Source organism: Vombatus ursinus, unplaced genomic scaffold (assembly GCF_900497805.2).
Source record: "Vombatus ursinus unplaced genomic scaffold, bare-nosed wombat genome assembly UNPS02000577.1, whole genome shotgun sequence".
NCBI classification, from domain to species: domain Eukaryota; kingdom Metazoa; phylum Chordata; class Mammalia; order Diprotodontia; family Vombatidae; genus Vombatus; species Vombatus ursinus.
The window spans coordinates 2,256,076-2,328,164 of record NW_020940355.1 but is presented as its reverse complement, the minus strand read 5'-3'; positions in this window follow the sequence as shown (position 1 = coordinate 2,328,164).

The following is a 72,089-nucleotide window of genomic DNA, read 5'->3' as shown; positions in this document are numbered from 1 at the left end:
CAAAACAACTCAGATATTTTGCCCAAAGGCAAGCCCCCTCAGACCCTCACTAGAGTTAGGGAAATTTATGTGTTCTTACAAGCTTGATTATGTATTTTTTCATCTCATAGCAGATTACAAAGTGCAAATTAGAATGGGGGGGTTCAGAAGATGGAGGAGAGAGATGCCTTCAGATGTAGGTATATTGACAGCTTATAGCTGTCACAGCAAGGGCACAGACAGAACAAAATCTACCAAAAACAGATCCAAAGGCAAAAATTCAAAAGGATATTTTTTTTTGGTGGGGGTGGATGGGGAGTGCAGTTGATATTTCAGCAAAGAGCTCTATACACCATTACATCTATCAGGGAACATCACTCTATTCCATTCATGAGGACTGGATCATTACTGATCCAGTGATCTTATTAATCATCATGAGTCAACCAATTAATCAAGCAATAAACATTTATTAAGTACCGAATATGTGCCAGGTACTGTGCTAAGTCATAAAGAAATGTTTAACTTATATATTCAGCATACTCTTTCCCAGAAAGTAGAGAATGATACATTTCAGAAAGATTTCCAGGTAAAATGCTTAGAATTAAAAAAAAAAATGTGTCAAGACAACTACACCAATTATTAAGAAAATTGACTCATGAAGACTTCATTTCTTAATAATCTAGATAAAGTGTATATGCATATACATGTACTTGTACATATATACACACACACTTAAGACTATTGTTGGGCAAGTGTTTGAGATCTCTATTTTATATCTAGATATAGAGATAGAAGATGATATAGAGAATGATATAGATATAGATTTAGAAATAGGCATAGCTATAGAAGATGATATAAAGCTATTGAAATAGATCTAGATAGATATAGGACTAGGCCTATGATTTCACATTTCATTGGTAGAGGGAAATGATAGTAAAGGGATTTTCCATACTCATGCAGATCAGCACTTGCTCAGCAATATAGCAGTCTTATAAAGTTTCCTAAAGGATTGAGATGTTGACTTTTCAGGGTCACAAGTCAGTAGCAGTATGTGTCAGAGGAGGAACTTCCCTGGACCTAGGTCTTCCTGATTTTAAAGTTGCTTCTTCATGCACCATGTTGCCTCTCAAGATAGGTATAGCTGTGCAAAATAAATCTTCATCTTCTAGGTGTGGGATGCTCATGAATCCATCTGGAAAATGACCTTCAGATTGAATGTACTAACTGTTCCTGACAGCTAGATACCTACTATTATTGGAGACAAATTGCTCCAAATTAGGCCTTCCAAATTAATGGCAATAGTCAGTATTTTTCTCTTATTGGCTCCTATTACATGTTTACCTGCTTGGACTGAAGGGTGAGGATTGATTAGTTGAACTCAAACCATATTCCACTGACTTGGCCCACCTCCATCTACACCTCTATACTCACAGCAGTTGGACTGAGGTGTTTTGGAGATAGGTTAAGAGAATTGAAACCAATTTGTAATGTACTTGCTGCTATCTTGGGGTAGTACCCTAGAAGAGAGATCCAGTTCTGGTGACTGAGCAAGAGAGAAAGAAGTAGGTTTAAAAAGAGAAAAAATGACTAACACTAGTACACAAAGTAACTGGTTTTCATTGTCAGTGTTATTTTTGTACCATATGGCACTTCATGATTTATTACTTATTTACAATCTGTGGTTTTATAGTGGGTATAAGGAAAACAAAAATTGTTGAATACTGTGGCAAAGATAACAGATGGGAAGGCTTAGTAGGAAACTGGGCTGCCCATGAGTCTGGGACAGCATGATTGAAACTCAGCTACAAATGATGGCATAGAACAGGTGCAATCTGGAAACCAGAGGCTAGCCCTCCATGTGCCAGCAGGGGAGGCATTGCCAATGGTATTCATTAGGCTCCTTAGTCTCATTCAAATTCACGGCTAAGAGATAGCTGATGGAGATCTGATAAATGACTGGTATTTTTGAATCTGAGTAAGAACATTCTACCATGCTATGGTGGCATTAACCTTTTCCCACCCTTTTGCTTTTAACCCCAATAGTCTTGTCCAACTTTGTCTCTTACTTTCTAGCCCCAAATTTTAAAATGTAAGGTCAGACCCTGGCGCAATTGTTCTATTAACATTTTGCATTCTCTTTAAGTTTTCCACATCTCTACCTTTCCTTCAGAAGCCCAAAGATCTTCTCCAATTCATTTATTCATTCATTCATTCAAAATAATTTCTTCTGGTTTCAACTGCAGTAACTTCCTAGTCTCATCTCATGCTACTTAACTTTTTGTGCTGTACAGAGTTATCTGAAAACTGTATACCAATTATGTCTTCTATTTCTTCACCTCTGTGCATTTACTCATATCTTTCCCATACTCAATGTCCTTCTACTTCATACAATCAACAAACCTTTATTAATCTATCTTACTATGTGCCCAATTACATGATACTCTATTAAGTGCTGAGACACAAAGACAAAATTGAGACAGTCTTTGCCCTCAAGTAATTTTAGTAGTTAGATAGATAGATGTTAGATAAATAAATGCCATATATAGATGTATATTGTGTGTGTGTGTGTGTGTGTGTGTGTGTGTGTGTGTGTGTGTGTGAGAGAGAGAGAGTAAGAATCATTTGAGAGGGGAGAGGGCACTACCAGCTGTGGGAATCAGGAAAGGCCCTTTAAAGGAGGAGGCACTTGAACTAAACTTTGAAGAGAGGTAGGCTTCCAAGGGGATTTCAGGCATCGGGGAATACCTGTGCCATGTAATGTATCTGGAACAGCTAATAGGCCAGTTTGGCTAAAATGTAGAGTACATGAATGGGGGCAATGTGTTATCAGCCTGGAAAAATAGGCTATATCCAGATTGTGGAAAGTTTTAAATGCCAAACAGACATGTTGACATTTTATCCTAAAGACAATGGGGAGTCATTGGACCTTTAGTCAGTCAGTCAGTTAACAAGCATTTATTAAATGATTATTGAGTACTTCACCTTATAGTAATTGTTGTGGATACAAAGAAAGGCAAGAGAGGAATAACATCTTGATCAATTCAAATCCTAGGTATCAATTGCCATCTTCTCCACATAAACTTCATTGAAGTTCTTAATTAGGAGTGTTTTCCTTCCTTGAACCCTCCTAGCACTTTGTTTATGCCTTTCTTATGCATCTTCACATTTGACTTTGCTTTATATTTATTAATATATTTGTCAAAACCTTCTTTCTAAATTATAGTTTCCTAAAGGACAAAAATTATGTCTAATCTATCTTCATATTGCTCTTTGTGCTAAATGTAGTGTCTTCTACTCAATGAAAGCTTAATAAATGTGTACTACATTGAGTGAACCTGCATCAAAATTGCCTTTCAGTGAAAAAAAAGAATTTATATTAGTCACTTGCTATTTAATGTGAATTTAAGCAGAAAGAATTTTAGATCTTGAACAATCCTTAGAGATCAGTTTTATCAATTTCCTTTGTTTTTCAAATGGGCAAATCCAATCACAGAAACTGGTTATTTGCTCAACCAAGATCTTGGCTACCTTGTAGCAGAGACTTAACTAGAATTCAGATCCCTCGGGCCAAATCAAGTGCTCTTTCTATGACACCACAGGGTTAATCTATCATCTACTTGATTGGCATTTGCAAAGTATGCCTTACCAATGAGGAAAGAAAAGTGGCATTTTTTTAGTTTCATTGTTTTTCACCCTCCCCCCACTCTATGTGAAAGAAATTCTATACAAAAATGAACAGATGCAGAAGGTATTCTAGGGGGAAGATGAACCTTCCCATGCCCTTGAAATCATATCAGCAAGTGGCTGTCAAGTCCTCCTACAGAGAAGGGTGGCTCTGGTTAAACTCACTTATAGCTACATCTCAACTATGGTTAACACATTCATTTGTACCTTGTCAGAACATTATTTCTATAAACTACTCAATTCTTAGGGAAATTAAGATTTCAAACCAGTGTCCTGTTTATTAAAAAAAAACTACATAGCAACAAATAACCTGCTATAATATCCTAAAATTAAAACATACTACTAAATGAACAGAAACGAATGACTAAGGGTAAAATGCCAACTGGGAATTGCTTTGTTTGAATTTGAATATGAGTCTCCAAGTTCATGATGAGTTCAAACTTGTCTATCTGAATGACTAAAAGTCTTCAGTTCCTAGTTTAGAATTTTAAAATATATATTTCAACAAAAGCATCTGAAGCTTCCTACATTGACACATTTCATTCTATAACATTTCTTATCAGCAACATATTGATGGCAAAAGATTGTTTTCTATGATTTTAAATATTAAACATGAGTATGAAATATATTCCCTGCAATTAGTAGCATGAAAAAGATATATTATTATCTTGATTTTAGTATCAGTTGATCAACAAGGGTTTATTAAGTGCCTACTATATGCCAGGCGTGTTGGGTACCAGGATAGAAAGGCAAAAATGAAACAATCCATGGGCAGCTAAGTGGCGCAGTGGTTAGAGCACTAGCCCTGGATTCAGGAGGACCTGAGTTCAACTCTGGCCTCAGACACATAACACTTACTAGCTGTGTGACCCTGGGCAAGTCACTTAACCCCAATTGCCTAAAAAAAAAAATGAAACAATCCCTTAGGGAGCTTACATTCTATCAGGTAAGTCATGACAGTACATAAGTATGTTTAAGATTAATACCATATAAATGCAAATGTAAAGGTCAGTGACCCAAGAGGCAGATGTGTCTATCTAGCCATCATGAAGGGAAAGTCATGTGAATGGGGATTCAGATCAAAGGGGAAGCCTGACCCCTAAAGAAAGGGGATAGGGTTTTTCTTTTTTTTTAATGGTAATTTTTATTTATTTTTTTTGTTTTCAACATTTATTTCCACAAGATTTTGAGTTCCAAATTTTCACCCTATCTCACCCCTCCCCCCACCCCAAGATGGCATGCATTCTAAATACCCCTTCCCCTAGTCTGCCTTCCCTTCTATCTCTCCCCCCCTTCTCTTATCCCCTTCCTCTTCAATTTTCCTGAAGGGAAGGACAGATTTCTGTACCCCATTTCCTATATGTCTTATTTCCCAGTTGCATGTGAAAACATTTTTTTTAAACATGTGTTTTTAAAACTTTGGGTTCCAAATTTTCTTCCTTCCTACCTCCCCACCCACCCTCATTGATAAGGCAAGCAACTAAATATAGGTTATATATGTGCAGTTATGCAAAACACTTCCATAGTAGACATGCTGCCAAAAAATTCTTTCTTTTGACCCTATCTCTCCTCAGAAGTATTTGCTTCTGATTACCCCATTTCCCAATCTGCCCTCCTCTCTATCGTCCCCCTACTCTCTTGTCCATTCCCCCCCCCCATTTTTCTGTAGGGTAAGACAGATTTCCATACCCAATTGAGTGTGTATGTTATTCCCTCCTTAAGTCAAATCCTATGAGAATAAGATTCACTCATTCCCTCTCACCTTCCCCCATATCCCCTCCACTGTAAGAGCCTTTTCTTTTTTCTTTTTTTTTTTGGTGGGATAATTTACCCCATTCTAATTCTCCCTTTCTCCTTCTCCTAGTATATTCCTCTGTCACCCCTTAATTTTATTCTCCAGTTATGAGCCCTTCATTTTCAACTCACCCTGTGCCCTCTATCTATCTATCTATCTATATCTATATATATGTACATATACTTTTTCACCTCCAACTACCCTAATACTGACAAAGGTCTCATGAGTTACAAATATCATCCTTCCATGCAGGAATGTAAACAGTTCAACCTTAATAAGTCTCTTATGATTTTCCCTCTCCTGTTTACCTCTTCATGTTCACTTGAGTCTTGTATTTGAAAATCAAGTTTTCTATTCAACTCAATTCATCAAGAATGCTTGAAAGTCCTCTATTTCACTGAATGACCATTTTTTACCCTGAAGGATTATACTCAGTTTTGCTGGGTAGGTGACTCTTGGCTGTAATCCTATCTCCTTTGCCCTCCGGAATATTATATTCCCATGCCCTGTGGTCCCTTAATGTAGAAGCTGCTAAATCTTGTGTTATCCTGATTATGTTTCCACAATACTTGAATTGTTTCTTTCTGGCTGCTTGTAATATTTTCTCCTTGAACTGGGAACTCTGGAATTTGGCTACAATATTCCTAGGAGTTTTCCTTTGGGGATTTCTTTCAGGAGGAGATTGGTGGATTCTTTCAATTTCTATTTTGCCCTCTGGTTCTAAAATATCAGGGCAGTTTTCCTGGATAATTTCTTGAAAGATGATGTCTAGGCTCTTTTTTTTATCATGGCTTTCAGATAGGCCAATAATTTTTAAATTCTCTCTCCTGGAATTATTTTCCAGGTCAGTTGTTTTTCCAATGAGATATTTCACATTGTTTTCTAATTTTTCATTTTTTTGAATTTGTTTTACAGTGTCTTGATTTCTCATAAAGTCACTAGCTTCCAATTGCTCTATTCTAATTTTTAGGAAGTATTTTCCTCAGTAAACTTTTGGACTTGCTTTTCCATTTGGCCAATTTTGCTTTTTAGGGCATTCTTTTCCTCATTGGCTTTTTGGACCTCTTTTGCCATTTGGGTTAGGCTATTTTTTAAGGTGTAATTTTCTTCAGTATTTTTTGGGTCTCCTTTAGCAAGCTGTTGACTTGTTTTTCATGATTTTCTTGCATCACTCTCAGTTTTTCCTCTACTTCTCTTACTTGCTTCTCAAAATCCCTTTTGAGCTTTTCCATGGCCTGGGACTGATTCATATTCTTCTTGGAGGCTTTGGATGTAGGAGCTTAGGCTTTGTTGTCTTCTTCTGGTTGTATGTTTTGATCTTCTTTGTCACCAAAGTAAGATAATATAGTCTGACTCTTTTTATGCTGCTTACTCATGATCCCAGCCAATTACTTAAGTTTTAAGCTCTTTGTTAAGGTAAAAGTCTGCTTCCAATGTGAAGAGTGTACTGTCCCAAACTTCAGAGGTTTGTACAGCTGTTTTCAGAGGTACTTCTAGGGACCTGTAAACTTTCAGTTCTTTCAAGGTGGTATGATAAGGTAAGGGGCGAGGTGTTTTCTCTCCACCACCACAACAAGCTCCACCGCATCAGCATTCCTCCTTGCCCCAGGACCGCCCCTCAGAACTGTGACCCAGATCCAAGCATTGATAAAGCAAGAAATTCCTGCCTCAGCCCTGGCAAAGAGATCCGTGCAATCCCCCTCTGATTAGTCACTCAATTCCCCCTCAGTCTGTGGGCCGGAAGTGACCCCGGGCCGCTCTCAAGACTCGTGGCTGAGCTCTCTCACCTCAGTCACAGACTTTTCCCACTGACCTTCTAAGTTGTCTTTGGCATTCAGGGGTTGAGAAGTCTGAAAACTGCCACAGCTGCCCGAGATTCAGTCCTCTGAGGTGTGCTCCAGGGTCGCTGTGGCCTGGGCGCCCACACCGAACTGCACTCCTCTCCCCACCTGGCGTGATATACCTTCCCGATCAACCATCCAGGCTATCTTTGGCTGTAAATTTGTTTCACTCTGTCTTTTTGTGGGTTCTGCTGCTTTAGAATTTGTTTAGAGCCATTTTTGTAGGTATTTGGAGGGCTTTGGGAGAGAGCTCAAGACAGTCACGGCTATCCCTCCTCCATCTTGGCTCCACCCTAGGGTTTTTCTTTAACGCTCTAGCTAATTAATTCCTCATCTAAAAAGGGGACACTAGGCAAAGGTTCTTATACAAAGGTTAGGCATGACTCATGTCTAGTCAAAAAGGATTAACAAGGTCCCTGCTAGAAGAGTGCTTGATCTACCTAGAAGATCAGATATCAGATATAGGTCAGATATTTATTTCCTGCCTCACAAGATAAATACTCAACTGACTCATAAACACATTTATAAATACTGAAAATGTAGAATAGCAGTCTGTCACTCATTATACTATCTCAGGGGATTGACATAAAACATTAAAACATGAAAAAAAATTGTAGGACAACTGAATGGGCATTTCATTTTCATCTGAGATATGCATTAAATGTGCAGCTAAGTGGCACAGTGGATGGAGTTCTAGGCCCTATGTCAGAAGTTTTATATTCTTAATTCAAATCTAGATTTACTAGCTGTGTAAGGCACCCTGAGCAAGGCACTTAACTCTGTTTGCTTTAGTTTCTTCATCTATAAAATGAATTGGAGAGAGAATGGCAAACCATTCCAGTATCTGCCATGAAAACCCCAACTAGGGTTACAAAGAGTCAGATGTGACTGAAAAAGGACTGAACTCAATTCACTGTTTGAGCAACTCACTAAAGGTCCCTATCTTCTGGCCTAGGCTGGGCGTTCTTAGTCCTTTCACTTTTAGTATCCTATATCCCCAGCACTAAATACAGTGTCTAGCACATAATAGGTATTTAATAAATGCTTATTGACTTGACTTAATGACTCAGTCATCTTCCTTGAGCAGTTATTTCTCTTGCTGGACAACTAGCACTCAGACACAACACCTTCCAATGTCTAAATTTTTTTCATACCATCCAGCACTCAGTACAGTGCCCGCCACAAGTAAGAACTTAATAAACACTGGTTAACTGGTAGGTGACTGACTCTAAAATTCACTTCTGGTGACTTTATAGTTATAAATTTTGTATCCATGTAATTTCCCTTTTTTAATCTATTTTTCATTGCCACATCCAAACATTTAAACAGAGAATGAGTGACCACCTACCTGTCAGAGATGTCTTGGAAGGAATTCATGCATTTAGGTAGGGTATTGGATTTTAAAACCTCTAAAGTCACCTCCAACTTTGGAGTCTTTGATTCAAGTTTAGGTGGAAATAATGATCAATAGAATGCTTTCCTCTGATGATCTTACTTCAGATACAACCTCCCAGGCAGAATATTTCCATAGACGATGAGCAGAGGTGTAGTCTAATCAAACAAGAAGTTAAAATTTCTATTAGCAACATTCCTCTTGTTTTCTGGTCTATCGAACTATACTTCCTAGTTTCCTTTGCTGGATCTCATGTAGGTCAAACCCAGTAAAACTGAGTATCACATAGGGCTCTGTCCTGAGGCCTCTTCTCTTCATTCTCTATACTATTTCATTTGGTGATCTCATCAGCTCTCCGTGTTTTTAATTAACAACTCTACGCTGATGATTCTTAAATCTATTTATATAGCTCTAACCTCTCTACAGCCTCCAGTCTTACATTTTCAACTCCTTTTGTATATCTTCAATCAGATGTCTTGTATACATCTTAAACTCAACATGTCTAAAATTGAATTCATTATCTTTCCCCCCAGACCCTTCTGTCTTCCCAACCTCTCTATTACTGTTGATGCAACCAGCCTTCTCCTACTTATCCAGTATTGCAACCTAAGTGTCATCCTTAACTCCTCACCATCTCTTATCCTCTCCACCCATCCCCCGCCATATTCAATCTGTTACCAAGGCTTGTCAATTTTAATTCTTTAACATCTCTCCTATGTACCTTTTCTCTATTCTCACACTGCCAACAACTTGGTGCAAGCTCTCATCACCTCATGCCCGGTCTGTTGAAATAGCCTATGGGTTGGTATGCTGGCCTCAAGTCTCTCCACTTCACTCCATTCTCCACTCAGCTGTCAAATTGATTTTCCTTAAGTACAGTCTGACTATGTTACTCCCCTATTCAGTCAACTTTAGTTGCTCCATATTATCTCCATATTATCAAAAATAAAATCTTCTGTTTGGTGTTCAAAGCCCTTTATACACTGCCTCTCTCTACATCTTTCCCTTCTTCTACCTTACATACTTCCATGTACTCTTTGATCTAGTAACACTGTCCACCTTGCTTTCCTTTGAACAAGAGACTTATCTCCCAACTCCAACTAAATTTGTTTGCTGTTTCCCATTCCTTGAATGCTCTCCCTCTCATCTCTGCCTTCTAGTTTTCCTGACTTTGTTCAAACCACAGATAATATTCTACCTTCTACAGGAAGCTGTCTTGCCCGCCCCCCTTAATTCTACTGTTTCTTTTGTGGTAGTAAATAATTGGATATTGAAGGGATGCCCATCAGTCAGGGAATGGCTGAATAAGTTATGGTATATGATTGTGATGGAATACTATTGTGCTATGAGACATGATGAGCAAGATGGCTAACCTGGGAAGACTTATATGAATTTGAGCAAATTGAAATGAACAGAACCAGGAGAACATTGTACATAGTAACAGCAATATTGTAAGGATAACCAACTTTGAAAGACTTAGTGGCTAGTCTGGTCAAGACAATGATCCATAAGTTCCCAAAGTGGGAGAAAGCACCCCTTGGGGGGTGCTGGAATGGTCCAAATGGGTCAGTAGTTGTTTGTAATGATGCAAATTTTTTAAAAAAAGACATTAAAGGGTTAAAGAAAACAGATTTTCAGGAGGGCACTGAGTAACATTTTCAAAGGGGGCAGAAGGCCAAATAAGTTGGGGAACCTCTGAATTCTAAGACAAGGGAAAAATGCTATCCACCTTCAGAAAACCAATGAACTCTGAATGCAGATTGAAGCACCTTTCTTCTTACAATTAGGTCCTTTCCCCCCAGTTTCCTGTTTTCCTTCTAATTTTAGTTGCATCAGTTGTGTTTGTGCAAAACTTTTTTTTTTAATTTCATGTAACCAAAAGCAACTTTTTACTTCCCACAATCCTTTTTATCTCTTGTTTGATCATAAATTCTTTCCTTATCCATAGATCTGACAGGTACATTTTTGCATACTCCCTGAATTTACCTATGATATCACCCTTTATAGCTAAATTATTTATCCATTTTTGACCTAATCTTGGCATATAGTGCTAGATGTTGGTCTATGCCTAGTTTCTGCCAAATTGCTTTCCAATTTTCCCAGCAATTTTTGTCAAATGTTAAATTTTGCTCCAAAACTTAGATCTTTGGGTTTATCAAATACTAGATTACTATGGTCATTTATTACTATTCATTGTGTACTTAATATATTCTACTGATCCACCACTCTATTTCTTGGTCAGTACCAGATTGTTCTGATGATTACTGTCTTGTAAAATTGTTGGAATTCTGGAATGGCTAGACTGCCTTTCTTAACATTTTTGCCTTGAAGGATTATAATCAGTTTTGTTAGGTAGCTTATTCTTGGTTGTAATCTCAGTTCTTTTGCCATCTGGAATATCATATTCAAAGCCCTCTACTCCTCTAATGTGGTAGCTGCTAATTCTTGTGTGATCCTAATTGTGGAATGGTTTCTTTCTTGTAGCTTGAAGTACTTTCCATTTGACCTGGGAACTCTGGAATTTGTCTAGAAACATTCTGGGACTTTTCATTTTGTGATCTTTCAGGTAGTGATCAGTGAATTTTTTCAATTTCTATTTTACTCTGTGATTTTAGGATATTGGTTAGTTTTCCTTCATAATTTCCTGAAATATAACATCTAGGCCTTTTTTTTTTTTTGATCATGGCTTTCAGGTAATCCAGTGATTCCTAAACTACCTCTCCATGATCTATTTTCCAAATCAGTTGTTTTTCTAATGAGATATTTCATGTTTTCTTCTATTTTTTCATTCCGACTTTTTTTATTGTTTCTTGACGTCTTATGGAGTTATTAGCTTTCACTTGCTCAATTCTAATTTTTAAGAAATTATTTTCTTCAGTGAATTTCTGTACCTCTTTTTTTCTATTTGGCCAGTTCTGTTTTTAAGGTGTTATTCTCCCCTCCCCACCAGTATTTTGGTGCCTTTTTCTTTTCACCAAGCTATTGATTGTCTTTTCATAGTTTTCTTCTTTTGCTTTCATTTTTTTGCTTAATTTTTCTTCTACCACTCTTATTTGATTTTGAAACTCATTTTTTTAAGTGTTCAAGGAATTCTTGCTGGTCTTGTATCCAGTTCACATTTTTTTCCCCTTTGAGGCTTTGCTTGTGGCTGTTTTGACTTTCTTTGTCTTCTTCTGAGTTTGTATCTTGATCTTTCCTACCTCCATAGTAGCTTTCTATGGTCAGATTCTTTTTTTGTTGTTTGCTCATTTTCCCACCTTATTTCTTGACTTGGAACTTTATGTTAATCTTGGGCTGTGTTCCTGGCATAGCAGAGGGAAGTGCTCTGTCTTAAGTTTCAGGATTTTTCACATTGCTGTTTTCAGAGTTAGTTCTCAGGGTTTGGAAAGTTTCAGTGCTTCCAAGGAGATGTAATCTGTGGTCACTGCTTTCTTGGTCTGTACTCTAGTCCTTAGCCTCTAAGAGCTCCTAATCCCTTGCGACCAGCAACAATATTGCTTCTCAGTATCCCCAATCCTTTGGGGCCAGAAGTGATATTGTCATTCAGGGCTTCTGTTCCCTTTTTACCAAAAGTGCTCCTCTCTGCCCTTGAACTATGGCCCAGAAGTGGCTATAGGAAGTGAAGGTGCCAAACAGTGTCTGCATCTCTCACTTCCAAAACTCTTCATATTCTCTCCTCAGAGGTTTTTTGGCTCTCAACATCTGGGTCTTCTCATGAATGTGTTCTCCATCATAGTTGCATTCATTCTTAGTCCTGACATTCAAGACTTCTTCAAAGGACACTCACTAATACAGATGATATGAAGATCTTTCGACTTCATGTAGAAAGGTCCACCATACCCACGTTTGGGCGTACCACACAAGAAGGGAAAATGGCATCCCTCACTCAAATGACCTTACCACAGGGCCTATTCAATATGCTCCTGATGCTTTTACTACTTGCCTCATGACAGACCTATCATTGATAAATTCTCCAACTTTAACTTGTATTTTTGATAAGCCTCCTAGTGCATCAGGCATCCCTCTTCAGTTACAAAAAAGGAAATAGAAGGAAGTAGGCTAAAAGTCAGGACTGTGTTAGCTTGTATTTTAAAAACACAAATGATGATGAATTCAGTTGCTGGGAGGGACTATTGGGGGAAGAATCCACAGTACACAAACTTTATTTTTTCCAAGTTGGAAAACATTTTTGTCTCAGTACAACTTAGCAGAAGAAGTCAGGAGTTGATATAAGAGGAAAAATGGACAGTAAGACATAGTGATTCTAATTAAAATTTCTTTTGATCAACAAATATGAAAATCATTCTTATGACAACATCTCAATGAAATAAGGTGCTCATATGAAAAGAAAGTAAAATTTTCTCTTTTAGTTCCTTATTGGCCACAACATTTCCATAAAATGGGGAGCAAATCCTCTTCAGAATATACTCACTGGCTAGTCATGGAATGTATTATGTATGTTTGACTATATATACCTATATTTAAAGAAGTTCATTAGAGTTGAAGTAGTAAATGACTGGTATGTATTTAAGATAGTGTAAAATAATAATAATTGCCAGCATTTATAAAGTACCTACTATGTGTCAAGCACTATGGTAAGCACTTTACAGTTATTATCTCATTTGATCCTTACCACAAACCTGTGAGGTAGGTGCTATTATTATCCTCATTTTACAGTTGGGAAAATTTAGATAGATAGAGGTTAAGTGACTTGCCCAAGATCATACAGGTGGTATGTCTGAGGTTGGATTTGCACTCAGGTCTTCCTGACTCCAGGCCCAATGATCTACCCACTGTACCACCTCAATGTTTAATAATAATGGAAAAAGCCCTGAACTTGTACATGAGTCCCAGCTCTGTCACTAGTTGTGTGACTTCAGGCAAGTCACGTAACCTCTCAGGGCTTCAGCTCCCTCATTTCCAAAATGAAAGCATTATGATAATATATGATCTTATAGAATCCTTCCAGCTCTAGCAGCCTGTGATTAGATGAATTCATCAGTAGCCCTGATAAACTTAAATCTTAATCATGTCCTTAAATTATGTTTCTGCTAGCGAAGCCAGCATGCCAGAGAAGAGAGGATTGAAGATTGACCTTGGAGTGAGGAAGATCTGGTACAATTTCAGTCTCTTAAGAATACCGGCCATGGGGCAGCTAGGTGGCACAGTGCATAGAGCTCTAGCCTTGGAGTCAGGAGGACCTGAGTTCAAATCTGGCCTCAGACACTTGACACTTAACTAGCTGGGCAAGTTGCTTAACCCCGATTGCCTCACCAAAAAGCAAAAAAAAAAAAAAAAAAAAGAATATTGGCTGAGTGAACTTGGAAAAGTCACTTAACTATTTAATGCTCTGGCAATTCTTTAAGGCTCTAAGTTACAGAGGATTTCATAATCTGCACTAGTAGAAAGGGACTTGCCAATACCAATGAGATCACAGAGCTAAAATAAAATAATGATTGCAGAAAGAATTTTTAAAAACTGAGCAGTGTACTTTCTGCTAAGATCTGTATAGATTTTATGCTTATTGATCTTACCAGAAAGTGCTTTGAAAGGGATTTTTGGAATTAAAAAGGAATAGATTTTAAAGTTTGAAGTTTATCATAACTGTCATTATTACTCACTTTTATAGAATAAATTTTATTATGCTTTATGAACAAAGACCCTCCATATTCTACAGGACTGGGATATGGCAGAACCACAGGACAGAAGGTTTACGTAAGACTAGCGTCTGCACTATGCATGACAGAGCTATATAGATAAGGGAAATGTGATCACCCAAACAGGCTTTACAGGGATATTGACATAATCATCTCTTTTCTGGGCAAAATGTTCAGCGAGTATTATACTGACCAACAACGAGTGGCAAAGGCTGTGGTGTGACATTCCACCCACAAGGCAGCCATTGTCACATTCCAGTGTTTCTATAATCAAGCAAGATTGATTACAGAACACCCCAGTGTTCCATGTTCACTGTCAGTGCTGATTAACCACTCCAAATACTTGGTTTCTAGGGTGAGAGAGTGGCACTTTTGTTGTTGTTGTTATTGTTATGAATCCATGCAGCACTTTTATTGCAACTTGCTTTATAATAATTTTAATTGGATTTTTTTATGATCTTTTGCACTTGCTAGTTGCAAGACACAGAATTTCACATTCTCTCTGAGCCTGAAGCAATTCTTTAGGACTAATCAAATAAATTACAAAGGGATTACAATCTTTATTGGCAGAGAGAGTTCTCATGTTGAAGGAATCATAGATTTTTAATGTGTTGACTTATATTTTACAATATAGTGCCAAATACAGAGAAGGGAAACCTAAAATCCAGAAATGGGGTGACTTTTGTAGGTATATACCCCAGACAGGGATGAGATTGAAACTTTTTGTTGTTCAGTCATGTCTGACTCTTCATGACTCCATTTGGGGTTTTCTTGGCAAAGATACTGAACTAGTTTGCATTTCCTCCTCCAGCTCATTTTACAGAAGAGAAAACTGAGGCAAACAGGGTTAAGTGACTTGCCCAGGGGAACATAGCTAGTATGTGTCTGAGGACATATTCGAACTCAGGGAGATGAAACTTCCTGATTCCAGGCCTAGCACTCAATCCACTGTATCACCCAGCTTCCTCAGGGATTAAAAACAGAATGAATTATTGAGAGGCATTCTGGTGTATTGGCAAGAGAAATGGATTTAGTTTTAGAAGATGGGAAGGAGTTCAAATCCCAGTAGTATTTAACACTACTCAGGTAACACTTAACCTTTCTGGACCTCAGCTTCCTCATCTGTAAAGTTATGAGGCTGGACTGACTCAATGACCTAAATAGTCTTTTCCAGCTCTAAATACATGATCCTATGAACCTCCACTGTAGGTACGGCTCATTGAGCTAAGGTCCATCATATGCCCAAGACAGGAAAATATTCCTTGGGTTCTAGTTGTGGGCTTTGAAAACACCATTCCCAAGCTCTTTGAGGGTAAGCTTATATTATAGAAAGCTGAGCCTACAGGGTAAGAAATCATACAGGAGACCCCCCCCCCCCAGACTGTGGTGCTCTCAGGAATGCCTGGGTACATTAAAGATGCATGAACCTTTAAAGAAAACCTACAGCAGTAAGCACATTATAGGCTCAAGCCACAACACGGAAAACCCACAGGTTAGCACTTGGGATTATTTATTTTGTCTGCTGTAAAATGTTTGGTCTGGAACATTTTCAGAATTCTTTTCTGCTGCATATACTTGCCCAAAGTTATAGCAGCTGACTTTACATGGTACTTTGGGGAGCCAAGCCATTGATAAGCTTATTGTTTAGAAAGAAAGCCCTAATGTAAAAAGCCAAATCTTCTTGAGACCATAGATTAAAAAAAGAAGTGGGTCAAGCCAAGACTATGGAAAATGGGATAATGGGCGACTCAGGAAATGGTTCCACAGAGGCATGCTTCTCTGATGTCCAAATGAACTACATATTAATGAAGGATGAAAACCTTTTGCAACTGATAAGCAGCCTGTCTCCTGGTAATTATTGTAGTGCCTGCTGCAAAGTAGGTGCCTTATTTGGACTTTAGCTATCCCATGCCTTGCTCTCTGCTGCTAGAAGCCACAGCCTCAAATAATTGCAGGTCTATTAGCACATCAATTACCTAAAGACCTTGATTTTAGCAAGGAGTGGATTTTAATCAATCGCTGCAAATGTTATCAGGAGATTAGTTGTCCCAGAGAATAAAATTAACTACAATTAGACTGTAATAACTGAGTAATATGCTGCTAGTGCATTTGGCAGATCCTGGAGAATTAATGTGCTTGGCTGTTACTTTGCACAAAAACAAAATGCATCCAATCCTTCACAGAACAACAGCAGTGATAATACACAAACTCTTGCTTCTTTTTTCTTGTAAAGAACTCAAAACACAAAGATAAGACATTAATAGTGATGATAATTAATTTTTTTTAATTTTGGCAACATAAGTATTCGTGGTATTTCTGAATCTTCCCCAAAATACAGTTAAGCTTAAGGTAACTGAACCTATTCAGATTATGTTAGAAAAATATCTCTTATCAGTACTTCAGTATTCCACAGCTTTTCTTATTTACTTAGTTTATGATCTAACAAAATTTGTGCCTCTGTTACATAAAGGCTGTGTTACCCTAGGCAAAGTGCTTACCCTTCAGTACCTCAAGTTTTAGAGCAAGTGCTGACTGGTCTTAATAAAAAGAGTACTTGGTGAGGGAGTTTTTTTTTTTCATCAGTAGTTCCTTACATCAATGAAAACACAGGTCTAAAAGAATGTTAAGTGATGCCTATGGTCCTGCTACATGAGGTTGATGACCTAATTCTTTTAGCACAAACAGGTTTGCCCAGATTGAGTCGTAACATCATAGGTTTAGAGCTGGTAGGAACCTTAGAGACTTTCTTGTCAAAACCCTTTATTTTTGCAGGTGAGGTAACTGAGGCCCAGAAAGGTTAAATGATTTGCCTAGGGTTACACATTTAGTAAGTGAGATTTGACATCTGCTACATATGCATCTACATCTTCTGACTGGAAAGTCAATACTTTTTCCACTTTCCCAAGTAGAGTGAGAAGCATATTCAGAGCAGCCAATGGGGAGGCTCTGGGAAGTAGGGGAAAACAAAGAGATGGGAGAGAGATGAAGCAGTGGTGCTTTCTATAGACTTACCTGAGGGAGGGGAATGGGTAGAATAAGATTCTGTGACTCTTATCCATTCCTCATCTCCATGTAACTCCCTCTTTTTGAAATAGCTTATAATCTTTGTTAGTATAACACGTACTCTGCTTTGGATCAGGTCTGTCTCTTCCTACCCCTACTCCAAAGATCTTTAGCTAAGCTCTAGGGCAGGGGTGGGGAACCTGTGGTCTGGAGGCTACTCCAGGTCCTGAAGTGCAGCCTTTTATTGAGGGGATTTGTTCTATAAAACTTGGACTCGATCAAAAGGCCACACACAAGGACATAAAAAGCCACATGTGGCCTCCAGGGTACAGGTCCCCCACCCCTGCTTGAAGGGATTTCCAGTTTTTTCTATATTTCCTAGCTGAGACTATGAGATTATGGAGGCTTCAACCATTCCAGCAAGATGTTTGAGACTGATGAAGAAGTTGGAAAGGAGGAGAAGGAGCTGGAGATGAGATGATGCCAAAGAGCTGGGGGGACAGTGATGTTTGGCCCTGTGAACTGAGGATAAAGGTTGCCACACGGGCCTCACGTTCTCTCTGCATGCAAAGTAATATTGACTGTGTTTCCTGGCACCCTGGACAATCCCAGGAATTTTTTTCAACTCTCCTCACTTTCCCCTCTCCCCTTTACCTCCCTATTTTCTATGTCACAAAAGCCTTCAAGATCTGTTTTCTGGTTACATTTTATCTGTCTTTTAAAAAATACTGATTGCCTTTTCACATAAACATATGCGGTTTATATCAGACAAGTTCAATTCATTGTGTGTAACTTCAAACATATACAGTATACATTAGTACACATTTGGGGAGGGGGATGTAACTTCCCAGGGCACAAATGCTGTAAAGCTCCTCATTCTGACATTGGTAATACATAAAAATCACTTGGGAATAATATTGAGTCAGTCTTAACTTTATTTTAGTTTTACTAAACAATCTAGTAGATCTTATTTCAAGAAGCAGAGACTCTTAAAATGAAACCCAGGACCTTCTTTTCTTCTCGGATGGATCCTATACTGTAATCTGCAAAATGGTAGATAATGGTAGGAGATAATGGTAGGGGGTAATTTTCCCCTTTCCTCCCTTATTGGGAAGGAGAGAGAGAGAGAGAGAGAGAGAGAGAGAGAGAGATATGAAGGGAAGGGAAGAAAGAGAAGGGGACTAGAGAATTAGAAGAGAAAGTCCCAATGAAGACAAAAATGACGATGAAGATGATGATGACAATGAAGAAGAAGAAGAAGAGAAGAAGGAGGAGAAGAAGAGAAGAAGAAGAAGAAGAGGAAGAAGAAGAAGAAGAGGAAGAAGAAGGAGAAGAAGAAGAGGAGGAAGAAGAAGAGGAGGAAGAAGAAGAAGAAGAAGAGGAGGAAGAAGAAGAAGAAGAAGAGGAGGAGGAAGAAGAAGAAGAAGAAGAAGAAGAAGAAGAAAGCATATAAAGTGAAAATGAAGTGGCCATGTCTCCTCTCAGATAAATCCCACTTGAACTTGAACTATAGCCAGGGCCCAATTAATGCAACTAATGATTGTTTGAAGTATTCACATTACTCAAATTTGTACTGCCCATATAGATTGGGCTAGAATCAATTGCCATACTTTGCATATATTAGAACTTCAAACAGTGCAAATGGAACTACTTCATGGGATTAATTATTCTCACTAATAGAGCTCTAGTTGTACCCAAGATTTCCTAAAAGAGCAAGCAAAAGTTAATGTTCATTCATACAGTTACTATCCTGTCCTGCATGGAAGACAATATATGGTTTAGCTTGTCTAAAGTTGGGGATGTGTACAAGAAAGGGAGACTGGAGATGTGGGGAAGAGTTGATAAGTATCTCCAGGGAGTTTGGATAGTAACTGGACCTTGGTTTTTACTATTGTTATTGGTCCATCTTGGTTCTTAATTGAGAGTCATGATCACCAAGTACAACACTAGTTTAGAATATTAATTGATTTGAAAAGTGCCGCAGAGGAGAGTGATGAAAGATTATAAGCAGTGTCACTTAGTGTCACTTAGCAAAAAGCAAAGCGTAATGAAGGGGAAAATGAATCTGCAGAAAGGCAGGTCTCTAACCAAGCTAAGCCAAACAATCCCCAAATCATCAACAGATAAAACTGGAAGAAAAACAACAGACATATGGAAGTGAAAACTTCTATCAACAAGTCTATTTAAAAAAATTGTCATCATCACTGTTAAGTGGAACCACTACTTTTGCACTCTAAGCTTTAGTGCTCAGTGTTCTAGATGAGGAAGTAGAAATGGCACTACAGAAGATAAAGATAGTAAGAACAGGTGGACCAGGCCAAATATACAGAAATCATCTGTTCAGGAGACAGCTCAGTTTTGAAGCAATGAAGAATAATTTTTAAAATATATGAAAGGGAGTCAATAGCAAACAAGTAGAAACATGAGAAGTATTTTACTATCAAAAAGATTAGTATCAGGAAGATACCAATCACTAATATTTCTTATGCCCACTGTTCCATCTCTTTAAAACCTTTATGGAGAACAATTTATACATACATATAAATTAGTATATGCTTCATCAACATATGAAAAGGGAATTAATCTGCTTTCCTGAATTATTTTCTGTAGGGGACCATATTGTTATAGCTATACAACTGAGGAAAAGGTGTGAAGAGTAAAGAGTCATATTGTGTTTATTTTTTGTTGATTTAAAAAAAAATGACTAGATAGGATAAAATGCCTCCTTAAAACCCTTTCCTCCAGCAAGTTGTTGACCATTTACATCTTAAAATCCTGCAAGATTTATCAAAGCAATGTCAGTGGTAACTTCACTTTTTTGATATTCTGATCATCAATATCGAGGTTTAAAAAGTAATCCTTTTTGTTAAAGGAATTTGCTTTTGTCACAAAAAGGCATCCTGGCCAAAGTCTAAATTGGACAAAGCTTTCCTGAAAAATATTGAGCTCCTTAGATTGCCCCTGTTTGCTGATGATATTATGCTGATTCTATAAAGCTCCAGAACATTATAGGACCTCCCCAGTGAGATACATGCCGTTCAAAAGAGATGGGCTAGTAATCCATGTAAGAAAAGCCAGATAGATGAGGAATGTCTACTGTTTACACAATAGATTGGTGGTCCATTGATTTGTTAGATCACTGCAGGTATCATGGAAAGACAATGCTGAAGGATAAGTAGGGCCCAAATTCGAAGAGAAGGAAGACAATTGGTTTGATTGTATTCGAGAAATTGAATAATGCCTTCAATGATTACACGCTGTTGTCCTTTCTGTTTCTCTCTTCCTCTCTCACATACACACATACACAGACACACAGACACACACACACTGATTTTGCATCAGCTTTCTTCTGGTAATAGTTAATATATGGCTAGGGATCATGGAGCATTGCTACCTGTAAAATCAGAATTGTAAGTACTGCAGCTAAGGATAAAGAAGAGATGTATGGTGACTTTAAATAAGTTGAAACATATCACCAATAATGTCATCTGTATTAGAAGTGGTTTAAAATATGCTATCTGGGAAATCCATAGTTTAAAAGGAGGTAGGCTTTCACAGAGCGATAGCAGTGGATGGTGGTCCCAATTGGAAGGAATGATTCAAGAGTACAGAAGGAACAGAGATTGGGGCTGGTTGACTGATAATATAAAGCAGTCAGGAAGGAATGTCCAAATGAAAGCGCTATTGTATTTCAACAGGGTCATAGAGCAGACCTCTACATACAGGCTACTTGTACACATCCTGTGGTAGAGCCTTCCAAGCTCATATTGGGCTGATTAGCCACAGGCAGACACACTGTACTTTGACCCTGATATAGTGATATCATTTTGATCCTCTTTGAAAACAAAGGACAGTTGATAACCACAACCAGTGCAGAGGTGTTGAATGGGTGACACACAGCCCACAACACTCCCAATTATAGCCTGCATCAGATTAAAATGTAACTGGTAAATATTTAATAAAATAAGTTAAAATAACAAAAAAATATGATATTACATTTTAAAATTAAGTCAATATGTGGCCCGCAGGGATCCTTATGTATGGACAACCGCTTGTTTTCCATTGGAGTTTGACTACACTGTCATAGAGGATGAGCTGAGCATTAGGTTCCTCCTTTTCCACCAAGGCATTTTTCCTTCACCCTTACCCCTCCCCCCAACCACAAGAGGAAGACTAACTAGTCCCTTCCAGATACAAAGAACAGGTTTACTTTCATCTGACATCCTCATTTAGCTTTAGACCCATAAAGTCCAAATCTGATCTGAAAAATGTTCATGCCCCTTACTAGAATCAATTGGAAATGTAGGTTTGGTATCTGTATATATATCATAATAAAAATATGAAATTAATTGTTAGAACTGTGGGAAAGGATTTAAATTTCAGGTAACTAAAATCTTGATTTTTATTGGTTAGTCTTCTTATCTAAAATGGATTATATGTGCAATATGAGTCAGCAGTGTGATGTTGCAGCCAGAAATGCCTAGACAACACTCACTAATAAAAGTATAATTTCAAAAACAATGGAAGTATTGGTTATTCTGTCATTTGTCTTATTCTGGCCACATCTTATAAAGGGTGTCCTGATGTTGACCTTCCATTTTAGGAAAGACACTGACAACCTGGACCATGTCCAGCAATGGGTAACCAGAATGATCAATGATCCATTGAAGGTATGGTGAGGAGGAAAGAACACTGAATTTGGAGAAATCAGATGGGCTTAAATTCTGGCTCTTCCACTAACCACTTTTATGACCTTGGATGAGTGATTCTACCCTTCTGGGCATCAATTTCTTCTTCTATAAAATGACAGCATTGGGCCCCATGACATCTAATGTCTGTTTCAACTCCAAATCTCTAGTCCCATGGACTATATATGTTTGGAGAAGAAGACTAGATGGCAAAAAGGAAGAGAATCAAATGTCTTCAAATATTTTATGCCTGTCTTGTACAAGTGAGATTAGTTAAATTCTGTGTATCTCCAAAGAGTGGAACAAGAATCAATGACCAATGTTCCAGGAGAGAAATTTTGATTTAAAAAAAAAATACTAGCAATTAAAATCCAGCTAAATGACCACTTGTCACTGGTGTTTTTGGAAGGAATTACTTCTTTGGTTAAGAAATAGTTTAAATGATGTAATTGAAGGTCCTTTCCAACTCTGAGACTCAGTGAGAAGAGGCTATTTTAATTTGAAGTAGCATCTTTTCCCGCATGATCACTAAAAGTCACTTCAAGGTTTAGCAGTTTACAAAACAAGGAGAGATTTTTCTCTCTGAGGACAATCCTTTTCAGTCTGGCCACCTGTGCTCCCCTGGGTGGTTTTAGCTAATCATTGTGTTGCAGCCTGTTTTTTTTTTTCTTTCTTCTATCCTCCCCATCCAATCCCCTCCACCTTGCAAAGAATAAAGAGGCTTTCTTAAGCAATAATGCTTGAAAGTCAATGTTGGCCTTTGTGTTTGATAAATAACAAAATTAATGTAATTACCATGAGATGTTAATACGACTTAGGGAAGAGAGTAAGACAAAACAGTTTGGGTTTCTTTCTACCTGTGTATTAGTGGAATAAAAACCATACATTGGCAGTTCTGTCTTCTATATACTTAGAATAGTATTATTTTATTTTACAATGAAGTAACAGGGAGAAAACATTTGAAATAATTGAATCTGGTGGTCCTACTGATCAATTTTCACTCACTTTGTTTCAACTAAACTACCTTTTAGTCCAATGCACAAGACAACCTTTATTGTATGCTGTCTTTAGCGTATGGAAATGGTACTATTATTTCACTATCATGAGAATATTGGCTTTGAGTAATTTTTCCAGGTGTGGTATTATTTGTCTACCAGGCTGTACCACTCTGGACTTCTCCAGCATGCCCAAGATCTTTCTTCATCCTGAAAGATTACTTCAAGTCTGGATCTTAGAAACTCACACCTCAAAATACTCTTTGACCCTAGGGGTCCTTCCTCTGATTGGAGGGAGGGGGCATGCTTTCCCCAGAACCTGCAATCCCAAGCGGTTAAAGGAAGATTTTTGCTTGATAAAGAAGGAAAATAAAACTTCCTCATAACTAGAACTATTCAAAAGTGCAATGAAAAAAAGTGGGTTTTTCATCACTAGAGTTCTTCAGAGACTGACACTGACTGCTTGTTGGAGACTATGTAAAGGTAATTCCTGTTCTGCTACAGATGGGACAAAATGTTCTCTGAATACCCTTCTATATCTGTTTCTTCATTTTTTTCCCCAAGGGAATGAGTATAGATATTAAATAATTTATTTATTTATCAATTCAATAAGACTTTATTAAATACCTGCTATGGGCTAGATGCTAGGATAGAAAGACCAAAATGTAACAGTTCCTCACCTCAAGGAACTCATATTCTATTAGGGGTAAATATATATATATATATATATGTGTGTGTGTGTATATGTATGTATATGTATATGTATGTATATGTATGTACATATGTAAATATATGTATATATGTAGGCACATGTATATACGTATGCATATGTATATATGTTTATATGTGTGTATATGCACATATGTATATACACATGTATATATACATACACATATATACATTTATACATGTATGTGTACTATATATATATGTATGTAACTAAGTCAATCCAAATATGAACAAATAAACACAAAATAATCTTGTCAGGCAAAGGGTACTAAGAAACTGGGAGATAAGGATAATGCTCATGTAGGAGTTGTAATTTCAAATGAGCCTTAAAGCAAGCTAAGGGCTGAACCTAAAAGAAAGAGGTAAGGAAAAGATGTTTTCCAGGCATGAGAGACAGCTTGTGTAAAAACACAATGGGAGAGGGGATCATGAGTTTAAAGAAAAGTAAACAGGCTAATTCGGTGAGGTCATAGGAGAACCGTAAGCCTGGGGAAAGGGAAGCAAAGGGAACAAATATTTATTGAATGCCTACTATGTGCCAGTCACCATGCTAAGCCTTTTACAAATATTATTTTATTTAATTCTCACAGTAACTCTAGGAGGTAGGTACTATTATTATTCCTATTTTACAGTTGAGGAAACTGAGCTAGACAAAAATTAAATGACTTGCCCATGGTCACACAGTTAATACATGTCTGAGGCTGGATTTGAACTCAGATCATCACTATTGCATCCCTGGCTGCTGGAAAGGTATTCTGCGGGCAGATTTTGAAGGAATTTAAATATCAAATGGAGCAGTTCATAATTTATCCTAGAAGCAATGTAATGCCACTGAGACTTCTTGAGCAGGGAAATGATAAACTCAGCCCTGTACTTTAGTAATATCAATTTGGCATCTTTGTGGGGCATGAATTATGTGTATGTGTGTTTGTCTGTGTGAGAGAAACTGGAGATGGAGACCAATCAATCAATATACAAACATTCATTAAGCACCTTCTATATGTTAAGCACCTTGCTAGGTGTTGGGAATATAAATAAAAAAGTGAGACAGTTCCTGCCCTCACAGAATATACATAATACTATAGGGATAAAACATGTAATCTGATATGTAAATAGCAATTAGGAAGCTATTAGAAAAATTCAGTTGAGAGGAGATGAAATATTGAACCAAGGTGAAGGCTGGCTAAGTATAGAGAGGGGGGTGGAGGCCAGCATTGCTATGGAGATAGAATTGGCAAAACTTGGCAATCAATGGATATGCAAGGTAGGGAGGAATGAAGAGTTGAGGATGACTGGAAGGATGGGGGTACCCTTGACAAAAACAGGAAAGTTAGAGGTCAAAAAGAGTTTATTTTGGGGGGAGGGGTATTATGAATTCTGCTTTGGCCATGTTGAGTTTGAAATATCTACAAGTCATGGAGGTGGAAATGTTCAGTAGGCATCTGGTGATATAGGACTAGCAGTCAGAAGGGAGCTGAATATATAGATGATTGAGCCATCTGCATGGAGATAATAATTTAATCCAAGGAATCAATGAAATCAATAAGACAGCGTAAAGAAAAGGAAACAAAGAGGGCCCGGTACAGAGACTTGAGGGGTACCTATAGTTATGTGGTGGGATATGGATGATGATCCAGCAAAGGATATTAAGTCAAAATGGCCAGATTAAACCAAGAAAGGTACCTTCTATTCCTTCAGTCCTCTCTTCCTCTGATTGGCTTATTCCTCTCAGAACCTCCATTTGCAGGAAGTTGCCCAGGCCATCCATGTCTTCATTCCTATTCACTTGTACTTTTGGCTCTCTACCTTGTCCCTTGTGAGGGCATACTTTCATAGTTCCCAATTTTCAGCTTTCTATTATGTGTTATCTTCTGCCATAAGAATGTAAACTCCTTAAAATTATTTCTATTTCAGCACTTAATCATGTTTAGCATGTTGTGAGTTCTTAGTAAATGCTTATTGACTTGACTTCCTTCCTGAATTATCAATCATCAAGCATTAATTAAGTGCCTACTGTGTGACACATAACACATACTGCACTTTCCTTCCTCCTTATGGATTTTATTATGTCTGGGATATCTTCTCTTTACTCTTTACCTGTTAATATCCTTCAAAGCTCCTTTCAAATGTCACCTCCTTCCAGGAAGGGAAAGGGAAGGGAACAAGCATTTATTTATTTTTTGGGGTTTTTTTTTTTTGGTAAGACAATTGGGGTTAAATGACTTGCCCAAGGTCACACAGCTAGTACATGTCAAGTGTTTGATCTGAGTCTAGATTTGAACTCAGGTCCTCCTGACTTCAGGGCCAGTGCTCTATCCACTTCACCACCTAGCTGCCTCTAGGAACAAGCATTTATTAAGCACATACTGTGGGCCAGGCACGGTGACAGGTGCTTCACAAATATCTCATTTGATCCTCATAACAACCCTGGGAGAAAGGTGCAATTATCACTCCCATTTTACAGTTGAGGAAACCGAAGCATGCAGAAATTTGTCTTGCCCTGGATCACAAAGGTATTAAGTGTCTTAGAACTCAGGTCTTTCTGACTCTAGACCAGTGCTCTATGTACTGCATCACCCTAGCTGACTAGTTTGGCCTTGATTCCTATAGTCATTAAGCACCTCTCTAAACCCTTACGTGGCCTATCGATTAACTTGTCTCTGGTGTGTTTGTTCTTTATTACTTTGTTTTACAGTCTCCAGTACTGATTTCCTCACCTCCTACTATGTGCCAAATTTTGAGGGCAGCATTATGTATAACCTTTTCATGTTCCTGAACATTTAGCACAGTGCACTGCATACAGTAGTAGCTCAATGCATGTCTGTTGCTATAAATTAGGTGGCTTTATGGCACATATAAAAATATACTTCTTCATTACCTCCAGGATCAAATGTAAAATCCTCTGTTTGTCATTCAAAGTCATTTTCAACGTGGCCTTTTCCTACCTTTCCAACCTTCTAAAATTTGTCTCATCCATGAACTTCACAATCTAATCACCCTGGCCTGCTTTGGTCACTCCATTTTCCTCTCTCTAGTGCTTTGTTCTGGCTGTCCTCCACACCTGGAATGCTCTGTCACATCATCTCTACCTCTTAGCTCTCCTCTATCCCCTTAAGACTCAGCTCAAATCCCATCTTTGCAGGAAGTTTTTCCTAATCCTGCCCAATACTAGTGCTTTGCCCTTTAACACACCTTCCATCAATACTATTGTGCTATAAGAAATGATGAATAGGATGCTCTCAGAAAAACCTGGAAAGATTGACATGAACTGATGCAAAGTGAAATGAGTAGAACCATGAGAACATTGTACACAGTAACAGCAATATTGTAAGGTGATCAATTATAAATGACTTAGCTATTCTCAGCAATACAATGATCCAAGACAACTCTGAAGGACTTATGATGAAAAATGCTATGCATCCCCAGAGAAAGAACGGATAGACCATGAATGCAGATCAAAACATACTTTCTTTATTTTTCTTGGGTTTTTATTTTGGTCTATGTTTTCTTTTACAACATGACTAATATGCAAATATGTTTTACCCATGACTATACATGTACAACCTAAATCAAATTGCTTGCCTTCTCAATGGGGAACTGGTGGAGAGGGAGGGAGCAAATTGGAAGTCAGTTTTAAAAATGAATGTTGAAAATTGTTTTTACATGTACTTGGAAAAAAATAAAATGCTAAAAAAAGAGAAAACCTTTCATCTACTCTGAAGTAGCCATCTCCAGTTGTCCTGAACTATATGGCTCAGGAGGAGAAAGTGAGGCTGGTGACTTTGCACAGCCCTCCCTCACTTAAATCCAATTCACTTGCAAGTCATGGCATCACCTACTTAATGTCATGGTTCTCTTGGAGAATGAAGGACAACCAGCAACAACGTCATAACATCTCCTTCTTGATATCATGGTCTTCTTTGAGAACAAAGACAAACAACAGCATGGTATTAATACAGTTATTTGGTATATTGCTTAAATATATATTCTATATGTGTGTGTGTATATATATATATATATATATATATATATCAGCATAGATATTTAGTATAATTACCCCATTAGAATATGAGCTCACTGAGGGCAGAGAAAGTGTTTTTGTCTTTCTTTGTATCCTCGGGGTATAACACAGTGTCTGGTTTATGGTAAGCAATGAACAAAGGCTCATTAACTGACTGACATTTATTAACTATTCTACCTTTTCTCTGTCTTTAAGTAATTTTAAAGGGATATTATTTATGTATTTATTTTGTATATTATGTAATATGTATTATATATAATATATAGAAAACATATTTTATATATTATATATTATTTAATATTTATATCCTCCACAGTATCCAGCAAAGAATCTTATACATGATAGTGACTCTATTATTTGTTAACTTGTAATGAATTTTCCCTTTAAAATTCTATTTTCAGAATTATTTTCTTCCCCCATCCCAGAAGGAACACAGTGACTGCCCCCTTCATCTTTCCATTACCTTGTTTGTTTCCCCATCCTCTCTCACTTCCCCCAAACCAAAAACAACTAAGGCCCATAAGGGAACAGAAGAGGATGGGGCATGAATCCAGAGAGTTCAACTGAAGCACCAATTCCCAAGAGAAAGGGGATACAGGAGTCCTTAGAACTTAGTTCTTAACCTGGGGACCACTAGCTTGTTTTTAATATTTTGATAACAGTATTTCAATATAATTGGTTTCCATCATAACACTGTTTATTTTACTTAATGCATTTTAAAGCATTATTTTGAGAATGGGTTCATAGGCTTCCCAAACCACCAAAGGGGCACAAAAAAGTTAAGCCTTCCCCTAGAAGGAAAGAAAAAAAAAAGCAAGGTTAAAGACACCAGTCCTGTTGCCTCTTCCATTTCACCGAACTGTCTACTCCTCTAAGCGATTCAGTCCTGTGCAATTAAGGAAAGGGGGAGGCTGCAGGAAGGACTCCAGAGCTACCACCCACTCTCATCCCTACCTCCATCTCTGTAATTTGAGCTTAGAAAAGGTTGGGGAGCAGATGACCTGAATAGAGTCATGGTAGCTGAGTTTGGGAGAAGAGGGGAGAAGAGGCAGTGAGGGAATAGGAAGGCAAGAGAGGGCCTTAGGTATGGGGGCCAGTTAAGCTGAGTTTAAAATAATGGAGCTGGGAGGATGGGGGGGGTAAGGAAGACACAGCGGGGGTAGGGGGGCAAGTGGCAGGAAGAGGAGAACTGTGGGAACCTGCGCTGCAGGAGATTCTCTTTTTCACACAATCACTGCCCGTGATTCTATGCCCTGATATATGAGGGAGGAAGCCACTCAACCACAACTCACCTTCCCTCGCCTTCCTGGCTAATATATCAGGGGATGTCATCACCAGGTGATCTGGAGCTCCTCAAAGGGAACTACATGATAATAAAAGTAGGAAAGACAGGGCCGGAGGTTGTGATGCTGGACTCCAGCATTTTCTCTAATAGGCTGAAAGAGGAATTTCTATCAAACCCAAAGCTTTAATCAACATCACATTAAAGTCTGTAGACTGCATCTATTAGAAGTAACAGTTAATAATAATAATAATAATAATAATAATAATAATAATAATAATTGCCTCTACAACCCCAGATAAGTCATTTTAATCTCTCTGTGCCTCAGTTTCCTCATTTGCAAAAATAAAGGGTTTAATTTGTTGGTCCATCTGGCTTGATATTTGTAATTCCAAGATTTCATATTTAGTCAGCACTTCTAGGTTCGCAAGAAATTTCCTCTTAACTCTCCTATGAAGTAGATAACACTGCTATAAGGAAAAAAAAGTTTCTCTTCCCCACCTCCAGATATGGAACAGAAAAGCAACTTACAGACTGAGCTGAGATCAGTAGTTAGTATATAAAGGCAGCCGTAGTCTCATGACAAGAGTGCAGAAGTTGGCCAGGTCAGAGAATCTGAGTTAACTATCAGCTCTGCTTTGAGAAAATCACTCAACCTTTCTGGGACTGTGAGGAGGCTGGGTTTAATCTTGGGTTCTCAACTTTTTTTAGGTGTCTCAGACCTATGGACCCTTTCTCAGAATAGGGTTTTTAAATGCCGGAAATAAAATAGTGTTACAAAGGAAATCAATTCTATTGAAATGATGATGTATATTTTTCTTATCTAAATTTATAAACCTCTTGGGGGTTTATGGACCCCAGATTTAAGAATTCCTGGTGATTTCTAAGGTTCTTTTGACTTTTAATCCTATTTTTCTATATTCAGTCAGAAAACATACCTATATGATAGAAGCCCACTGGAGTACACAGTAACAAAGCAAGACTTGTCAATGGTAAACCTAAGATGAGGAAAGTATCTGATCTTGATGGGAGGCTGGGCAGCATGATGGTTTTTAATTTGTACACAGATCATAAAATCATAGATTTAGGGTTAGCATGGACCTTGGAAGTCATCTAGTCCAATATGATCATTTTACAGATTAGGGAACTGAGGCTTAGTGAAATTAAGCGAGTCATTCAGCTAGTTAGGTGTCAGATGCATTGGACTGACTGAGAGGGAACTGAATGCAGGTAGAGCAAATAAATGGGTGATGAGGGTATGCATACTGTTTTCGTGATTTTAACAAACTCCTCTTTCATCATAAACTGCTAACTTGACTCTTACCTCTGTGGAACACACACACACACACACTCACACACTCACACACTCACACACACACTCACATACACACACACACACACACACACACACACACACACTTACTGGGAATTCTGGACAGCATTCTTTTATGGTACTCTGGATTTCTGGGCTAAACCCCCAGCCCCGCTTCTATTTGCTAAAGTAAAGAAGAAAAATGAAGGCCATTTGATTATTCTTTAGTTCTGTATGTATGATCTTTGGGAGTTCAAGGTCAGAAGGAAGTTTTGTCTTCTGAATGATGTCAAAGGGATACAGGTTCCCCTGGATTACAATGTAAACAATAAAACTATAACAACAACAACTTGCTGTAGGAAAGTAACACAAATGGGAGGTAGTATCTGAAGCCAAAGGCCTCAAAGCTAAGGCCCAGTTGTGTCCAGATCAGTGTATGGGTCAAGAACAAGTTCTCATTGAGTACCACAAATCCTTATTCAAGTGGTCTCTGTGTGCTCATCAGTCTGGCTTAAGGATGGATGTCGAATCAGATGACTTGAAGGCAGAAGTGGGAGTCCTAAAGGGAAAAGACATGGGATTGATCCCATAGCTTAATATCACAAAATCATAGAATCTAGTTTATGACCCTTATTTTATAGATGAGGAAACTAAGGTTGAGGAAGGGTCACTAATTTTTTTTTTCAGTCTTATACAGGTAATAAGTGGCAAAAGGCAAACCCAGGTGTTCTAGCTCTAAATCCAGTACTTTTTCAACTATATCTTGAAACTTCTCAGGGGCGGGAGGTGGGAGTAGGGAATTGCTGTAATTAGAGGACAGCTGTGAATAGGTTAAATTTTCAGCCTACTACTTGAGGAAGGCTGGAGTTAATTCCTCCCTGATTTGGCAATATATTATTTGCCTCACACAATCTGCTTAATTCTTGGCTCAGGATTCTCAGAGTCTCACCAGGGGAATTCTAGTTCTACCTTTTGACTATTGACATTATGGGAAAGGCCCCATTTGGAGTGAAAAGAGAAGGTTGAAATAATAATTTGTAGCTCTACTGGATGAATGTATTCTACTGTTAATGACTCACCCTGGGCTGACCTCCCAAGACAGTTAGGTAGGAGACAGCCCTCACTAGACTCCCCTAACATTTTCTTCCTCCTGAACTTTCAGCAGACGTTGACTTCACACATAGATGTGTAGTTGATGCTCATATTTTTAAATACTCTCTAAGGAGGAGTTAAGGAAAAACAAATTTAAGAAAATTATATATCTTTGAGGGGAAAAATAGAATACAAACATTTAAAAAATGATGTTGTAGAAAAACACTAGATTTGGGATAAGAAGACCTGGTTGCAAATTGTGGCTTACTTACTTACCATCCACGTTACTTGAGTCAAAATTGAATTTACCTTTTCAGGCCCTAGTTTCTCTACCTACAAAATAGGGGTTGGATGGTCTAGATGACCTCTGGGACCTATTCCAATTCTAAACCTCAGGACCAATATCTATATGTAACAAAGTTATCAGGCTAGCAGCATGACATTAAAGTGTACATGGTATGTTGGATCATTGTGTGAAAGCAAGGATGTACAGGTCCTCTCTCAGTCATATCTACTAACACATAATGTGACTGGAATTAAGCTTTAAACTTATTTTATTATTTAGTGTTATATAAGTCTTGTTTTACTATTTACAGAGTGGGCTCATGAAATCATGGTCGGAGCCATCAAGCAGGGAATCAAAGGACCTCTGTCCCAGAGTACTGACTGGGGTTGGAGGTTCAGGGTTTGAATATGGGGGATGGAAGGAAAGGAAGGGAATAAGATTTATCAAGTGCCTACTATGTGCTAAGCACTTTATAAATATCTTATTTGATCCTCATAATAATCCTTGGACTTTAATGTTATGCTGCTAGCAGAAAAATATATCTAACAATATGAGACAATATATGATATATTCCAAATGAATGCTACAGACAATCAATGCTATGGGAGTTCAGAGGAGGAAAATAACTTTGTTGTCTGGAGTGACTAGAAAAGACTATGTTAAGGGATTGAGAGTTTAAGAGAGCATTGAAGAGAGAGTAGGATTCAGATGATTGGGGAACATAGGGTGATGATACAATGTGTTGGCAGAATTCCGTGAGCTCAAGAGAAATGTTTGAAAGCACTGAGTAAATCAGTCTGGTGAAGGCAGTATTGCCAATTATGATATATTTTTAAGAAGGTGGAAGGAAGTCATGATAAATAAAAATCTGATTCTTGGCCATTTATTATTGAACATCTTAAGTCAAAGGATAGAACTATTTTTTGCTCCAGTCAATTTCAAAACAAGTTTGACTTTTCTGATAGATTTTGCAGTGTTTTTCTTTTTTCAATCTAAATACTTTTAAAACAGTTTAGGCTGAAAATGATCTCTTATTTCTCCAGCATCTTTAAAGTATTTTGAATCTCTCTTCGGCCGTTATCACACTGTAGGGCAGGTAGTGTATCCTGTCTTTGTCTTTGTGATCTTACAATCTATAACAATATTTTGCTTATAATAGTCACTTAGTATAGTTTTGAAATAAATTGAATTGAATTTGGGAATCCATACTTTGGGATAAATACCACAAGACAGTTGTATATATATTTTGAGGGAAGGGCAAAGGCCTGTCTATCATATTTAGGCATTTCGTCCTAATAGAGCCCCAGAAATAATTTGAGATCTCACTTCTTTTTCATCTTTCCACCAATATCACTGACGGATTGAGTTATTAAACAGCATTTGGTTAAGCATTGATGGTTTTAACTGGTTCTTGTACCCTCACTAGAGGGCATGAGACTAAGCGACAACTTGGTCAACCAATGACAGGTATGAAGGAATTCTCAAGCAAATAGAAATAGGCATAAGATGTAGTTACTGTATTGGATCTTAGAGATCATCTTGCCTAATCCCCTCATTTTATAGATGGAGAAACTGAAGACCAGAGGCTTAGTCATGTCCATTTTCACTCAATTAAGCTAACATTTTCCACCCCCACCACTTTCTTCTTTTTCAGGATAGGGAACAGGTTTAAGATACAATGCTAATTGTTATTTAGGAAATGGCTAGAGCAATAGCAGACTGTATTGAATTCTTAGGAGACTGCTTAGTATCACCTTCTTTCTTCATGAGGAATGACAGTAGGTGGCAAGTGGGGAAGGAGGGTTGAAAGGGGTTCGGGTGCCCCCAAATGGCACAGTGACCTCAGGTATTCCAGTTCAGTTATGGGCCTAATAACATAGTTTTAGGAGGACTAGCACTCTGATGTGAAGGTTTACCAAGCTCTTTTCAGGGCTGCTCATTCATCTCTGGTGTCCACCTGTCACCCATCTTTCACCTATGGCTCCCAGAAACTGTAGTATGAGCAGCTGTCACACCCTGGTAAAACCCTGTGGGCAGATAGGCTAAACCAGGTTGAGAGTAACAGACAGGCTACAGTAAGTTAGGGCAGTGTCTACCCCAAGCATATGAAGATTTCCCCTGCTGGAAGGGGTGGACAATTTATTCCAATGGCCATGAAGGTGGCTGAAACAGACACTATGGAGTGCTCAGTGCTTGGTCAGACATTGAAGACACCAATCCCGGGTCATCACTAGTCATTGCTGCTGGACTGTGATGATGACTTTGTGCAACTCTGTCTAACTTAAATCCAATTCATGTGCAAATCAAGTAGTTAACTACCTTATACTCCTGAGTGTAAAATGCCCACAGATACAATGGTGGCTTTGAATCTATTAAAGGCAAATGTTACAGATGGTAAAAGTGAATGCATTAATACACGTCCATATCTTAGTGCAAATTGCTCTAATGACAAAATAAGCCCAAGAGTCCTGGGAATACCAGAACCCACAGACCACTGGCCCTACTTCTAGTACAGCTTTTGAAATCATCATCGTGGAGATTGTAGCTATTGCCCCTGCCATCACCACCTCTGACCAACTGCCACTGATGGGCAAATAAAGCTAAGGGTCCCAGGAAGATCATTGTCTCTCCACATTTCCAGCCTACTTTTTGCTTGGTCCCAACAGTCATTACTGAGGGGCACAACCTTATATAGATGCATCTTGGTAACTTCCTTTACTGTCTGCTTTTTCTTATTTACATTTTAAGGCCAATTTGACTTGCAGCTGAAACCTTATATATGTGTTATCTACCTTTACAAGAATATGAGTTCTTTAAGATTAAGGACTGTTTTAATTTTATATTTATACTCTTATTGCTTAGCACAGTACTTTGTACATAGGAAGGACTTATCAATTGCTTTTCATTTGTTCATTTATTCATTGTTTTAGAAGAATTAGGGCTATAAGGAAATGAATCATATGGCACAAATTTTGATGGGAATAATAGGGCACTTCCTGGCAGGGACAGTCCACATGATGATATTAGCCACTGATTCATATACACACATGCATACACACATACATAGATAATATACATATATGTGTATATATTCACACATACATACCCATATACACACATATGTATGAGAGAGAGAGAAGGCGAAGAAGAGAAAGAGAAAAAGAGGGAGGAGGGAGGGAGACAGAGGCAGAGAGACAGAGAACAGAAATGCTTACGATAAATTGCATGCTTCAGAATTAGGGACTGAAAGCCATAGTCCAGCAGAAAAAGACAATGAGTTGGGAGTCATAAGCAACCTGGATTCTAGTATCTGCTCTTATGTAAACTTTCTGTGTGACCATGAACAAGTTATTTTTCCTTCCTTCCTCCCTCCCTCCCTCCCTCCTTCCTTCCTTCCTTGCTTCCTTCCTTCCTTCCTACCTTCATTCCTTCTTCCCTCCCTCCTTCCTTTCCTCCTTTCTATGCTTCTATGTTTCTTTATCTGTAAAATAAAGATGCCTGCTCTACCTCTCAGAGTTGTTTGGAGAATATAATGAAATAATTCACGTGAAAGCTCTTTGAAAATCTATAAAGCACTCCACAAATGGAAGGTAAGTATTACTATTATACAATTACATTAAATGTTCATTAAATGTTTTAGATCATTACAGGATTAAATGAGATAATGGAAGTAAAAGCGCTTTGAAAATTGTGAAGCATTATGCAACCATAAGGGATTATTATTAGCTGCACAATTTCATATGTAAAACACTGTTAAGATAGATGACAGTATATTCAGAGCATAATCTGTGGGCCATCTCACTAAAATCTTCCAAAATATACAATCTGTGCATAGCTTGTTCCTATGGATCTTGGCTCAGTTACAGATCACCTTCTCTACTAGAATATTGTCCGAATCCTCCTGTTCCTATTCCTGATTATGGAAGGTTTGTGCTGAGTACCTGAAAAAGGTGGGAGGGTGTATGAAGTGTTAGCCCTCTGCACTATAGCCCAGTACCTAAGTCTTTCTGAAGACAGAGAACATTCAATGATAATTTTTTTACATCAGGAAAAATTAGATTCGTAATGTTAATAATTATGTTAACTGATTCTAAAGGGGTGTACAACTTTTGTGTGGAGGAAATGAAACAAGCCTTTGCTAAACTATGTACAAACAACTATCAATATTTATAATAGCTTTTGCTACTATAGCAACATAGAGCAATACAAGAACGTTCTTAATTATAATTATATAAGACAGTCTCTCCTGTAGTTTCAATTTGGGCCCTTTTCTCTCCCTCTTCTTGACCTTTTCTGAAGAAGATGCCCTTAGAATTTTGATATAATATAGCATTTAAAACATCTCTAGTAGTTGGGTGACCCACCTGTGTGGGTTTAATGCTGTCTTTGAGGAATCCAAGTGAATCTTTGGAGCAATGTGCCTTTCCAACATCACTGGGAAATCCAAAGATAGCACATAAACAAGTGTATTTGAAAACTCATAACAGAGTGGTGTATAATGCTTAGGTAATGACTGAAGCACAGTGAAGTAAGACAAATGCAGAGTTATCAAATTCAAAATTCAAGCAAGCTAACAAACTACAAAATGAACATAGCTTCTTTAATGAGATTTTAGGGAGGGGGAATCTGAGTACTGCCATCCACTTCTCTTCTTAAAATGAATTGTGCATGTTATTGTATTATTACTGTCATTACCCTGGATTAATTGAACAATCACAGACTTGCTAGAGACTACACAAAATATAAGCAGCTGCATAGGGCATGATCAGAAGACTGACAATTCCCTTAAAAAGACATAAAAATAAGCAAGGGCCCAAGTGGACCTAATGGGAATCTGGCAATTGGCTTCACAAGATAAAATGAGAATATGAGAAATTCTGTCTGGAGGATGGCAGGAAACTGAATATTGGTTTCCTTTTCTACTCTGTTGTCCTCATGTCCACATCTCTTATAATTTCAAATAGTCTTTCATGAGTTTTTTTTTATTTTCTATTTGCCTATAGTAGTGTTTTTATTATTCATTATAAAGTAATGCTTCTGAGAGCAGGAAGTTTATTGTATATGATTTATGGGGGAAGAAATGCAACTTTGAGTGATCACCTCATTATTAATACTGCCTATCTAAGGCACTGGTTAAAAGGCTGTGATAATAATGCAATGGCATCTTAGTCTACCCACTTGGGAATTTGCTGTTGTTCATGTTAAAGGTTTTATTCAAATAACTCACATAGATCTTAGTTAATCCCATATCTTTGAGAGCCAAACACTTTTCCTTAGCACTGAAGTACACCTTTACCCAGATCTCTTGCCTCTATTTACTGTAGGAAGGGACAAACACATACGAGCATTTGTGCTAATTAATAAGTATCACTAAAAATTATCAAAAATTGACACCAGTAAAGTTAAGACATGTTAGTACCTAGCAGCAACAGTATACATTCCCATATAATAAACCTAATCAATCAGGCAGTTCCTCTTCTACTTTCCCCACTTTTTCACATTTGGAGTATTTTCCCCCTCCCTGCTTCCCACCCTCACACACATGCACTCTCTCTCTCACACACACACACACACACACACACACACAAATACACACATAACAGAGCTAATCATAGGAGTTGTCATTATTAACTCTCAGGCAGCTTTCCTCTCTGTATTCCACAAAGATAATGTCTGAAGGATTCTCTCTAATGGACTGAGTGAAGCCATTAAAGGGCAGCTAGTTTAATATGGATAGCTGTCTGCTGAAACATGTGTGAGTTTTTTTCCCCATTAAACAACTTTGAAGACAATTATAATACCAGAGAGATTCCAAAGAGTATATGTTTTCCTTTCTCTTTATCCTATTAGAATCCCAGTTATCAACTGGCACTATGCAATTTCTTCTATAGGAAAGAAATCCTTTTTGATACTTATAATGAGAATATCGTCCTTGTAATGAGCATGAGAAATAAAGCAGGATCATAGATTTAGGGCTACAAGGGACTTTAGAGCAAAGGTTCTTATAGATTTCAAAGGTGGGTAAAATTGTGTTTTTATTTTCACTAACCTTTGATTTACTTCATATTTTATGTTATGCCTTTAAGAATAATATTCTGGGGCAGCTAGGTGGTGCAGTGGATAGAGCACCAGCCCTGAGGTCAGGAGAAAGTTTAAGACCAGAGTTTAAATTCTACCTCAGACCAAACACTTGACACTTACCAGCTGTGTGACCCTGGGCAAGTCACTTCACCCCAATTGCCTAAAAAAAAAGAAAAGAAAACAATAGTCTGAGAAAAGGTCAACAACAAGCTTCACTAGAATGCCAAAAGTGTCCAACAACAAAACACAAAAAAAAAGCCTCCCTCTACCTTAAAGTCTCTTTACTGCAGTCCCCTTATTTTGAAAATAAAGAGACTGAGGCATAAAGAAGATAAGTCACTATTCCAAGGGAGAGCCAGGTTTTGAACTTGTGACTCAAAATCCAGTATTTTTTCATTCTAACCTGAGGATCATCATCATCATCATCATCATCATAATTTAGAAAAATGTTTTCTCTTTCCTTACCAGAGTCACTTCTCTAATGATTCTCTGCCTCCCCCCTTAGCCATATCCACTAATAGAACCCTTGTTCATAATGAAGAATCATAGTTAATCAAAACAAACAAACATACTGGCCACGTCTGACCACATAGACCTCATATCCCACCAATAATCCATTGGGAAGGCATGCTGCATGAACTTTGAAGTTGCAAAAAGAGAATTTTATCAGCGGATTGGCAGTGGGGCTGAGGGAGGTATGGTTTGGGACAGTATCTTTGAAAAAAAAAAGGTTGCTGAAAGGAAAAGAGGATAGAAAAAAAAACCTGACAACTACTTTTTTTTTTTTTTGAAGTAAACTTATCAAGCATAGAATGTGAGAGCTACAATAATACAGTGCCAACTAGGTGGTACAGTGAATAGAGTGCTGGGCCTGGAGTCAGAAAGACTCATCTTCCTGAATTTAAATCTGGCCTCAGATACTTACTAGTTGTGTGATGCCGGACAAGTCACTTCATCCTGTTTGCCTCAGTTTCCTCATCTGTAAAATGAGCTAGAGAAGGAAATGGCAAACCACTTTAGTATCTTTGCCGAGAAAACCCCAAATGTTGTCATGACGAGTCAGACACAACGGAACAAAAACAACATTTTACCCATGAGTAACCTGAGACCCAAAGAGAGCTTCTAGTGAAGATTGGATAAAATCAAGTGAGAATGTTGTAGATGGGATTCTAGCAGGCAAAGATTTAGTCTCCAAGATGAGACAGCTAGTTAGTGGTGGAGCTAAGGTGTGAAAGTCTCATCTTTTCAGTCCTCATTAAATATTATTTTCACTGACTGCCACGCTGTCATCAAGAGGCAGCAGTGGAGTAGTGGATAGAGTATTGGACTGGAGTCAGAAAGATCTGGGTTCAAATTCCACTTCGGATACTTACTAGCCAAATGATCCCAGGCAAGTCACTTAACACACCTGGGCCTCAGTTTCCTCTCCTGTAAAATGACTTGCGTTGTATTAGGATCACAGATTTAAAAGTAAAAGTAACCTCAGAGTCCATTTAAATCCTGGACTGTTTTCCCCCTGCTACTTAATGTTGCTTTTGTATTATTTCCTTCCACTGTCAATGTGTTATTAGGAATTATACTGTGTGCTCAATATTAGCTAAAAAGAGACAAAATTAAAAAGGTGAATCAACTATGGGGATCTTAGACCTTTTTTAAAAAAAGACTCCTAGCATATGGGTGTCTATATTTGCAGAAAGGACACTAAAAAGCTAAACTACCTGACAGGGTTAGGAGAAAGGATTGATGAAAATAATTTGAAATATCATTTATTTGCATATTACTTATTTACTGTCACAAAACTAGTATTGAAGTTAGCCTTGCAAATAGTCACTTGTCTATTTACCTAGAAAAGGAATGCTATGTCAGGTGAATGGGAAGAAAAATCCAATTTTAGTCATTTTTCCATCCATGGAAAGCCTGATGAAATGATAGAAAGGTGGCAGTGGGGTGGGAATAAGCTATTGAAGGTTCTATATTTTCAAACATTTATGAAAATTAAGGCTTTAAAGGTATAGTTGGATTTAGAATAATCTCTTTTTATCTTGAAATTATTTAGCTATATCTACTAAGTTCTAGAACATTGAAGCTATTTTTCCCCTTAGAGTAGAATGTCAACCACCACAAATGATAAAAATAAAAATGAGGCAAAGGAGTAATATGCAGGCTTTATAAATGTATTGGCTATAATATGTCAGTCTGTTAGGTTTTCTTTTTAACGGAATAGGAAATGGCAGATGTAGAGGGCTCGTTCTTCAGGTGCCCAATGGTCTCTCACAATTACAATGCAGAGACTTCACTGGCCTTCAAGCAGGAAGCACAACAATTTGCATATTTTAATTTAGAGGTTAGAGACCTCTGTCAAAGCAACAGCTTGGTCCAGGTCAGCCAGGAGAAATTGAGAGGAGAGAAATAATTGAAAAGGCAGTTTCCAACAAAATGAAATTTGTCTCGTTGTCATTTAAGGTTGTCTTCTTGTCTGTCTGCAGGAGCAAGGTCAGCTTAAGAATGAAGGAAGGGGAGAACATGGTAGATCACTAAGGACCAATGGATAATTTTTTTTAATAACTGTGGCAATGGCAATATATATTTATGAAGGGGAGAGGGAAGGAATGCATGTGGCATTCATGCTAAAAGTCAGCAGGTGTCCTTTGAATCGAAATATTGCTGGCATATACAAGGCAGATCTAAAGTTTGTCCTCAAAGATGAGCAGGGTACAGAGGAGACGAAGTACTTAATGAAATCATTTACTGTGACATATTGATATTGAAGGCCAGAAGACAGAAAAGGTTTTGCAACAAAATTAAGGTATTTCTTACTAGAAACTGCTCCCTTATTTTTTTTTTCCTGGGGCTCACTTAAGTCATTTGTGAAGAAAGGAGATTCCCCTCCCACCCTTTTCTCGAGGTTCATGCCAAAACTTAGATGTCAATGTGAAATTCTGAACCGGGGACCAGATGGATATCTCATTGGAATACAATCCAGAGGAAAGTAGCCATATGAAAGGTTTCTCTAGTTATGTTTTGGTGGGGAGTTTAATCTCCTGAACGTCATATGTTTTCAATTAGAGTATACATTCATGAACAACAAGGGCAGCTTCAGAAAAGGGAAATGAGGCCTGGGGAATGTTGGTTTAAGATAGAGGTCATGTAGGACAGTTAAGGCTATTATCCGAGCACAAAAATGACAGCTAAACTCTAGCTCTGTGCAGGAAATAAGCTCAGTAAAGAGTTTCTGGATATGAAGGAGCCCTTGCCTGAGAAAAATAAAAAGCAGTGCCTCTCTTGTCTTGTTTACAAAAAGAAAAATCCTTTGCCAGTCAGCTCAGTTATATACACAGATATAGTCTGTGGACTCATGCATTGATTTATTTTAAAAAGGTTAATATAGCAGAATGTTGGACTCGGGAGTCAAAAGCTCTGGATTCAAACTATACCACTGGTGATTATTAGCTTTGAGAAGATCACTTAACCTTACTGGGTCTCAGTTTCCTTATGTGCAAAATGATGGGGCTGACCCAGATGACATTTAAGTTCCTTTCAGCTCTGAAACTATGATCTATATTCTTTTACCTAGACATTTGTTTTAACTGTCCATTTTTAACTAAAAACCCAATCAGTTTGAACCCAACCAGTCACTGAAGGTTCTAGATTTTTATGTTTGTTTTGTTTTTACAGAGGGTCTGGGTCTATTTTCCCTGACAGGTGCATTTTTGATTTGTTGATTAACTGTTCCCCTCTAAGATGATTTATGTATTTATCTGTCTCATACAAGCATATTTTTTCTTTCACCTTTGTATGAGGAAATTTAGCTTTTGTTACCCTTCAGTAGCCTTCTGTAGGAAGCCTTTCCTGATCTTTCAGGGGCTAAAAATTATCCAGTGTTTATCAGTGGGTATATTTGTATACTTGCACATGTTATGATTTTGCCCTGTTTCCCTAGTGCTTAGCATCCCGATGGCCCTTATGAAGTGCTTTTTAACTGACTGATTGATTTGGTGGATAAAAGTGACCAAAGTTTAACAATAATAAAAGTAAACTCTTTAGTTGTTTAATTTTGTCATAATGGAGTGACTATGGACCATGATATGCTCCTGGACAAAAGCCCTGCAATGACACATTTTGAAAGGCATTTTAAGAGACGCAATTAGTAACAATGAGCCTCCTTGTGAAAAAAAAAAAGACTACAAGAAACTGGTTATAGTGGGAGATTAATTTTTCTCCAGAGAAATAAGATTTCTATCTTTTGGAGATTTCATAATTTTTTTCAAGTTCTTAAAGAGTTCACAAAGGTTGTGTTAGTAAGACGTCATTAATCCTCACAAATCTTCATAAAGTAAGAAAATGGAAACTATTAATATCCCCAGATACAGAAACAGATATAGAATAGGGGCCCCAAGAGATTAGGTGACCTGACCAAGGTCACCCAACAAATGAGTGATGGAGCCAGAAACAGAAATCCAGATTCAGACTCTAATCACTAGACAACACTTCCTCCCTTCAGAATTATTATTGTTATTACCCTCAGCTCATAAACAACCTCCTGCTTCTCAAGGATGGATGAGATCATTCTCAGCAGTCACATATCATTCTTTCCATAAAAAACACTGTGGTTGTTGAAAATGAGCTAATACACATCCTATACATGCACGCAAGTTTAAAAAACAGCAGCGACAACAACAGAAGTAAAACACAGCTAAATTGATTTCTTTATAAGCTGAAGTACACTGAAAAGTCCTGCTCTTCCACTTTTAACCTATAGAGGCTTAGTTTCATATTCTAGTTCCCTATATTGTCCAATACAAAGCTACTTGACTAAGAAAGTGAATTAATTGGACAGATTTTCTCCCTTGGCTATTGTCCCCTTCACAGAAGCAATGAAACAGAAATTAGAAATGTTGTCACACCATCTAACATTGAAACCTAAATAAAACTTTTCAGAGGACTTAAATTCTTCATATCAGAATGAGCTATCAATTTTTTTTTATAAAATGAGGAAGTATATTAAGTATCTAAGGAAGAATTACTTTTTAATGAAATATGAAAACATTTACATCATATCTTCCTCCAATTTAAGAAATTCATTTTATATTTTTATGCATGCTTGGACAATGTAGTACAGTAGAGAAAGTTCTGACTGTTTAGTCAGAAGACCTGATTTTGAATACTGGCTAAGGCATTTATACAACAGAAAGGATACAGGATCCAGAGTTAGGAAGACCTGAGTTCAAATCCATCCTCAGAGACTTAGTAGTTGTGTGACCCCAAGTAAGTTATTTAACTTCTTTCTGCCTCAATTTCATTACCTATAAAACAGGGATATGATAACATCTATCTCCCAGGGTTGTTGTGAGGATAAAATGAGATAATATTTGTATAATATTTTATAAATCTTAAAGTGATATATGAATGCTAATTATTATTGCTATTATTATTATATTCATTGTTATTAGTAGTATTAGCATAACATTGGACAAGTCATTTAATCTCTGTGGGATTTAGTTTCTTTGTCTATAAAGTGTGTTGGAATAACCCAGTTAGGCAACTGAGTAGCACTATGGATAGAGTGCAGGCATGAGTCAAGGAGATCTTGAGTCTGAATTTTGCTTTAAGAACTCACTAGCTGTGTGACCCTGGAAAAGTCAATTAATCTCTCTCAGACTCAATTTTCTTATCTGTAAAATGGGGATACTAATAGCACCTACTGCACCACATTGTTGTGAGTCAAATGAGTTGATGATAAATATAAAACTCTTTGCAAACTCCAAGAGTCATATGTGGTTGTCATTACCTTCCATCTATGATCATGTGAAGAAAGGCATTGGATGTGCAGAATGACTGAGGTATGGTGACAAAAAGAACTTGATAAGTAACTTGGTAAGTATCACCTAAAGGGTTGTATTTCTGTGTTTGTGGTGCAGAAAAAGTAAGATGCATTGGAGTCTTTGGTCAAAATGGCACATCTAAATAGCAAAGACATCAGTGGCACCATATTTATTACATGTCATATGAGGGATAAAGTTCCAGAATAGCTGAAACAGGTTACTTCGGGATGTAGTGGGTACTCTCTTGCTAGATGTATTCAAGAGATAGTCAGATGACCATTTAAGGATGGCTTAGATTAGATGTCTTCTAAAGCTCCTTTCAACCTTGGGATTCTATAACTCCCATTCTATTCTAAGATTCTATTATTCTGATTTCTCTATGAGAAATCAGAATAATAGAATCTTAGAATAATTAGAGGTATTAGAGGCATCATCATCATCATCATCAACAACAACAACAGCAACAACAACCACGACAACAACAACAACAGTAGTTAGCATGTATTTTGATTACCATAGGACCAAATGTCAGGACTGCCATAGAGATTTCTGTTTGGGTACAGGTTGAACTAGATGTCCTCAAAGACTCCTTCTACCTCTGTGAATGTATAGACAGATTAGATAGGTACATTATTAAAGTGGTGATCACAAGCTTTCCATACTAAAACTTCCATGATCTAGAAGTTACTTTCCAATATGAAGACCTGCTAGGACAGGGATGCCTGATTTTTATTAGGTAATAGTTCTCAATCAACAAACAACTATCACTTATGGGGCATCTATTGTGTGTAAGGCACCCTGATAAGTAATATGGGAGACCCAAAGGGATTATAAGATATAGTTTTGCTCTCAAGGAGCCTACAATCTAATCAGAAAGACAGGATATAGTTACTTTGTATACCTCTTTCTTACAAATCTCAACTTAATATTATTTGTGTATGCCACCTAATACAATTAGTTTGCACGAAAACAGGACATTAGGCAAAAGAATGTTACAAGAGGCAATCAGTTTCATGGAAACCTTATTCTAGATGGGACAATAGATTGATTCCCAGAGAAAGTTGTGGCACTGGAACTCAGAGAGTACATTGCATCTTCATTAACTATCTACCGCATCTTGGACAATTGGTCAAATAGTATCACAGTAGAATTTAGTGCTATGATAATTCTATTCTGTTGCAATGTACTTTTGATATTATTAGATCTGTAACTATCACTATTGATTCCGAGGGAAGTTTAAAAAAAAGTTACCTTCAAATCAAAATTTTAAGACAAATTCGGTTGGTGACAACAGAAATCTTAAAACATATACATAACTATGGACGTGTAAATTATTGGGAAACAAACCCCAAACTTTAGCTATGGGGAACAGGGTAGGAGATGGCTAGAGATTTCACCTGGGATATGCTTGTTTGAAGGAATAAGGTTATAACCTAAGGAACTTCTAATTTTAACTAATACTTCATAACTGTTAGGTGTCAAAATCAGGTGTTTTTATGCTGCTGAAAGAGTCTACATGCTTTGAGGGTCCTTTAAGTTGTAGTGGCCTAGGGAAAAATCCCAACTTCCCCGGCAGAATTATACCTCTGGATAGTATTGCAGAAAGATGGTAGTCAAGGTCATATTTTGTAGGGAATAACATGTGCATTTATTTGTGTATGTGTCTTATTTCCCTCACTAATGCTTTCTACTGCCCTTATAATAAGCTCCTTGAAGGCAGAGACCACATCTCAACTTGGCAGTTGACAAGTGCTCCTTGCTTGGTGACCTTAATGGCTCCCCATTTTTAAATACACATAGATGTCTCCCTATAGAGGGGGGACATCCCTATTCTCTCTCTAGAATTCTAGTCCCATATCACCAAATGCACATTGGACATCAAACTAGATTTCCTATAAGTATCTCAATCTCAACATGTCTAAAACATTTTTAGCCCTTAAATTAAGCATCTTTTGAACTCCCTTATTTCAGTCCAGGACAGAGTCCAGTAGTTAATTACTTTTGTCATTGGGTAATACCAGATGACAAGGAAGAGTAAATACCCTGTGATGGGTTGAAAGAATCAGACATACCTTTTGGCCTAAGTATAACACAGCAAACCAATTAGGAATCATTCATTCCAGAAGCAGGCTGATTTAGTGGTGGAGCAGGTCCAGTCAAACTCCTGAGAGGTGATTGCTTAGGAACATTTATTGCAACCTTCCTCATTTTACAAATGAGAAAACTGAGGCCCAAGGAGGTAAAAATACTTGCCTAAGCTCATATATAGAGTTAATATCAGAGACGACATTTGAACCCTGGTCTTCTGACTCCAGAGTCAGCACTCTTTCCGCTGACCCATGTAAGACAGATAAAATATGACCCTTGTTTGTTTATTATTAAACATCTCAGGTGAAAAGGCAGACCTATATATTAGTTATATTCCAGCACAAGTTTGACCAAACCAATGGCTTATATGCTGCTTTCCCTCATCCTAAATGGTCTTGAAGTAATCTGGTGTGCCATTGAGTAGTTTCTGAATCCAACCTAACCTGGAAGGTTTGTAGGAATCTAAAATGATCTTATTGCATAAGCTCTATGAAGTCTATTAGGCTTATTATTCATAATTTTCTTTCACTAGAAGACATTACTGGGACACAGGCTATGTATTTTTAGCCATCATGTGGTCTAAAATGGTCAGTGGTTTACATTAGCTCTATGTATAGCAACTCAGAATTCAGAGCTTTGAGTTTCCCAAAATATCACAGATTTATTACTTTCTTTTCCAACAACAAAATTTCTAGTTGCTGAGAATGAAGAAGAGATATGCACTTTTGAGAATCTCTTAGCTCTTGCCTTTGGCTAAGAGTACAACCTATGAAACAAATGACTAAATATTGGAGTAGGATCCAACCTAAGGCAGAGTCATTTGTGAGAAGTACCACTGCACTATTGCATATGTTGTATCCATACATAAAATCCTAAAATCAAAGATCATAGAATGTAACATCTGGTAGAAACCTGAGAAATAGACTAAATGAATACCCTTGTTTTATAAATGTAGGACTGAGGCCTAAATAGAACATCCGAATTAAATGCTCTAAGCACTAAGCACAACCTTGAGAACACATTTGCATTCAATTATGTCAGTGACAGTCTCAATGCACTTTCAAATAGGAATGGTACTAATGCCAATATATTAATATTATAATAATTTAATAAATCTCTGATTTGTTCATTGAATGCACTAAACAAAGCAGCAAATGCCTGTGCAAGTGGTACTTAGATCTATTGCCTCCCACTCCCATCAGTTTTGTGCATGATGGGGTATTAGAATTATGGAATTCTTTTATTGGCCCTCAATAGTTTTCCACCTGGGAGCAAGGCACATCTACTCATTTAAAGATAAGCAAGCCTCTCTGCAAATGGACAGACAAGTTACAGCCCAGGGCCCATGTACATTTTGGTGCACTTGCATCCTAAACCTGCAGTCTGTCCATGATAGATGTGTCATAGGAGGAGGGGTCTATTTTCAATATGTGCTCCAGAAATTCACAGGCCTCTTGTTTTCAAAGCTGAAGCAAAATGCAAGAGCTGGAGCCAGAACCATTTTCTGTTCAAAGTCTCTAATTGAGTGCAGAGCTATTCTGTTAGCAGTTTAAGCTGACAATGGAACAGACAGTACTTTGAAAGAAGTTGAATTACAATTTTTGGCCCCCCTCAATTTAGGGACATTTTCAAAATTAGGCATCAAAATGCAAAAACACTATAAAAACAAATTAAAATGCAGAAATTACTACTTCCAGAAAGTCTGTACAATTCTAATTCTAAACATTTTTAAAAACTCTTCTATGGTGGGAGCTATTTTTTCCAAAAGGAGGAGGAATAGTTAATTTGAATTACAAAAACGTCTTGATAACCCCCCACACATCAATTTACCTGTGAACAAAAAGATTCACACTGAGAAAATGGGACTTGGGACTATTTGATAAATTACTGCAGACTACTTGAATATTCCATTAGCAAAATAATAGCTCGTTATGGAACCTCAGAAGAATGTAGTGTAATTACAATAGTACCTCCCCCCACTCTAGGGGTAGAAGAAATGCAAATGTTAGAAATGATAGCTATTTAACCACTGCTAGGCAAAAGGAAAAAGGAGAAAGAAAGAAAAAAAAGATCCCACAACAAATGGAGAGGTTATATGATCTCAGAAATTCAGTTTGATTTTTCTAGTTGCCACACACTTGGAATTATTGAAAGTGTTTTTGCCATCTGAAGGTCATTCACTATGTCTGTATACACATATACATACATACATACATACAGACAGACAGACAGACATTCTCATAGGGCTTCACTGAAGGACTGAAACAGTCACATTCAATGTTACAAAATTATGGATAGCCCAGCAGATCATATTTAAGGGATGAAATTGTGAGGCTTTTGGGGAAACTTTCTAAGGAACATTGATTAAAATCTCATTTCCTCATTAATAAACACTTAGACTTCTATCATTGAGTAGATAGACAGATATAGATGTGTGTAGGTATGCATATTGTGTGTGTATTGTATTGTATTGTATGATATTGTCAACCTGAAATATGAAGACTGCCAAAACAGCAAAAAGCTAGGATCTTTTAACTAAGGCAATGGAATTGAAATCTAGGGTCACCACAAAGCACCAAAGTATTGGAGTACTCAAAAGGGGGAAGAGGGGTGCAGGTTTAGTTACATTTCATCTTGGAGGGAGCTTGATGGGAGGTATGGCCTCAAGAAGCTGTTATGTAAGTTGCTTTGCATAACAACCCAAAGTTCATAGAGAATGCTGGGAGAGGTTAGAAGGGAGTAGTGACATCTGGTCAGAACAGCAGGCTTGGGCTCCATGTCCAGCAATAGGGAAACCAGTTTGGATTTCCTCCAGTCATGGAGTCAGTTGGGATCAGAATCAGGGAGCCCCTTCGGACTTCTGCATTCAACATAAAAAACAAACAAACTGATTTCAATAGTCTTCTTTTAATTGATTTTGATAGTTTTCAGGCAATTTGGAGCTCTAGCATAAGGCAAGGTCAGCAGCTGCATTCAACAGTATGTATATATGTATATGTACACATATGTATGTACATGTACATACAGGCATACATACATACACATACACACATTCATATGTGTGTATGTGTGTATATGTATGTATGTATGCATATGCTGGGCTATAAATAGAAATATCCAAGGTGATGAGCCAATGAATGTGTAGTAATGTAGTAATTGCCCTTCTTTTGTTCCTGGAAAAAGAAAAAAAAAGTGTGTAAGGCTGCAAGAATTTAGCTCCATTCCTGCGGCACCAGGAAGTTATGTGTGACATTCAATAAGCCACCTAGGAAAAGCTAAACAATGCTAATCAAACCATTTAATCTTTGAAAGTTAAGAGCAATTGTAAAAGAATTAAAGGTATATGCACAACTAGAGTAAAAATGAAGCCAAAGACCACATCAGGGTTGTGCTTCTTTGCAACTTAAGCCATGAACTTTCTTTTTCCTCAGCTTTGAGAAATTTTCACAACATACCTGGGCAAGTTAAAAACAAACAAACAAACAAACAAACAAACAAACAAACAAACCAAAAACAATATTTCAATTACCTGCTATGATTTGGTTCTCTTATGCTACACTTTCTTATTTGGCTTATCCTTACATATAAAGATTCAGTACAGGACTCTACCCTCTGGCTGGAATTCAGAATAGCAAACTCAAGTGTCTCTGTTCTCTGTGAATTCTGCTGAGCCATAAGTTAAGTATTAGCCCTTCCTCCTCTGATTTCTCAGCTTAGACAGGTGTCTGTGTATCTCTGTGTGACTATCTCCCTAGTCTTCTTTGCATAGATCACTACAGAAACAAGGCACAGTAAGAAACACCAGCAATTAAGGAGAAAAGCCTGTGGTGTTGATTTTGGAGGCATTGGATGCATGCAGTAGAAATGCTGTATGCTATTTCCACTGAGGCTTCTGTTATAAAACTGCTCCCAAGCTCTATAGGCTGATTTCAATATGATAGTAAGATGAGCTAGCATTTATATAACACTTTATAATTTGCTAAGTCCTTCCCTTTGTTATTTCATTTCATTCTCATTTAATAATAACCCTGTGAGTTAGGTGCTATTATTATTCCCATTTTACAGATGAGGAAACTAAGGATCAAAGAAGTTGTTACTTGCCCAGGGTCAGACAGCTAATAAATGTTTGAGGTAGGATTCAGACTCAGGTCTGCCTGACTGGAAACTGGCACTCTATTCACCATGCTATCTAGCTTTCCCCAGGATGTAAAACAAAGCATTTGCTTGGATTAGAAAAAAAAAATCAGTATAGGCATACCTCATTTTATTGTGCTTCACTTTATTGTGTTTTGCTGATGTTGTAGGGATTTTTTGCACATTAAAGTTTGTGGCAACTTTACATTGAAAACAAGCCTATCAGGGCTATTATTCCAAAGGCATGTGCTCATATCATGTCTCTTTGTCAGATTTTGGTAAGTTTTTGCAATATTTCTATTTTTTCATTATTATTATATCTATTAAGGTGATCTCTGACCAGTGACATTTGCTATTACTATGGTAACTGTTTTGGGGTACCATAAACCGTGTCCATATAAGATGAGGAACTTAATCAGTAATATTGTGTGTGTGTTCTGACTGCTTTGCCAACTGAATTCCCTGTCTCTCTCTCTCTCTCTCTCTACTCAGGCTTTCCTACCCACTGAGACACAACAATATTGAAATTAGGCCAATTAATAATCCTACAATGGCCTCTCAGTGTTCAAGGGAAAGGAAAAGTCAATCTATGCTACAAACTTTATTGTTGTCTTAGTTTTAAAAAATTGCCACAGCCACCCCAACCCTCAGCAACCATGACTCTGATCAATCAGCAGCCGTCAACATAAAGGTAATACCCTCCACCAGCAAAAATATTATGACTCACTGAAGGCTTAGATAATGATTAGAATTATTTTTTAGCTATAAAGTATTTTTAATTAAGGTATATACATTGGTTTTTTAGACATAAAACTATTACACACTTAATAGACTACAGTATAGTGTTAACATAACTTCTATATGCACTGGGAAACCAAAAAACTCATGTGACTCACTTTATTGCAATATTTGCTTTACTATGGTGGTCTGGAACCAAACCTGTAATATCTCTGAAGTATGCCTATAGTGCTGGATGTGTGAGACAGTTATCCAAATCCTTGAAGGTCTGCTCATGTTTCTCCTTCCAACATTCTCCAAATGGTGTCAGAAAGCTCAGATTGGATTCCCCTTTCTTGTCCTTCTGCTTTTAGCTTTTCTCAATTATATGCCCATGAGTTGAATATATAGGCTTCTAGGGGTATAAGTAGAAAGTAGCCCTAGAGGAAATCATCCAAGAATGGTTGTTAGAACTAAGAAAATCATTTTTGGGGCCCATTATAACCATGATCCATGGCCCTATCTCTATTTTTTTTTAATACTAGTCCCAAGGGATCTGACAAACTAATCACAAATTCCTCTCCTGAGGCTATCTAGTAGGCATGTGCCCATTAAACTGTAACAGAAGAGAGATCAGATTCTAGTCTCAAGCTCTTTTGCATCTTTGATTTGGACTAGGCCTGTTCTGTGCTTTGTGCTAGGGCTTCTTAAACTTTTTCTACTCATGATCCCTTTTCACATTTGGGCATCTTCAGTTGGTGTTATGTGGCCTGAGGGAATGTGCAGTGCAAATTGTGCATGCTTTGTGTTCAGAACTAAGGCTGCAGTGAAGTTATGTGATGCAACATGGGCAAACACTGCCAGAAACAACTCAGATTCATTACATGTTTGATTTTTAATTAGTTTTTGGTTGTTGTGTGTTTAGAAACCTTTTACTGTTGCCAAATTTTTTGTGACCCTATATGGGGTTTCGACCCACAATTTAAGAAACACTGCAAGCAGTCTTGGTCCAATCTTTTTCAGTGAGGTATATTTAAACTGAATCAGTCAATCAGTGAATCAATCAATTAAGCACCTATGACAGGCCAGAAACTGTGCTAGGTAGTAGGGACAAAAAAGCAAATATGGAACAGACCTTGCCCTCAAAGATCTTCCAAAAATAATAAAATAATAGCATAATAAACCTGGAAGGTTTATACTGGAGTCAGTCTGCATAAGGCTTTAAGCGCCCAAAAGAATGATTTTTAGTATTGTTACCAGTAAAGATATCTTGGGACCATTCAGGATAAGTTTAGATGACTTCTGACCTTGTTTCTGTTCATTATCTTCACATCTGTTATCTTGACCAGGTGTTTCACAATTAATAATTGGGTAATTAACCTTGGGGCTCACTTTTTTACAAACAAAACATAGGCTTACATTGTGTACCTTCCTGGTCACTTGAATCATTCTAACATTGTCCTTCTGCTTCAAAGACCATCTTACTTTTTGGTTTCCACCCTCTGTAACAGCTCTTCAATGCAATACACAAATTAGGGGCTTTGTCTCTCTTCTATTGGAGGTTGCCAAGTAACTTTACATATGTGTCCCATATCTCTTTACTTCATTCTCTGACCCTTCTTTTTTCAAAATGAAAGATTTCAATTTCTTTATCACTTCTGGATCATCAAAGGGGGGAGGAAGGGTGTGTTAGTTGAGAACAAACCCTCAAACCTAAAAAAAAAAAGTTTTTAGAAAGAATTTTTAAGTTGTTTGGTAGAGGAGACAAAGGTGTGTATCCCTTCCAAGTCTCCATGAGTTTTACATTATGTAGAGTTCCAACAAGGGCATAAGAATAAGCATAAGGTGGGTGGCCAGCATGTAGAAAACATTACCTAAGATGTATATCATGAAGTAAGTATAAACATTCAATAAAATTTGAGTGAAACCAAAAGCATCTTACTGAAATGCTGGCTACCCAAAAAGACTCTCATTTTACAATCCTGCTTTCATTCTATCCTTTATTCTTGTTCTCATTCCCTTTTGACTCTCATTTCTAAGCATAAGTGAAACTGGTAACAAAGATCATGCCCAAACTTCTGCACTGGCTCTCAGTTCAAATTCCCAGAATAAGCTTCTATGGTTCTGAATTCTTCTGCTTCAAGTCTCTTCATTTCCCATTCCAAGATGGAGGAAATCCTTTCCTTATAGTATCATGGATTTAGAGCTGGAAGTAACTTTAGAGATCGTCAAGTACAACCCTTTTCATTTTTTTTCAGATAAAGAAACTGACGCATAGAGAGGTTAACCTTAGCTAGTTAACCTTAGAGGTTAACCTTACAACTAGTATCTGAGATGGATTTAAAATTAGGTCTTTCCCTCTGCTTCCAAATCCAGCATCCCATTGACTACACCATTGTACAACCCCTTATAACTAAGCTTGATCTCTATGGATTCACTGCTCATTCTCATGATAACAATTTAAAAATTTCTGTTACGCAAAATTCTTTACTTCATCATATATTCCATCACGTCCAAAAAACACCACAGCTAATCCTAGACTCTCCCTAGTTGTTGAATAGGTCCTGGAAACTCCAGAGAGGATATCTTAGCTTGACCCAGCAAACCAAAAACAACCTTAATCCATAAACAGCAATGACAAGCCCCTCCAGAATATAATAACCAAACTCTTGAAACTATGAGAACTCTGACTTTGGAGCCCTTTGCTACTTGTTCATGTTCAATGTTATGATTTTTTAAAATAAATGATGTAGTTCATCTCCTAAATGCCTATCCAGTACAAGATTCTCTATTACAAAACCATGCAGAATCATGAATCCATTATCCAAAGATTTTAAATAATACATGGAGGTAATATAAAGATAAAATATAAATCAAATACTATCATTCTCTTCCCCATCTATAGATGGGTACAACCCCTCAGAGGCTTCTGGGGGACTATAATTTAATTTTTCCTTAATCTTTTCTAATCTTCCCTTCACCTTTACCCCCACTCCTCAATCACAGTGAGGGAGGGGCATAATTGATTCAAAACTGAAATCCAATGAGTAATAGCTTAGGGCTCAGTACCATTGGCTTTATGGAGTTCTTTGGAAGTCCCTTGGAGTGATCTCGGAATGATTGACCTTTTGAGGATGGATTGAATTGCCAGAAAACTTTCGGCATTTGTCTTAGATCTTAAAGGAAGCCAGGGATTCTAAGAAAATAGGAGAGAGAACATTCCAGGAATGGGAAATAGCCATTGCAAAGACAGAGATGGGAGATGGGGCATCATGTATGAGGAACATGCAAGGTGGCCAAGATTGCTGGAAAATAGAATGCATGAATGGGGCCATAATGTGAGAACACTGGAGATAAGAAAGGGCAAGGCTGTTAAGAACTCTGAAAACAGATCAGACACTTATATTTGCTTAGAAGTAATAGGGAGCTATTGAAGTCTATTGAATAGGAGGGAGTGACATGATCACACCTACACTTTAGGAAGATAATTTTGGTAGTTGTGTGGATGATATACTGAATTGGGATAGATTTGAGTCAGGATGACCAATTAAAAGAGTACTGTAATTGTCCACATGAGAGATGACAAATACCTAACTCAGAGTTATGGCTATGTGGGTGGAGAGAAGGATGATGTGGAGAAAGAAATTATAAAATTTAGCAATTGATAGGATATATTAGGTTAGGGAAAATAAGGAGTTGAGGATGACATCAAGTTTTCAAATCTGAATCACTAGGAAGAATGGTAAAACCCTTTATAGTGATAGAGAAGTTCAGAAAAGGAATGGCTTTATGGGGAATGATAATTATTTTTTTGGTCATGGCGATTTTCAGATGCCTATGGGAAATCCAGTTTAGACTGGAGCTCAAAAGAGATTAGGGCTGGATATATACATAATCTGGAAGTCATCTTCATAGGTATGATGACTGAATCTCCTCAGGTGAGAGAGTACAGAGTGAAAAAGAAGCGAGACTAACAAAAGAGAGAGCAGACAGAGTAGTCTGAGGAGAACCAAGACAGAGCAGAGTCATGAAATCCCAAAGAGGAGAAGTGAATAAACAGAATCACATGCTGACAAAAGAGATTGACAAAAGACCATGATATTCAACTGTTAAGAGATCATTAGTAACCTTGGAAGGAGCAGTTTCAGTAGAGTGAAGAAGTGGGAAACCAGGTAGCAGAGAGCTTAGAAGAGAAAGAAAAGTGAAGGAACTAGGTGTAGTTGGATTTTTCAAGTAGTGCGGCTGAGAAGGAGAAGATAAATAAAAGAAGATAACTAACGTGCATTAATTAATAAAAAAAAATTTGCAGTCATTGAACCTAAACTAGATGTGCAGTAGGGGAAAATAGCTAGGAATACAACAAAAAGAATTCAACTTCCACATAGCAGAAAATCCAGACATAAAACGGTATAACCCAATTCAAACTTGAAAGTACTAACTGAAATAGTAACAAATATCTTTTTTTCATAATCATTAATTCTTCCACTCTTCTACTTCCCCTCCCCTACACACTTCCCATTATGCTTGTTGGGAAAACATTTTAGGTAAATGATATAAAGGATTAATGCTAGGACTTCAGGGTTCCCAAACTCAGGCTTTCTAATTCCAGCAGAGAGAGAGAATTCTAAGACAATAGGACTTAAAGAAACTTTATTGTCATCACCATCATTCCTGAACATGAATTAATCATATGCACTGAAGTTGGAGATATAAAGATGTCTAAGACATGGTCTTTGCTCTTTATGGGCTTACAACATACTTGGAAGAAAGGGCAGGCCTATGAAAGACCAAATAATAATATAAGTTATCATATACTAGAAGCCAAATTAAGATCTCTCTTCCAAGGACTACTAGTGCTGTATTTTTATTCTGACATAGGGTTAGAGATTTAAACTTCTGAACCTATGTTGAGTCAGTTGATTCTGCTTAACATCAGGAAAGTTTCTTGTGGCATACACACGTCACAGTAAAATGTTTACAATCCTAAAAGGAATGGAGTATAAAAGGGTCTTGTCATCATCCTTGGTTACAGATTTCTTATCCGCAGTGCCACCACTGAGTTTAGCTCCAGAGCCGAAGAGCAACTTCCATGCTGGGAGTCCTATCAAAGTTTCTGCTCAATGAGGAAACATACTTAGAATGATGGAAAGAGAAAGACATGAACATCAGGAAGCCTGTAAACTTAAAAACAAGAGGTAAACATATCATTTGCACCTAACAAGATAACATCAACATATGCTGTTGGCTTGGATTATTATCATACAGCCAAAATAATCAGGCAGACGCTTGAATATTTAGTTAGAACTGGCAGTGGACATAAGACTTAGGAGGAAAAAAGTTAACCTCAGAAACATATTTAAAAGGCCTTAGGCTTCTTTAACAGAGGAGTCGAATTTAAAATTCCTATGACAAAACAAATATGACCTAGAAAGCTCTCTCCATCCAGTTGCCCTCATTTACAGGAAGAACCAGAATTGCATCATTAAAAGAATGACGCAAGACCATTATTAGGACCCTCAGCAATAAGTAATTCCCTTCATGCACTAGGTTCATCTTTTCTTGGTAATAAATTAAAATGCATTTAAACACCTACTGCTATATATCTTTCAATTGTGCTAGATACCTGGGGCGAAAACATAAAAGTAAGATAATTCTTGCCCTCATGGAATTTCCATACTAATTGTGGGTAACAACTCATGAAGGGGAGTAATGCCCAGTATTTTTATTTTGATCTGGATAGGGGAATGAAGCCATAAGTGAGCAGACTGATGGACCCTTTCCTTGAGAATTGACAGTGTTGATTTGATTTTGGTTCAAGAACTAGAAATGGAGCTGGGATAGAGGGCCAGGGAAGAAAACTTTGGTCTGTAAAATTACAAGGATAATGAATGAAGACGGAGACAGTCAATTGTCATACAATGATTTAAAGAAGCAATGATACTGTTGATTTAATTACTTTTTCAGAGCAGGATGGGTAGAAGGAATGGGTTTGGGGATGAATATATACATACATACTTCTATGTATGTCCCACATAGAAAAGTATCCCAACTGTATGGATATGATAATAAATTTCAGAATGTTACGTTTTCCAAACAATTCAAGTTCTTATATTTAGCCAAGCAGGAGGTGGTTTTTGTTTACCTGAGGTGCCCTGAGGCCTCTAGAACATAACAACTTAGCTTTTTAATCAATTTATCAAAAATATGTGTATTTATCTGACCCATCTAGTTCTATAATAATGTAATTTTTCATGAAAAATCCTATACCTGCCTGCCAGTAGCTTTAATTCTCTGCAAAATTAATGTAGAGGTGAGTTGAGAGAAATAAGGAATTATAAAAATATCAAATATATATTCTAATAAGGTTAAACTCTCTTGATTTATCCAGATGTCTCTCTAGTGTAAGCAGAAACACTTGGGAAGCAAATCTTTGAAAGTCTTAAAAATAATACCCAGGTTGCTAATCCTGGTTTATCTGCTTTTATGGAAGCATAGATCTGAATCCCCCAAGAAGCTAGTGAGCTTGGTATGGAGAATTTCAGAATAAAAGGGAAGTTTAACTTCTATGTAGGTTTCTACTTGCACGAAGCAAGGCAAGGAAGCTCAGGACCCTAGTGGATACTGTGGGCTGAAAGGAAACCAAAGGAGAGATTAAGGGAGCCCAGAGAAAAGGTATAAAGTCACGAAGGAATCAAAGTCTTCCTCTCCACTTTTCTTCAAACTAACTCCTATTAGGCCTCTGGATGTACATCTCTTTGGGGCCAGAGGAATAGAAAGTACTTTTTTCAGTGTCTCTCTACCTTTTCTGACAGATTTTTTTCTGGATTGTACTTGCATAAATTGATTCCTTTACATGAAAGACAGTCTGGAGAAGTCTTGTGTCAAACACTTCCTCTAGGCTATTTTTGGAGTCCTTAGGGACCAATTTTAATTGTGACATTAAAAAATGGGCTGTTGCCCATTGTAGAATTAATAGAGAACCACTCTCCAGATGCTCTTTGTTGCTGAAGGTGAAGTGGGCACTTCCTGTTAATAGAAGAGTAAATTAAGAAAAAAACCTGAAGTTACTTGGAGAGGAAAATCCTGATTTTCTTGCTTTTGAAGATTTTCCCAATCCCTTGCAATCTGAGACTTTAGAGAAGAAAGATGTCGATTTTTCTTCTTTCTTTCCTTTCTTCCTTCACTCTTTTCTTCCTTCCTTGTCCCTCTCTAATTTCTTTTTTCTCTCTCTTGTTTCCTCCCCCCCATTTTAACAAAATGAACTAGATAATGCAAGAGAGAATTCCTCTAATTTGCTATACAATAGCAAAAGATTCAGCATATATCTATCACCTTTTATATATATAATCTATTATACACACACATATTAATATACATTTGTATATATGTGTGTATATATACATACATACATACATATATATACACATACATACATATAGATATGTATATGTATATGATACAACAAATTTGGCATAATGTAGCAATGACAGAATTATTTGTCTCCTTGACCCAGGCAAGTTTTATTTATCTTGTTCATCTGTTTCATGAGAGTGCATATTTCCACAACTGAACAGAGTGGTGGTTTATTAAGATATGAACTGAATGCATTTTGGGGCTTCTCAAAGAGTCATTGAGTTGTAATGGAAAAAATGATAGGATCAGGAGACTTATATTCCAGTTGAGGGTATAGTTCCAATCTAATATGGTTCCTAGATTTCAATCCAGTTTATGTGAATACTTAATACCCGTGTGATCTTGAGAAAATCTATATTTTCTGGACATCAGTTTCCTAATTTACTAAATAAAGAGATCATATTAGAAAGTTGCCCATCCCAACTCAAAATCCATGGTCATGTTTTCTGGGAGATTATTTTTATCCTTTTTTGGTTTTGTACTTTTTAAATTATACATGCCAAGGGAGAAAGGCAGGCTAGTGAGATCTGCTTTTGTCTGAAACAATATCAAGTGCTTTGTTTTTTCTCCTTCAGGAGTATGCTCCAGGACAAATCTTGAAGTCTTCCTCTTAGTGAATTTAGATATAAGGATCAGATTATTTTAAAGGTCCTTTCTAACATGAAAAATCTCTGATTTTAAAAAGCAAATTTCTTTAAAAAAAAACCCAACAGATTTTGAAATCCTTGAGGAAAGAGACTTTCCCTTCCACATTCTTATATTTTTAGTGCCTAGTAGACTGAGGACACAGTAGACATTTAATAAATACTTGTTGACTTTTGAGTTCCCCTAAGATCCTTGACATCTCTTAGTGGGGTTTATTCTGTTTTTACCACCTTCCCCCAATTTTTTTTCCTTTACAATCAAGGCCAGAATGTAATCTTACAAATGAATGCCTGGTAAGATATTAGTTGACAGCTAAATATATGGTTACCCTTCACAGAAGGATTTAAATGTTAATAGGAAGCTCCTGACAATTCTAAAGCCTTGAATATCCAAAAGAATACATTTACATCATTAGAGCTTCAGTCATCATGAGAGAGTAATTGGGTAGATAGTTTAGAACAGTGAGAATCTGGAGGTAGAAGAATATTCTTAAGGATGTCTTATTCCCTTTCCTATGGAAAAAAAAAAAAGAATTGTCCAAGTGTCTAATAAGGTTGGGAGCTTCTTTCCAAATCTTTAGGATCACTAACTGAAGAATAAACACTTCTGGTCTTGTGGAAAATTCCAGGTACTAGGGTCAAGGGAGTCATGTAGGATGTGACTAAGTCAGTGGGACCATTGCTGCCTTACATCATCCATGCAAAACAGAAATTGAGCAGACATATGGAAATGTTCACTGGCTCTGGAAACTGGGCAATAAATATCTGCTTCTTATCCTTCTAGATTATCCACAAGTAAAAAACCCCATCTCTGACTCAGGTCAGATAATTGCAATAATTTGCCTTTTGTATTAACAGCTTGGGAGTCAATAGGAGGCCAGCCCTAGAGTTAGGGTTATCTAGGATCAAGTCTTGACTCTCATACAGACTAGTCTTGCAACTGTGGGCAAGTCAATTAACCTTTCAGTGCCCTGTGCAATTCACTAAGGCTATTTACATATCTATTTTCAATCTGTATCAGAGGAGGGGTTTCCACACTGGTAATTCTTCAACTCATGAAATCAGGTCCGGAACAGAAAAATCAATTGTATTAGTTATCACCTGATCATCCCCAGATGACTCTTTAACTGTGCACTGTACCCAGTACTACCACCAAAAGCAATAACCAAACCCTGTAGTATGTACATATTAATGTTTTAAAAGGCCAATATGTGTTTTATTAGAGGGGACATTTCAACTGCAGCTAAATGGAAGGATGGCTGAACAGTTCACCTTAGAAAGGAAAACAAAGGAGTTAGATTGTGTATCCAGAGGCCATAAGAAAAGTCATTTCATGGGACAGTTTTCATAATGGCAAAAGCAAAAACAAAGTCACCTTCAAAATAATTGCTACTTATGTGTAACATCTGTTGTAGAGGGTGAAGAATAAGAGAAATACAAGAAATTTGGCAAAATCCACCAAACAAATAACACATATTTTGATACTCAGGGTCTTCAAATCAAAGGTAAGAGAAAGGGGTGGGACAAATATATACATATGATTTTGAAAAATTAAATTGGTCAAAGTTTATAGACTATTTGGAAACTCCCAAGCCACATATCATGCATAATTTCTTTTAAAAGAGAGCTGGAAGTTGCTAGACAAGGCATACAGTGAACAAAATCATAAAAAATGAAAATGGCTATATCTTGCCAGATAGGAAACAGCTGGCTATTATGGATGTGGGAATTATCAGTACCAGCTCTCATGTTTGAATATAGATAAAAATCAACCTCATATTAAAAGAAAAGCTAAAGAAAAAAAAGACAATAAAATAATTTAAACTGCTTCAACTTCCACTTTTAAATAAGCTATCAATGTACAAAAAAAGAGGTAGAAAAAAAAAAAGACAAAGATGTCGACCTTGATTATCACCATTTTCTGGAAAAAATGATCAATGTAAACCAGATGCCACAAAGAGGAGGTCAAAAGAGCCTAAAAACCACCTTAGCCAGTAAATGCTTGATCTTGACAAGGGTAGTGACATTGCATCCAAAGTCAACACAGGTTTGGAATAGAGACTCATAAATAAAACATTTTGGAAGACGAAGGTGGAAGATCATGAGCTGCATTCCATTATGAAATTGTCAGTGGAAATGAAAAGAAGGCTGCAGAAAACTTGGCCTGAGAGCCAACTGAGCTGCATCATTCCAAGAACAATTGAATAGTATGCTGGCAGGAGGACAGCAAATAGACATAAAATGGAACCAATTTGTCGATATTTCCCTAATGATCCAGTTTATCAGCAACGACAAGGGAACTTTTATATTTGGAGACTAACATTTAGTCCCTAATATGCCATAGAAGGAAATTGGAATGGAATTTAAAAATCTAGGAAGAGAGGTTGGATCAGACCCAGTCCGTACTGAGGAATCTGTATTGGAAATGTTCTAAGTGTCAAAGCTTTAAAGCACTATTTTATAAAATTTTTCAGATAGGGGGAGCACCAAAAGAATGGGGAAAAATCAAAGATTGAGTATTTACTACAAAAAGACAATTGAAAAAACATTAATATCTCCTGAGCCATATATATTCTTCCTCTGCTTCCTAGAATCTTTATGAGAATGATCAATATAACTATCAAGAATATCCTTGTTCAGAGTATAAGAAGGGAGCACTCAGGTTTTCATGAACAATTTTCAACAGCATACAAAATATCTAGTCATATAATTGACTGCTAGATTCAAAAAATACAAGATCCTGTTACATTTGCTGTTTGTTGGTTTTTAAAAAGGCACATTTGCTTAGTTATAGCAAAATGTTTAAAGACACTCATCTAATATGTATATTAATATCATATAAAATTCCTTGATAAATGCTACCATAGAGGCAACTCTGTCAGGTAGTGTGGCCTTGAAGGTTAAAAATCAAAGGATCTGGGTTCAAACACCAAGCTCTGCTGCTTTCTCCTTGGGTTAGTCTGGACAAATTATTTAGCAACTCTAGACTTCAGTTTCCTCATCTATAAAGGAGGAATTGGATTAGATGATATCTGATTTCTTTTCTATTGGATCTATGATCCAACTATCTAAATTCTGTTCAGCTACCCTCTGATTAATAGTGCCATGCAAGATACAGAACAGAGGGATGTATGCTCACCCACTGTGTTTGACCCTATAATGGAGCATGTCCTGGACAAGGTCCAAATGGAAGAATGGTTTCTTACAGATGATAAGGACCTCTACATGTTCTCTTTTGTGGTTCGTATTATGCTGATTTCACCAAACCTTGGAATGTTACAGGACCTCCTCATTTAAAATCCAAAATGGATTTTAAAATGCCTATTTTTTTTTTAAATATGAAGGGAGTGGCAGTTGAATATTCATTCAATGAGTTAGGAAAGTAGCACTATCTAGGACTAGTGCTATTCGTCAATCAATCAATCAACAATGAGTTGGTCATAAAATTGAAAGAAGGCTAGAATACATTTGAGAAAGTATATAATGATTTTAATGATCTCAGATTGTTCTCTGGTGTATTATCCTCCTAGAAATTCTATATGATTGCAAATTTTGGAACACAAGTTGACCATGATTCAAAAGTCAATGGGAAGATGCATAGTGAGATGCACAAGTAGGCACCAGCCTATTTCCAGTGATGACCTATACATAGGAGGTGTCCTAAATCTCATTTTGAAGCAAATTTATGATTACAAAAGTAGTTAGGCTGGTCAAGTGACTAGAGTGAGGGATAACAAACAGATAGCCTGAATGTTCCCCTGGTACCCACAAAATAAAAAAAAAGATTTTAAGGAACGTCTTCAATATGTTGAGTGGCTCCTTTTCTGGGAATCTATGGAAGAATAGGGACAAGAACTACATAGGATGAGCAGATATGTATGGATTATAATCTGCAGCAATGGAGAGAATACCCACATTGATGGCAACAGAGATCCTTGGAGTATTTAAATATCATTTCATCTCAGGACATTGAGATTAACCACATTGGTTCCCTAGCACATTGTGCTTTGGAACAGTATCTTTTATTTGTAAAAAACAAAAGATCAAGATGTAGTTTTCCTTTGAGAATTTTTTTTTTTGGTATTCCCTACCTCCTCATCCTCCTCCTCTCTCCATATATATGTATGCATGTGTGTGCGGAGAGAGACAGAAAGGAAGAGAATGAGAATATATTAAATGCCTACCATGTGTCAGGTACTATGCTAAGTGCTTTATACATATTAACTCATTTGATCTTTATAGAAACCCTACAAGGTAGGTAGGCATTATTATCCCTATTTTATAGGGATCTTATAGTCTTATGATTTTATAGTTGAAGAAACTGATGCACACAGAAGTTAAGTGATTGTTAAAAGTCACAAAGCTAGTAAGTGTCTGAGGGCAGATCTGAATTCAGATCTTCCTGGTTCTAGGCCCAGTGCTCCATCCCCTGTGCCATGTAAAAGTAAATTTGGGTCCAAGTCATGCCTCTGAGATATACTGGCTGTGGAACTCTGGGCAAGTTACTTAAACTCTCCATTCCCCAGAACACTCTCTGAGACTAGAATTTATAGTATAGGGACCTATCTCCCTTGACCATGGCAATTTCCTCACTGGGAGTTCACTATACCAATTAAATCACTGGTTTGGTCCAAAAAATAATTTTTCTCACTTTTCCTAATGTAATTTTTCCAGACAGTAGCTCTAGGGCTCAGTGTCATCAAGAATCTGGAAATACTTCCCTCAGTCTTCTAAAAAAAGGTACAAAGTTTCCCATTTCCTGTATGTTTATGGTTACCTCATTCATTTAGCTCTTACGTATACTAAAGATCATAGCTCCAAAGTTTAGTATATTAATTTGCTCCAGGAGTGAAAAATCATAAACATCACTGAAATTGAGGGTCATAAATAAGTCTTTTAGCTTCAGATAAATCTTGCATATTTTCCTTAATGTTCCCTCTGCATATTCATGCAGAATTCTGTTTCCCTTTTTTGAAAGAAGAAGAAGAAAGAAGAAGAAATGAGAGAGTACAAGAAGCAGCCCCCAATCTAGCAGGCCCTCAGCAGACCACACTGACCTTATTCTTTTCACAGCTGTTGTGAGCAGTGGGGCCAAATCAAAGCGGAGAGAGGCTTTGTTGTTCTTGAAACACTCTCATCTTGCCAGAATATAATAAGGAATCTTGGAATGATTGAATCCCTGCCAGGCTGCAACAGATCTCTCAAGGCCTGCTTCACTTCTCCTCTCTCAGGAACCCAAAGGATTGAGGCAAATCACCTGTTCTTTGGCCACAGATGCTCCCTGAAACACTGTTATAACAGCTCCAAGGGGTAGAGGGATCTGTTTGTTGGTTCTGATGATTACCCAAGAAAACTGGCAGATGAAAACATCTAGACTATTAACACTTCAGCTTAAAGTGGTTTGAGTCTAGAGGAAATGAGAGGAGTTGAGAGATGTGTTTTTATTTGTTTCCACATTCTTATTGCCCTTGGAGAGGAAGTGTGGTGTATTGGCCTTGACAGCACTGTTCACTGGCCTTGACATCCAGAACATATATGTTCACATCCTGCCTCTTGCCCATGGTCATTAATTGTGTGTCCATGGGTAAGTCTCTCAAATTCTCTGAAACTCCAGTTTGCTCATCTATAAAACGGGGACAATAATACCTTCAGTACCTTATACCAATAACCTAGAGTTGTTTTAAGGGACAGGTTGAGCACTACCCAATATTTAAATATTTGGAACCACTAGTATTTATTAATTTCAGTGAATGAAATATACCTTTCCCCCATGTCTATTACTATTCACCATTGCCTATTAGCACACAACAAATGTTTATGAACGGTTGATTGATTTCCCACTGCTCCCTCTCCCCAATAGAAGTTTATTTTGTTAGGCAAAACAAATAAATATGAGAATATTGTATTTATGAGAATGCACATCTGGTTCTGTACTGCCAGTCCATCCAATACCTCTTTGTCAAGGAATAGAAGATATGTTTCATCCTTTGTCATTTGAAATTATGTCCATTCAATGTTTTAGTTAGACTTCCAAAGCCTTTCAGAGTTGTTTCCTCTCACATTATTCTTGTGGTTCATTGTTGTCCTGTTTCTTTTAACTTCACTGCATCAGTGGATAAGGTTTCCCCATATTTCTCACAATTCATCATATTCTTTGTTTCTTATGGCACAATAAAATTCCGTTACATTCACATAAGATAATTTGTTCAACTACTTCCTAGGTGATTGACACCAGTTTTGATTCTAGTACTTAGCCAGAGCAAAAGGCATTGCTTTAGATTTTATAATATGGCTCCTTTATTTTGGTCCTTGACCTCCTTGGAATACATGCTTAATAGTAGCATTACTGGGTGTGGAAAGTTTAGTGACACTTTGGGTAGAATTACAAATTGTTTTCCAAAGTGGTTGAATCAATTTACAATTCAAACAGCAGTGCCCTACTCTGCCTATCCTCCTATATTCCCTTCAGTAATTGCTTTGCAGATTTGTGATGCTATGCAAAATATCTTTTGTTGATTTCTGTATTGAGACAATGGGAAGTACTTCATTTTATTTGATTAAGTTACTCAGTACAATGCTTGTTTTAACCCATGAGGTTTTTAGCTCTTTCTAGGCATAACCACCTTAATGATAACTTAAAGACCACCAGAGGCCCAAATTGCTCTCAGAGAAGAGGGAGAATTTGCAGAATGACTGGGGAGGCTGTCATAGAATGATAGACCCAGGGCAGGAAGGGATTGTAGAGGCCATCTAATTCAACTCCGTCATTTTATAGTTGAAAAAAAAAATAGGCCCAGCGATGTTAAATGACTTTTGCAAGGTCAAATAAGTTGCAAGTGCTAGGACTTAGATGTGATCGAAGATATTTTGACTCTAAAGTAGGTTGTTGCAGTTGCATCTGGGTGGTACGTATTTTCTGTCCATTTAAACTAATATGAAGACGAACTCAGGGTTGACCTACTGGATGTCTTCAGGTATGTGCATAGTATTCTGTAAACTATAGTGAATAGAGAAGTCCAGCTACAAAGGCTGAGAATAGAGGAGAATTTAAGGATTTAAGATTAAGGAGCTGATTTAAGCCAATGCAAGCAAAATGTTATATGTCTAGGGATATTATAAGAAAGGACTATGAAATATTAGAATGGATTTTTGAAAGATGATAGTTCAAAGAATTTGGAGCTGAAAGTGTCCTTTAAAAACCAAATTCAACCCTCTGATTTTATGGATAAAGAAACTGAGTCTGAGAGATGATAAAGGGATTTGCCTAAGGTCGCACAGGTAGGAAGTAGCTCAGTCAGAATTTAAGCCAAGACCATTGGATAATAGATTTAAATCTAGAAGGGCCCTCAAAGGTCAGTGGGACCAAGCATCTTGTTCTAAAGATGAGAAAATTAAGGCTCTGAGGTTAAGTGATTTGTTTGCAGTTATAAAGGGAGAACAAAGGAGAACCAGAATTTTAACAGCAAATCCAGTGCTCTTTCAACAAAACTATGATAATACTTGGAGTCTAAATCCTACACTCTTGCCAACATCTTTTTTTCATACATCTTTAAAAAAAGACAAATATTAATTTATCTGAATTAGTCTATGTGTAGTCACACTTATGGAGACCATAATACCTGCAGTACCTTCTTTACAGAGTTATTGTAAGAGACAGATGAAATAATACATGTTAAGAGCCTTGGCAAATTCTTTTTTAAAAAATATTTAATTGGAAATAAAACATTGAGCACAACACAATACCACCATACCTAAACTTATTTTTAAATTGGAGGCCTTTGAAGTCTCTTCCCATTTGTTCCATTCTTCTGATCCTATGAGTCCCAGAATGAACCTATATATTATGGGCAATTGCAGAAGAGGGACACTAGTATGAGAGCAATTTCCTTATCTCCTTAATGGGTCAGTAGAATTATCTTTTGCTAATCGGCCTGCAGAATAAGTAGAGCCACTCTTTATTATCTGGGAGCCAAATATACGACTATTTTTTTAAGAGTCAAGCAAGCCAAAACCATTGTATATTTTGCAAAGTTTCCATTTCTTATGAAGTACTTTAGGTGACCCAGTTAAAAAGGATTCCACTAAACTTTGAGAAACCAGTAAAGAAAGAAAATAAAAACATCTTAGCAGTTTTTTTTGCTTCCCAATGCGTGTAGCAGTTGAATGGCTGAAGTTTAAGCACTTGTCTGGTAAGACAGAGCTAGTTAAATACGGAGAGCTAGTGAAGCCCTTGGGAATGAGACTATTCTCTCCATAGTTTTCCTTTGTAAAGGATAAAGATAGGGTTGAGTGAACTCAGCAGCTTTTTCTGGTCGGTGAGGGAATTGGAACAAAGATTTTCTTTAAACATAGTGTGCTTAGTACTGTCTAGTGACAGATGAATCTCAAAAGACTCAGTTGTGATACAGCCCCAAATGTGTAGATTCTGAGTTGAAGCTTCTCTCAACTTTTCTGTTCTTTGTTCCCCTGACGCCTAATTTCCTGTTGCTGGCTCTATTCCCTCATGCCAATCCCACTGGGCATTTTTACCTGGGACTATTTCAAGTCTATAGAGACACTTCTAGGGAAAAAAAATGTGACTCTCTCTCTCTCTCTCTCTCTCTCTCTCTCTCATTAACAACAACTTAAGCATTTATTATTCAGTGATGCTCATTGCTCAAGTTGGAGTGGTGTATGTTACCATGTTTGTGAGGCATGAAGTTCTGGAACAACTTTAAAATTTGTATATTGCTTTAACTTTCTCAATTTTTTTGCTTCTAGAAAATGTTTCATGTAGGTGCTTACATTATGGAAATGCTATGAATGATTTTTTTTGGGGGTAGACCTGTAATTTCATTGGTATAGGGAGTCTGACAATTCATCTGTCATGGAATCTCAGAGAGTTTTGTGGGGCTGTGGGAAATGAAGTGATTTGCCCATTACTGCACAGCTAGTAAATGTCAGAGGCAGGATCTGAACATGGTTCTTCCTCCATGCTGTATCTCAAAGGGCAAATATAGCTCACTATTTTTGATGTCTCAATGATCTGATGCTTCATTGGCATGGAATTCTCTCTGCCAATACAGAATGCAATGTTTTCAGAATTTAGCAGTAGGTGGTCTTTATGACTCTGTTGTGGCTCAATGATACATCATGCTAGGCCAACCTAGTGATGAGCTGAGCTGGACCTCAGATGATAGACATCTAGTGTTTTATTGGCCTCTACTCAAAGCCTTCCTAGCTTGGTGGTATCTAGCCAAGACTATGCTCTGCTGGAATAGGCTTAGAGAACTTAGAGAACTGTGAACCACAATGAGGCATCAGAGTAGAACTTCAGTGCATATTAGTAAACTATTCATAAAGTATTTAAAAGAACAAATGCTGTAGTGGGGTGGTCCAATCTTGTATGCCACAAATGGACAATTAGCTCTCTCTCTTGGACTCTAGTTATTCCATCTTCTCCTCATTGCCTCAGTCTATACTTTTCTCTATAACTTTAATTGCTTATATGTTCTGAAACATACTGCTTGCATGTTCCCTCTTCTTTTCTTTACAAAAAAAAAAAAGAAACTCCTTGATGGCAATGTGGTACAGTGGGATGAACATTAGTCTTGGTGCTAGAGGACCTAGGTTCAAATCCCATTTCTGATGCTTGCTACCTGTGTGACCTTGAGAAAATCCTTTTTTTGCTCTAGACAGGTTGGGTTTGGGTAAATAGCTACTAAGTGCCTGTCCAGCTTTAGATCTATAATCTCATTTCTTTTATATCTATATCCTCTCCTTCTCCCTCCCCACCCTCTCCCCATTAACAAAGCACTCTATATAGCAAAGCCCTGTAAATGTTGTGGGCTGACTGATCCTATCAGAAGTGATCATTGATAAGCAGTTTCATTGATGTTGGGAGGCTGTGCTGTTGTCCTAAAGAGTCTCCTGAAGTCCATTTCAGTTTTTAATTCCACGCTAATGAATTCTACCTTCTAGTGCCAATGCTTTCTATACAATAGACACTTAATAAATGATCATGGAATGGCTGTTTCCCCTTATATATTTTCCTCCAAATATAATGAGAAGAAAATTGACAAAATAAAAGTTTTCCCGGAATAATCCTTTCCTCTACCTCCCCAAGCCCCAACATAAATATACTGAAATAGAAACTCTTTAAAAACAGTACAAGGTTCAAATTGAAAAAAATAAGCCACCTAATGTAGGATATCAGGATATCATAAAGAAACTGTTTTTAGTAATAGCTCACATTGATAAGGTACTTTATAATGGTTAGCACAGACATTATTATTGATATTACTAAGATGGGGAAACTGAGGCTGAGAGAGATGAAATGATTGGCCTGTAGTTGCGCAGTTCCTAAGTGACAGTCATGATTCAAGCTCAGGTCTCTGACTCCAAACCTGGTGCTTATCACAGCAAGAGGCTGTTAACAAGGTATATTGTCTCTGTCTTTGACAAGTACCCCCTCTCCTTTATTTTTTCATAAGGAATTGACCAATTAACCTGGACATACAGGAGGCATTAGCCTTTCAAGTAAGTGTGAGTCAGCAGGCAACTGTGCTCTTATTTTGAAGTCCATAGTCCACACTTGGCAATTCAATGAGCTTCAGTAACTCCTATCCACTGACACAATGTTTTTTTTTTTTCCTCAGGGGAAAGTGGCCAAACATGATGATAATTGATATGTTCAGATTATTACATCATAGATCAAGAGCTGGGATGGACCATAGCAGTCATCTAGTCTAAACCCAACTCATTTTATAAATGAAAGTGGTAAATGACTTGTCCAAGGTTACACTGATAAGTGACAGAATTGGGAATGAAACCCAGGTAGCTGGACTCTAGATTCTGTAGTTTTTACATCTTGTCTATCTCTTGTTTCCTCTTAAGTACTACATTTAAAAAAAAGAATGTTAAAAATGAATAAATTAAAAAATATTTTGCATGACATGTATAGTTGATATCACATTGCTTACCTTCTCAGTGTGTAGGAGATGGGCAAGAAGGAGAGAGAGAATTTGAAACTCAACATTAAAAAAAAATGTCAAAAATAAATAAATTAAAAGGTACTATCAAGATTTGTGTTTGTACATGTGTATGTGTATGTATGAAAGAGACGGAGAGATTGAGACTGAGAAAGAGACAGAGACAGAAATATAGAGGCAGACACACACACACAGAGAGACAGACAGAGAGACCTAGAGAGTAAAAAAATGGGATTATAATAGAAAGAACATTGCACTAGAAAATCAGTAGATCTTGCTTCTAGCCCTTGTCTTTATGCTAGATAGCTAGAACAATCTTTGTTCTAGGTTTCAGGAAACCATATGCAAACACACCCACACCTACACCCAACCACTCACTCACACACAAGAAGACAGTTGATCTTAAATAATCTAGCTCTGAAGTTCCATGGTTCTTATCTCTAGGAAGAAAGGTCTGGAGAATGTGCTAGGAGGAGACCAGGTACCATATTTGTCTATTAGAAATCTGATTTTAATTCAATACTTTTGCCAGTCCGCTATCATAGGAAGATATTTGCATGTACAAATACCAATCCATAAGTCCACTCAGCCAAATTAAAAGAACAGGCCTTTTAGAATCAGAACGACTTTTGGAATTGGAGATTTTTCTGAAAGCCAACATTAATACCACCCTCCAAAGTACTACTCCATAACATACTTCCATCAACTCTTACAAAGATGATATAAAGGTGATAGTGACTTTTATCCTCTTCTCTCAGCAACATTGAGTAAAAATTGTAGTATTCTATAAATTACTTCTATCTATAAAGATCACGATAATAGATAAAAGGAATTTTATGAGTGGTTTGAATACCTGAGAGATTCCTTTGTCTTGCTTGAGAAGCTTTGCTTTTTGTATCTCCAGAGTTTAGCACAGTACCTGGGCACATAGTAAGTAATGATAAACATTTCTTGAATTGATTAGAAAAAATCAGAATGCCATTTTCCAGGCAAGTGAATGAGAAGGATTATGGAATAAGATAAATCAGTACAATAGCCTCCAGTGTATGCAAGCTTTTTTGGGAGGAGGAGAGAAGGAGGATGCAGAATGAGAATGGAAGACCATTCCCTCTTTCAAAATCATTCTGGGCCTTCGGTCCAAGTTTCTGATGCCTCCCTTAATTACTTTTGGCTCATTTGGTAGTTCCTGACAGTTTATTAAAGCAGGGAGAAACTACAGTGATTTATCATTATGTTTCCACCATAATTACATTTCCACACATGTGGGCCCTTGTCAGACTTGAGATTCAGTGCAATATTGCATATGTTAATGTTATTAGGCTATTAACAACTATTAGTTGTGAGGCAGTGTTGTTGTTTCTTCATTAAGTGATAAGCAATAGCAAGGGATGTGTGATTGAAGGTATCTACAGGCAAGCACAGCCCATGCAGAGAAGTGCATGGAAAGAAGGCTCAGGTGGAAGCTGAATGCTTTCTTTTATTGAGATCTGTTACTGCTCACCCTTCTGGCTTCCTAGAAATTGCTGTCTGGCACCAATGAGACATTAGAGCCTTTGAGAAACCAAATTGAACCAAACCATGAGGTTAATGATGTGAGCAAAGTCAAATAGGTTTAAAATAGCTTTTATGGGAAGAATTCCAGAAATCATGAGTTCCTCAGTACTAACAGATTTTGAGGCAGAGACAGAGTGGGTTTATTAATTTTCCTAATCATTCCCAGTTCTTCTGCCACCCCAGACCTACTCATCACTGTTTTCTTCAACATCATTGCAAGGTTGACCAACTGCTAATGGACAGCCCTTGGATATTTACCCTACTCAGTCACCATTCAGCATTTAATGTCATCAAGATGCAGCCTGACTGGAAGAGAAACAAAAACAAAAACTTGAGGAATTGTTGATAACATCTGTCACAATCAGTGACCCATGTGGCCCTGGAAACCTATGGCAATTCTTTCTATAAATTCATGTGTATCCATCTTGACTATAAGTGTCATTGAGTGATGAGAAGATATTTTGGGAATTTCCTTTAGAACTTGGAGGAATGAAGGAAGATGTTACTTGGTTGCTCAGAATAAAGGAACCCTGGAGGTCTGGTTAGGATCCTTGGAATGAAATATATTTCTCTGCTTGTAGAAAATTCATTTATTTGTATCTATATGGTTTTAGATTTAGAGCTAAGGGGGGCATTATAGGTAATCTAGGCCAGAGGTATCAAAACAGGGCCTACTGGACACATGAAGCCCACATCATTGTGGCCTAAACCAAATTAAAATGTAATTGGGAAATATTTAACAAAATAAGTAAAAATGTAGTAAAACACTGATAACATTAAATTTCTAAAGTCAATACGCAGTTAGAAGGGATCTTTATGTATGGACTAGTGGCCCCAATTTATAATTGAGTTTGACACAATTGATCTAGTCTGTCCCCTTCATTTTATTAAGAAGAAAATTGAGACCTA